At 51.3% G+C, this 68,978-nt stretch overlaps 4 protein-coding genes across 4 annotated transcripts; 2 read left to right on the top strand and 2 right to left on the bottom strand.

Annotated features, from left to right (window-relative positions):
* The first annotated feature begins 3,466 nt into the window (after nt 1–3,466).
* LOC137668222 (cis-aconitate decarboxylase-like) lies at nt 3,467–9,088 on the top strand. Its single transcript, XM_068409596.1, has 6 exons — nt 3,467–3,487; nt 4,080–4,134; nt 6,486–6,673; nt 6,841–6,933; nt 7,212–7,417; nt 8,170–9,088. The coding sequence occupies exons 1-6, from the start codon at nt 3,467–3,469 to the stop codon at nt 9,086–9,088; spliced, it is 1,482 nt and encodes a 493-aa protein (XP_068265697.1).
* Nucleotides 9,089–14,157: 5,069 nt separating this feature from the next.
* On the bottom strand, nt 14,158–15,854 carry GLOD5 (glyoxalase domain containing 5). Its single transcript, XM_068409664.1, has 3 exons — nt 15,693–15,854; nt 14,526–14,681; nt 14,158–14,310 (listed from the first exon to the last, which is right to left on the bottom strand). The coding sequence occupies exons 1-3, from the start codon at nt 15,852–15,854 to the stop codon at nt 14,158–14,160; spliced, it is 471 nt and encodes a 156-aa protein (XP_068265765.1).
* A 3,420-nt stretch (nt 15,855–19,274) lies between these two features.
* Nucleotides 19,275–45,480, bottom strand: LOC137668084 (exocyst complex component 1-like). The gene is made up of 19 exons (XM_068409379.1): nt 45,463–45,480; nt 44,692–44,704; nt 43,121–43,288; nt 42,079–42,206; nt 38,335–38,494; nt 37,355–37,548; nt 34,024–34,251; nt 32,360–32,492; nt 31,491–31,600; nt 30,800–30,949; nt 30,072–30,165; nt 24,375–24,487; nt 24,034–24,144; nt 23,617–23,687; nt 22,788–23,028; nt 22,048–22,231; nt 21,624–21,823; nt 19,633–19,827; nt 19,275–19,430 (listed from the first exon to the last, which is right to left on the bottom strand). Exons 1-19 carry the CDS (start codon nt 45,478–45,480, stop codon nt 19,275–19,277), a joined length of 2,667 nt encoding a protein of 888 aa, XP_068265480.1.
* Nucleotides 45,481–57,481: 12,001 nt separating this feature from the next.
* Nucleotides 57,482–60,851, top strand: LOC137667767 (BTB/POZ domain-containing protein KCTD12-like). Its single transcript, XM_068408841.1, has 2 exons — nt 57,482–57,657; nt 59,231–60,851. The coding sequence occupies exon 2, from the start codon at nt 59,255–59,257 to the stop codon at nt 60,146–60,148; it is 894 nt and encodes a 297-aa protein (XP_068264942.1). The 5' UTR covers nt 57,482–57,657; nt 59,231–59,254; the 3' UTR covers nt 60,149–60,851.
* Nucleotides 60,852–68,978: the final 8,127 nt, after the last annotated feature.

The following is a 68,978-nucleotide window of genomic DNA, read 5'->3' as shown; positions in this document are numbered from 1 at the left end:
TGTTCTCAGCCATTCCAAAAAGCCTTTTGGAAAGAAAGGAAAACATGCGGCACTGCTATTGATATGGGAGGTGAGGAGGAGGGAAGGGGCACCACCCAAAAGAAGAAATAGCTTTGTGAATATTAATGAACCTAAATCCCAGTGTCTACTCTTAAACACACAGTGTTCCTGGGCAGACATACACATTTCGCAACCGTCAGTGGCCTCTGTACTCTTTTGTTGCGTTAAAAAACCCTTTTTCCTTCTCTCCATTTATTCTAAAGGGTGTAATTTTCAGAAGAATGAAGGATAAATTGACTCCTAACAGCTCTGAACTGATTCAGCAGCTTAAACTCTCATGACATGTGGAAAGGGTAAAAACTTTCAAGTGAACCTTTTGCGGGGGCAATTAATTAATTCAATTATTTGGTTGGGCTAAAGGTGGGATTTTTTGGTTCAGAGAGATGCTCTGCAGGAGGAACACTCCTGCATCTGTATAAACCGCTGACTTGAAGGAGCCCCTAAGAAACGATGCACCCTTAGGAAGAGCTGAGCAGCTACCTGTGGAGCCCATGACGTTGTCGTCTTATTTTTTTAATGACATTCAGGTATAAATAAGCGGTTTGGTTTAAATGGTTATACTTGGAGGAGGGCCACAATATTAAGTTCCTCCAGATGTTTCGCTCTGAAATAGCTCAGAGAGTGGCTTTCTAGGCATGCTGCAACAAGCACCTGTTTTGAGTCGGTCTCTGGAGGAGAATGAAACGGGTTTTCTGGAGGAAGACGGGCCGGCCAGGTGACTGCTGGGCTCGCAGAAGTGATTTTGAGTTTGCCAAGGCTCACTTTGTTGGCGATTCCTGCATAACTAACCATGCTAGTGGTTTTAGAGCCTGTGACATAGAGCTGGGTTTTGTGGAGGACGTAGAGACACGACTAATAGGGCTGGTTCCCTCTGCTTGCGGTGCAATCCTTCGTAGGACATCTGAGAAGGGGGGGAAAGAAATACCAGGATATGCCGTATCGGGCTACAGAGGTGTAAAGGGAAAGGATGTGAGAGGAGTTAGACCGAGATATGGAAAAGGAGGAGGATGAAGGAGCTTCCCTTGGGAGGAGAAGGGTCTGGGGTTGCAAATGTCTGCAGACCTGCCCGCTGCTCACACCTACCCACCGCATCCCCCCGGGCACCGCAAGCACGGGCTCGTGGTCCCTGTCCTAAGACCATTTCAGCATTTGTGCATTGCCTCCCCCCTCTATTCCATGCAACATAAGGACATGTCAAATAACGAATCCCCTCCTGTGTCATTGTCTCAGCAGTGGTTACGCTGTGGGCTGCATCAAGACCTGGAGGAGGTCTGTGTGGAAAAGCTCCGAGGTGTTTTCTGTTCAAAGCACGCCCAAGCCTTGTTTGTCCTGGGGATAAAACCACTCATCGCTGCTGTCACCATCCGTTTTGTACAGCTGCTGCCTCTGGCACTGGGTAAGGACCCATTTCTCTGCATGCACAACAAAACCGATAACGTGACACCTCTGTCCCCTGCTCCCTGCAACACAGCAGGGAGGGATCTCCCACCAGGTCTGTCCTTTGCGCTGAAGTCTGCAAGCTGGGCATCCTCAGCTGGGACTGGTGCAGACTAGCTCTTTGGGTGGAGATGATGCAGGGAACGCAGGGCGGTGTGGAGGCAGAGGAGCAAGTGGGAAGTCACTTTCTACCGTGTGGGGCTTAGCAGCTCTCCGTACACGTGGGGTACCAGCCAGCACAGCCACTGTCCAGGAAACCACGAGGATGGAGACCTCCCCGTGGTGAGGAGGCACCCGGAGACTGCCAGGCCATAGAGCTGGCTCTACCGAATGGACGGGGCAGCCTGGGCTGACCCTTCCCTTGCACAAATCCCTCGTGCAGCGAGGGCAAAGGCAAAGCCATCCCCTCACCCACCCAACCTCCACCTCCTCCGTCGTCTTTCCTTTTCCTGCTTGCCCCTGACATTCTCCAGCCTGGGGTTTGCAGAACTGGCTTGTGAGGTCCTCCCTCTGTCCCAGGTCTTGTTTCCTCAGCATGCCCTCTGAGCCATGCCCACGTGGCCAGCGAGCCAGCCGGGCTGCAGCCTCCCAAACACCTTTTCCTTTACCTCCCTCCTTGCCCTCAATAACTCCCTTCACCCCCTGCAGAAAAGGTCATTCCCCTCTGCACCCCCTTTCCATCTTGCTGTCATACCTGGGCTTTGCAGACCTCGCTGTGTGCATCTACTTTGCACGGGCATCTGCTGCTCTACCTTGACTAACATTGATGGGAACATGCTGGTGTATGGACATTGTCTCCGCAGGAGGCTGGATCAAGGCTTATCATGCTGTGGGACACGTATATAAACACCAAACCGTGAAGTTTTCACACACTTATCCCCCAGTGGCATTTTGCAATTAGTTTTCCATCCCGCCTTATTAATGACAACAAATGTTTATGTAGCTCTGAGAAAATACTGCGTCTCTCAAGATAAACATGTTAAGAGAAGGAAATGCAGTTCTTTTGGGATAAGCACACAGCAAGATTAACGAGATTAATGCCACGCAGCTGGAGTAAATATCACAACCCTGACTGGTGAAAAACAGCACGAAGTTGCCTGAGATGCATTGCTACTTCCACAGTGACCAAGGGTCTGCCCCAGAGTTAGTAGAGAATTCAGGCTGGTGTTACATGCAAGGTGTATCACCCCAGGCTGTTATTCTGTACAAAATAATATGCAGCATGTTAAATGTCCCACTCTTGGACAAAGCAAAGAGCTGTGGCATCCCCCCAGAGCCCAAACATTCATTTGGGAACGAAGGGTCCCAACGTCTCCTGGAAGCTGCAGAGTTCCCGTCTGCACTAACGTTTCGATGACCCAGCAGCACATGGCAGGCAGCATCGCAGAGCTGAGGATTTAGGAGAAGGAGAGCTACGAAGAGATTCAGCCAAATGCCAGAACACTGAAGGTATTCAAGAAAAGCATCAAAGAAAACCACCGATGCCACGCTTGTCCCTCTGCAGCTTGGATTACCTGGTTTGGTGACACTTCGGCTCAATGGGAGGATGCTCTTGTCCCTCTCATTTCCTGGTAAGTACCAGTTTTATAGTCCTCCTCTGGAGGAGGAGCCTGGGACCGGTTGCTTCACACATTGGCACCTGTGGCATTTTGGAGACAGGAATTTCCTTGAACTTTGTCAGTTATTGTCTTAAATCTTTTTTTTTTTTTTATTTCCTGAAACCAGAGGGGTTTCCCTTCTGTTCAGCAGAGAAAAGCCACCCCTCCTCATCAGCTCCCCCCACCCTCTCAGTCCCCAGAGACTGATGACATCACACTTGAAATTCAGTTGCAAAAAACCAGAAAGCAAATTGCCTTTCAGAAGCATATATAAGCCCTGACACCAAAGCACCTTTCAGCCAGACACCTCTCCCATCCCTGGAATAGAGCAGTGCAGAGCTGGGGACCGAGCAGTGGTGACAGCCACCAGCATGGTCTACTTAACCTTCCAGGTAACGACTATTTCATGCACAAAACCTCTCCACCTCTCATCTTTCCTTTTTCACTTTAAGGAGCTAATATCGTTTTCCGGGCGGTTCCTCAACTGGTCAAAATTGTCGTGACATTAGATGGGAGCCTGCCCTGACACTAACAAAATCAGATGGTTTTCACAGACACTTTATTCCCAGTTACTAACCTGTTCCTTCCATGCCTGTTCCTTTTACGTGTCCCAGACGTGTTCTGTACGGTGCCGTGGCGGGGGGGTTGTTGTTGTTGGGACGTGCTGAGTGGTTTTTTTCCTCCTCGTGTCCACTCTGAGCTGGTCCTGCTCGCAGCCGTAACAGGATTTCATGGTAGGTCTGTGAAGGCTGTGCTGCCCCTTCCACTGCGCTGCTTTATTTCCCTGCCTGTTCTTGGCACCCCTGCTGGACTGAGCTCTGGAAAATCTTTTTTTTTTTTTTCTCCTTTAAATATGTAGTTAGTTTTATCCGCTCGTTTGATCTGTGAGTGTCTCGCAATGCCATGTTAGAGGCACGACCAGTATAACAGCTCTGAAAAAGTTCAAGCAGCTCGGGTGACAAGAGCTCTTTGTCTTTTCTCTAGAAAACCCAGAAGTTCTTGGCGAGCTCCCGGCAAGTTCACAAAACTGCTGCTCACGGTTTGTATCTCTCTGCAGAACAGCATTCCTTATCCTTTTTTAAAGAGCGTCCCAAAATAATCATGTCATTACTTTTTTATAAAAAAAAAGTGCTGGGCTAAGCGCACTGAGAGAAACCGCTCGAATTTTTGGAGGACAAAGCCTGCTTGGGGGGTCTGATGATGATTATTGCCTGCAGTTGCTAAAGAACAGGGAGAAAAGTAACAAGTGGTAAAAATGCTGATTTCTAGTCCTGTGCTAAACCAGAAACTTTAACTGATTTAGAACCAGACTTTCCAAATTCTTACTCTTTGACCATAGATGCAAGATATTTAAATTGTAGCTGCCGTCGGCTTGCTCAGATCCTCACCTCCTCCGTTTGTCCTTACTTCTTTCTTACACCTGATCTTACTATCAGCATTGCTCGAAGTGATTCACGGATCATTCTCCGTGTCTCACAGCGTCTTCTCCAGCCCTGTACATCTACAGCTTCTCTGCTTCAGGCAAACTGAGCAGAACAGGTTGGACATTAGGAAGCATTTCCTCTCAGAAAGGGTCATTAGATATGGGAAGGGGCTGCCCAGGGAGGTGGTGGAGTCACCATCTCTGGAGGGGTTTAAGAAAAGCCTGGACATGGCACTTAGTGCCATGGTCTAGTTGCCATGGTGGTGTCAGGGCAATGGTTGGACTCGATGATCCCAGAGGGCTCTTTCAACCTCATTGATTCTGTGACTGTGTGATTCTGTGAACTTCGCTGTGTAGCCACTTGGTCTATTATAAGTTTGTCTATTAACTTATTTTAAAATGTGTTATTAATGCAATAAATGCAATGAATGTTACTTAATGAACACTTGAGAACAAGAGAAATAATAATAACCCACGCAGATCTACTTGGTCTTGGACAGAGTATTTTTAAGTTCTGCAGCACAGCTGCCATACCAGGATAAAAACACTGGAGTCGTGAAACGCTTTTAACTGCAGGGTTAAAAAATATCCCTGTCAACCGAAGTGACAAAGAGCGTTTGATGATGGGAAGGAAGCAATCAAATTTTTATGGGCGCACTGTGGTAGGAGCAGATTTTCCTCCAGCCTCTCCAATCTAGTTTGACTTCACCGGTTCCTTCTCCCTGAGAGTATCAGTGCTCTCGGCGGTGGGATCCTGGAGATGCTCTCAGAGACTTTTTTCATCAGCAGAAGGTTTCCAAAGTGCTGAGCGTTACAGATTCCTATAGCGATGTATTTCATAGAGCCGCTGCGAGGGGTGGATTTTCTCTCAGTGACTAACAGCAATGATGACATTCTCAGCTGTGTTTACAAGTGGTTTTCAGACTCCTGGGCTCTAGGTGAGTCCAAATACATTTGCGAGCAAACAGTGAGTCAGTAGGCATGACATTTAAGAATGAATACAAGCTAGTGAAATTAGGGAATGGTCATTTTTTATAATTTGGATATTTTCTGTTTGAAAAATAAAGTGTTGTGTGTACCTGCTGATTTTGATGAGGTTTCCTGTAACATGTTGATACAAAGTATTTTTATTTTCTTGCTTCACTTCATCCTGACCTTTTCATGTGATTAGTTTCATTTGGACATTAGTGCTGTCTTTTATCTGTGTGTGTACCCCCCATATACATACATATATATATATGGATTCACAATCATGCAAATATTATCTATACTGAATTTTATAGCTTTCTTACTCTCACACACACTCTCCAAATTATATTATAAATTATAATGGGTCATAATAATTATAATTCTATGAATTATAAATTCATCAAAATGAAGTAACTTGTCGCTGAAATTAAAAAGTACAATGCTGCCAAATTGGATATTTTCCACAGAATTTTAACACCTCCAAAGATTGGGAGATAGTGACTTCCGAATCCAGAAGTGCCAGTAGTTTGTGCTGTCTGCCCAGCTCTGCATTGCAGGTCAGAAATACTGGCACTGATTTTGCCTTGGGAAGCTCAATGTGTTGTTTCTTGTCTACCAGCAAAGGTGTTTTCAGAGACAGGAAAAACTTTCCTTCAAACACCAAGCTCAGGAGACCTTCTGGTTTAATCCCCTTCTGAAGCACAGGCTGAATCCTCTAATGTGCTGAGCTCAACCATGAAAGATTGAAACCACAAAGGACTTTTTTTTAAGCACTAGCATCCTTTTGAGTGCAGAGGGGTAAAGAGCTTTGCTGGCTGAGTCAAGACACCTCGGTGCCTTGTAGGACCAAACTTCTGGATAAATCCAGGGCAGATCCTGCTCTCTCCAGCTGCCTTTGCCCTGCAGGGAATTCAGTGAGACCAGAGAGTGAAGACACGTGAGCTCTCAGCACATGATCCACGTGTGTCTATCCCCTCCCCTCTCTCTTGGTGCTGCAGTGGTGGCCAGGAGTGCTCCAGAGGAGACTGTGACAAGCAGCTTTGCCTCCTTCATCCATGCAGTTCGACCCGAGCACTTGTCCAAGACGGTCCGTCACAGAAGCAAGAGGATGATCCTCGACAGCATTGGGGTTGGCCTTGTGGGCAGCACGACGCACGTGTTCGACATCGCTCTGCAGTACTGCCGGGTAGGGACAGCCCCATATTACCATGTAGTTACGTGGTCCCCACCCTGCCACCACCACCACGACCAAGGCTGATGTAGGACCTTTGCCTTGCAGTAGAGGGGTGTTCTGGCATCACACAACCACTGCCTCACTCAAGGTCCTCAACTGAATTTCCTTCCCTTTCACAGGAGCTGTTCTCTTCAGTTGCTGTGAGCTCTGTCTATGGCAAACCAGGTGTAAAGCTCTCCCCCACGCTGGCTGCGTTCACCAACGGAGTTGCGGTAAGGCAGGCTCTCCCAGGAGAAGCTCTCCGTTGTGGAGCCTTCAAAGACACTAGTTAGTGTTCCAGGAAACAGACTGGTGACTAGAAGGGGTAGTGGGGGACAAGAAGTCACGGGTTCCTCTGCTTTTAGAGGGACCAAACAGCCACCATGGGGACCACCAGGTGACTTGGTGGATGTTGTTTCAGACTAGCCTCAGCAGTATCAGCAAGGACCCGTAGCTCCCTCAGCTTCCAGCCCCTCACACCAGGATATCCTTATCTCCATTTCTCTGGCAGACTCACTCCATGGACTTTGATGATACCTGGCACCCTGCTACTCACCCGTCAGGGGCTGTTCTGCCAGCTCTTCTGGCAGCTTCCCAGATGCTACCTCCAAGCACCAAACCCAATGGCATGGATTTCCTGCTGGCATTTAACGTGGGCCTGGAAGTGCAAGGAAGGCTCATGCATTTCTCCACTGAGGCTCACGACATTCCAAAAAGGTAAAACTCCTTTTCTTCATCGAGCCAGAAGAGGGTTGGTGAATCTGTTACCAGGCCTACTCAGGGTTTCAAAATGTTAGTTTAAGTCCAGCTGAACTCAGGATCAGGGTAAAGCCCTACTGAGAGCCAAATGCCAGTTCTGCCAGAGCTGATGAGGCACCACATGTTCATTTGGTGACTTCCAGTGATCTTGCCTCAAAAATAACCATCAAGAGGACTACCACTGAGTCTTCAGTGTTGTCATCTAAACTAACCAGGGCAAGAGCATAGGACAGGCGGTGGCCCACAGCCATGCAGACAGCTTAATTGTGGGCACAGTCCCTGGCACAATTTCTGCCTGTGCCAACTGCCACTCACCAGGCATTGTCCTGGTGTGGCCCAAGGGATAGCATCGACCAGGAACTGTTACCCTTGGGCATGGTGGATGAGGCCACCTTATTTGTCGGGGGGGAGGAAGTTTGGCTGTACGAACACAAGCCATGCCACCTACTCTTAGGAAAAATCAAAAATTGCTTTCTGGAGATGCTGGGCTCACTCTGTTGTCCCCAATGAAGTTTCAAGTAGACACTTAGTTTTTAGATGGCTAAATATTGAGTTAGGTGAATCCCTCTTGCACCAGAGCCATGAGGGATTTCCATTGGCTGACTTGGCAGTTCATTTCCAGTCCCATAGGCAGGTCTGGTTGGTGAGGTGCTTGGGTGCTCCCTGTGCCAAGCAGGCAGGGATGCTCATATCTCCAATTTCCCCTTTAGGTTCCACCCTCCCTCGGTGGTTGGTACCATGGGCAGCGCTGCGGCCACTGCAAAACTGCTCGCGCTCAGCTCGGCTCAGTGCGCGCACGCTCTGGGCATCGCTGCGTCGCTTGCGGGGGCACCCATGGCAAACGCTGCCACCCAAGCCAAGCCGTTGCATATTGGAAACGCCACCCGCCTGGGCTTCGAAGCAGCACTGCTGGCCGCCCGAGGGATGGAGGCTAACCCCTTAATCCTGGATGATATCCCTGGTTGCTCTGGATTCAGTGCTTTCTACAGTGTCTATCAACCCAAACCACTGTCCACACCAAGTGACCATCATGAGTTCCTCTTGGAGAAGCAGGATATTGCTTTCAAGCGATTCCCAGCCCACCTGGGGATGCACTGGGTGGTGGATGCTGCCTTGTCTGTCCGGAATCTCTTCATCAACTACGCAGGGTCCTTCTCTCCCTCTTTGATCCGCACCATTGTGCTGAAGATCCCAGTGTCAAAGTACATCAATCGGCCCTTCCCCAGCTCTGAACACCAGGCTAGACACTCCTTCCAGTTCAATGCCTGTACTGCCCTGTTGGATGGTGAAGTGGGCCTCAGCTCCTTCACAGAGAGCAGCATCCACCGGCAGGAGCTGAGGGAGCTGCTGGACAAAGTGGTGGTGGAGCACCCTGAAGATAATGTGGCCAACTTTGACAAGATGTACGGAGAGGTGGCACTGCTCCTGCACAGCGGGGATGTCCTGACGGGCAAATGTGACACTTTCTATGGGCACTGGAGGAAGCCTCTGAGCAAAGAATCGCTCCTGAAGAAGTTTCACTCCAACGCCTCTCATGTGCTTCCAGAAGAAAAAATAGAAACCATCATCACTATGGTGGACAACCTGGAGAATCTGTCAGATAGTTCCCAGCTGGCCTGCAACCTGTGAGGGAACAGCAAGTGGGTTCTTGATAAGGGACTTATCCCAGTGAAACTCTGATTCCTTTCTTCATTGGTGCTTTACTATTGATTTCCAATGACAGGAAAGTTCCCACCCCTTGAAATCAAAGTAGATGCTTTAACACCAAAGGAGCCCACGAGGCAGGAGGTGTGTCTGTGTAAGTAATTAGTACGCAGATTAAATTTCAACTCATGGCTGATGCTGTCTGAGTAGCCGAAAGGCCACCACGAATACAAAAAAAAACCCCACGTAAATCTGTGGGGATCCTGGGGTATCATCTGGAAGCTGGTTCCCCAGAAGGAACCGTGTCGAGATACTTTTTAAAGCTGCATTCAGAGTTTTTTCTGTGCAGAATGCCTAACTGCTGAGTCTGGGAAGAAGAGGAAATTCAGCTGCAAACTGTGTGCTTTTCTTAGTGCTCTTCTGGGCACTTTTCGGATCATGGTTAGTTAGTCATGCTGGCCAGATGAAAAATCTATCAGTTACTGTAAACAGCCCTGCCTGCAGAACTCTCAGGCAGAGAGGGATGTTTTTTTTCTCTTTTCCAGTAAAAGCCTCCCATTTCTCCAGCACTTGGGAAGTGTTTGTCCCTTCTCTGTGTATAAGGGATGGTTCAAGGACCCTTAAAACCTGGATGTCTTTTCGGAATGAAAGGCAATGGGTAGGTGAGGAACCCTACATCAGCCCTAAACCTACATCCTACACCTTCTCTGAGGTAATCCCTGCCGACCCTAGGGCTGTGCCACATCATCCCTCCTGGCTTTGCGCAGGTCGCCCAGGCACCTATTCAGAGCTGGCTCACCAGAGGTGGTCACTATAGTCCGTGCAGAGATGGGCACCTCTGGGTGGTGACTTGGGCACGTACACGCTGTGACTCACATTGGGAAATTCCCGTTTCTCTCCCCTGAGAGGAAGCAAAGCTTACTGAGACTCAGCTCTTAACTCATCTTGCGAGCTGGGATGAAATCAGTACTTGTACTCCTGAGTAGCCATTCACTGAGAGGCTTTCTTACCCCTTATCCTTTCTGAACAGTGAGATGGAGAACTACACAATATCACTCTGTACATTAAACAAATACTGTGATGGCTGATCCAAAGGACTTGTTTCCAATATGATCATGATGTAGGTCCAGAATCATTGCAGAAGTGAGGGTTGTCTTCTGCAAGGGGGGACCGAGATGAGACTAGACAGGCAAGACAGAATGTGGGCTGGTTCCTTTCTAGCTTGCTGGTAGTGGTCTATGCAGAGAACTTCCCAGCCACAGCAAAACTGCCCACCTGCTAATCCACTCTCTCATACTGTCCAGCATATTCACACTGAATCTTTCTGAATAAAGAACTGAAGTCAATTAGTTTTCTGCATAAAGATTTAATGCTATATTATGTAGGCCATCAGGTTTTCAGTTTTAATCTGAATATATGCAATACAGAGGCTTTTCCAATAGACGGGGAACCCAGCAGAGGCTAGGACAGGGCCACCTAGAAGGCTGGCCTGTGGCCAGTGATTTCTCCAGAGTCATGTATTTACATTGAGCCCCACAAGCTGTTTTTGCTGGTGAGAACAATAGCTGTTAGCCAGCAAAGCCTGGCTATGGTTAAATATGATATCTCAACAGTTACCCAGTGTTTCTCCATTAAGCAACAGATTTCAAATACTTGCTAAGTTTCCACGACAAGCTTCTAGTTTCCTTTGGTTCGAGTCAGGTGTGAGATCACCAAAACCATCATTCCATGTTTCACAGCCCAATGAACTGGAAACCCACAGCGCCAGTGCCTTCCAAGTCAGCCATTAGCTCAACATTTGTCAAGGGAATCAATACGTGTGACAGTAGCAAGATGGGCTTCAGTGGAGGGAACAATGTGTCTCAGTGGATTATCTCATTTCCATGCCTCTGCACCATGCTGCAGTGGTGCCATGTAGCAGTGAAGCTGAGCAGGAGAGGAGGGAACTAGCACCTTTTACCAGTTGGTGCTGGAGCAGAAAAAAAGAGCTTTTTTGGTTGGGTTTCAGGCTACATTTTGTCCCTGAGATCCAGAAACCCTTCTGAACCTCATTCATGTCTTGGCTGTCCCAAGAGATGCAATCCTGACACTTTTCAGCAGATGATGTGTAAAATTAGGAAGGGAAGGCACAGGAAAGCTGGACCCTACCAGCTTTCCTTTTACTGGGCCCCTTATCAGTTGAAGCAGTAAGTGGCTTTTCCAGAGCATCTAGAAGCCAAAGACATACCTGAGATTTTTTTTTGTTCATGGTATTTCCTCTAAAAGCCTAGGACCCTGAAAACACCTCCAGTATCCCAGGCCAGGAAAGTGTCTTACTAGTTATTTCCAGTTTCAAAGAGCAAATGTTTCATATCCTTAACTAATTAAGATGTCCAAACCCCTGCCAAGGGTAGCAAGGCCTTAAAAGAGCCAAGGAAAAAAATGACCTGTGAAAATTATAGACCAGCTTGTGTGACACTGAGGGTATTCAGCGATTAGTATGATGCCACCAAGGTCCCTAACTTCTCCTCTCAGGATGGATAAGAAAAGAGCCATTGTCCTTCTTTCTACTGCTGTTCCAAGATAAATCACACTTAACATTAAAAGGAAACATTTCTCTACAAACATATTTATGGTGGCAAGCTCAGTGAATGAAAGAACACTTGCAGTGCAAGCCAGGCAGGATCCGTGTTAGTAATCAATCAATAACTACAATCCCACACTAGAAATTAATAGGGCTTCACTGGCACAAGCACTTGGCCAGGAAGAAGCCCTGACCAGTAGAGAGCAGGGTCCTATGAAGACAGGTTGAGAGATTGAGGTTGTTCAGCCTGGAGGAGAGAAGGCTCTGGGGAGACCTTCTAGCAGTCTTCCAGTATCTGAAGGGGCTACAGGAAAGCTGGAGAGGGGCTTTTTACAAGGGCATGGAGTGACAGGATGAGGGGGGACGGTTTTAAACTGAAAGAGGGGAGATTGAGATGAGATATTAGGAAGAAATTCTTTGCTGTGAGGGTGGTGAGACCCTGGCCCAGGTTTCCCAGAGAAGCTGTGGCTGTCCCCTCCCTGGCAGTGTTCAAGGCCAGGCTGACTGGGGCTTGGAGCAACCTGGTCTGGTGGAAGGTGTCCCCGCCTGTGGCAGGGGGGTGGAACTAGATGATCTTTAAGGTCCCTCCAACCCAAACCACCCTGTGATTCTATGAAAGCTGAGGCAGGGCTGGTGGGAGTAGGATGCTGCCGTCAGCCTCTCCCGTGGGCAGGACCCTCCCCGTGGACCCCGCGGCAGGGCCGCACACGCCGCGGGGCCTCAGCACCCTGGACAGCAGCCGCCGGCCGGGCCCGCGGGCTACGGGACCGGGGGGCTCCGGGACCGGGGGTCCCTCCTGGGGGTCCCCTCCCGGGCCTCCGCTCCTAAGGCGGAGGGTCTGAGGCGCCTGTGGCTTTCTGCCATGGCAGCTCGTGTCTTTAAGTCCCACAAATGGTTCAACTGGAGCTGGAAGCAGCTTCCATCCCTATAGCCTCCACCGGCATGAGCTTTTGATAATCTGAAGCACTGAATTTGTTAGGGCTTTGCATTTTTCCCACCGTGGAGAATTTTGGATTTCCCACGAAATGCCAGCAGGAAAAAATCAGTACAATTCACAGATTATTTCAATTTTAGAGAGGATTTTGACTGTAGAGGTCAGAAGAGTCCTCTCTGCCTTCCAGCACTGTCCCCATGATGATAACATTGCTACCGCAGTGTGGCCAGCTGGGGAACTGCTCTCCCTGAAAAAAACCCAGGTCCTTCCTTACCGTTTTATGCTTTTTAACTAATTGAAGAAAGAAGAAAACTTAGGACAGTCAGGGTCAGAGTGGACTCTGCTGCGGTAGACCCCGGCCCCAGCTCTGCTGACACACCTTCCTCCTGCCTCCCTCCATGTCATGCAGGCAGCCCCATGCCAGAGCTCCTGGAGTGATTCTGGATGCCTCATCTGGACAGAGGAAGGCAAGAGTGTTGGCCTTCCTCTCCCTGGTCCAGAGGTTCTCCCAAGCTCTGGATATGTTGCCATGGCAGGGAGCAAGTTTTGCAAGGAGGCTGCTGTTCCAAAAATGAATGCCTGAGACAAACAGTGCACAGGAATGTGCCATGGAGATGGGAAGGAGGAGCAAATCCCTCCCAGCTGCAGTACAAGGTTGCATCCTTCCCTTGGCAGCTGGGATGTGCAGGTCAGACACATGCAGCTGGTGCAGGGGCCAGAGCAAAGCCCTGTTGCTGCCTTACTGGGAAAACAGGGCAACCATCCTGGGCTGGAGGGGAAGCCAATGTTTTCTGTCTGGTGCCAGCGTCTTCTTAGCACCTTATTTCCCCCTCATCGCTGCATAAATCTGGGTGAATCACTGACTTTAGACACTCTCCCCTCCATGCAGTCATCTCATCTCTGCTTTTTCCCACCCCAGGTGACAGGAACTCTAATACTGTTTATGCAGGGCTGAGTATGAGGCACAGAGCTTCAGCCTCAGGAGCGCTTTGTGTGTCAGACACAGGCCAAGTGCCCAGTTCCCTGGCAGGAAGCAGGTTTCAACAGTCACAGCTGGATTTAAACCACTGGCTTGGTGTGAGAGCCACCAGTGCCAGCCAGCCTCAGTCAAGCCAAGCAGGCAGACAGAGTGGGAGGGAGACAGAAATCTTCAGCTGTGTAAAAGTGGCTATGAAGAGGAGAGGAATGACAGGTTCTTTTGTGTTTGTGGTGGACAGTGTAGAAATGAGGGGCTTCAACTGCAGCAAAAGGGGTGTCAGACATTAGGAAAAATGTCCCAACAAGAGTAATGCAGCAGCAGGAGGACAGATCTTCCAAGAAGGTCATGAAGTCTCCATTGATGGTGATTTATAAAAGCAGGATTCACATCCAGGGGTGAGAGCTGAGCAGGCTGCCTTGGGAAAGCTCTCAAGGTTCATGCAGCCCAATTTTTATGTCTGGGATTTGAGACTTGTCCTAGGTTTGCAAAATAAAAGCTTGAACCCGTAAACTGGCCATCAAAAGCCTGGCCTCTGCATCCTATCTCCTGCTGGGACACAGACTGGTTATGGGTTGTGGTTAGGGTTCCCCTCTGCTGACTGCAGTCACATCTGTGCTGTACCTGGAAACCTCGATCAGGTTCTCATCAGGGTCTCGGAAGTAGATGGATGTTATTGGACCCACGGCACCAGTTCTGGCCATGGGACCTTCTTCAACGGTCACCCCACAGGCCTGGGAAGACACATAAGGGCAGGGTTTTAATGCTTCAGGCAGTCTTAGCAGGGAGTTAGGCACTCTTCCCCCTCCCCGCCTTGAAAACATGAGCTGTTGGATAAGACAATTCTGACATTCCCCAAGACACAGACCCTGAAAGTGTCACTTAGGAGGCTCTGGTGTCATGCCTCCCGGGGTCACACTGCCCTGTGCACACTCTACACCCTCCTCACCTTCAGATGATCCAGCAGCTGGTCCAGGGGCACCTGTGTGATAAGGCAGATATCTGCAGAGCCAGGGACCAGGCACCGAGCCTTGGGTTCAAACTCCTTCCCAGCCTCATGCAGGTTAAACTTCTGGTTGCCAAAACGTAAAGCTTTGCGATTTCCCTGTCCCCAAAGAAAAGAATCAAAGTGGAATGAGTCTTACTGGGCTGGAAGCCTGCAGCATCCACTCACCTGCATAGCCCTAAAAGTCCTGGGGACCTGGCTGTGGTCCTGCTAACTCTGGGCTCTTGCTGTGGCAACCCAAGACAAGAACTGACTGCTGTAAGGCTCCCATGACATCCCTGGAGATGTGGAGTGACCCACGGAAGTCCTACAGCCACATGCAACTACTTCCAAACCACAATGATGCAAGTTTTCAGTTTTGGGTCGTCTCCACCCTGCCTCTGGGGCAGCCACACAAGTAATGCAGAGGCTCACACTGCGGTGGGAACAAAGATGAGGGAGAGGGAAGAGGGTGAGGAAGGAGGGTTTGGCATCTCTTTTCTTTGCAGACTGTCAAGGCAATTTCTCAGGCTGATATGACAGCTGAGTCCTGAGACCCCGTGCAGATGCAGGACACATCTGTGCCTGCCTGCAAAACAAACTGAGGCTCACCATAGCCTTGGGATGTGAGTGCAGCTGCTTTTAAGAGAGCTGGTGGGGCAGGAGAGAAGGATATAAGCTTGGAAGTTTAAAAGGTGCAGTGTGTACATCCAAAACAGACCAAGTGGCATGAAGCTTGGGCAGGAGGTGAGTTGGGGCTGTTTTGAAAATGTTAACCATCTTTTCCTCTCTTTGCCAATGGAAATATCAAACCAAGAGCCTGTCAGACGTCTTTAGAGAATGTGTGAGTTTGAGGGTTCTCCTGCTTCAGTCCTAGAAATTGTTTTTCAAAGAACTTTTTTTTTTTTGTCACTTTGACTCCTTCTGCAGCATGGTTTGGACTTCCCTCTGACTTAGCTTGACTCTGTTGCAACTCAGAGCTTGATGGCCTGCAGCTTGTGCTGGTCCTGCCATCCCCACTCCAAGGAGATGCCTCAGAGACCATATCAGAGATTCACAAGGACCAGTCACTGTCCCAGAACTGCAGTACCAGCTTTCCTAGACCCAAGATGAGCCTGTCCCCCATGTTACCTTGAAGGTCACCACCTCCATGCCCAGGACTTTGGAATAAAAGGCCACAGTGTCCTCAATGCTCTTCACAGTCAACACAAGGTGGTCCAGGCGCTGGATGAAACATGGGGGTGGATTCATACACTCCTCCTTCCAGGACATCTCAGGGCTGGGAACTAGCATGCAAAACCACAGAAGATGAAGGTTAGGAGCATCCAGCTGCTCAGGGAAATGGTCCAGGCAGCTGTGGACTGAACTGTGAATGGAGATCGGACAGATTTTCTTTTGCCCTGCAGGTGGCACAAGTACAGAAGCAATAGATTCTCCTCCCTGGAAGGGCCTCAGACCCCGCTTTGCTCTGGTGGGACCTGAGCATGTCAGAGCCCCTGTCTGGGGCCAGATCTGGAGGACCAGCTGGGTGACCTCGCTGAGGGCTGATGTCACCAAGATGCTGAGCTCCCAATGCACAAAATCCTGTGTGCACCAAGGATGGACCATGTGTGTGACCCTTCCCTCCAACTCCCTCTGGTGTCCTCCCAACCTTCTTCATGTCCAGGTGGGGACACTCATCCAGATGGAGAAAAGACAGGGAGGGAAGACAAGCTGGGCCCTGGCAGTGCAGCAGGAAATGTCTCTGGGGGAAGAATATTCCTGGGAGAAGAGGGCACTGGGGCTGAAGCAGCTGCTTGCTGTCCCCATGGAAAGGCGCTGTGCCATTATCTTGCAGGAGATCCCTTCTGGTGCCTATATAATGTAGCCATAAAATATGGACCATGAGAAAGGGACTGTGGCCCTGACCAGCACCAAGAGGCTGGGAACTTGCCGCCACTGTGACTGCACTGTGGGACTGAGCCCAGGGACAAATGGCCAAGGGCTCTGGGGCTGTGACATGGTGACTTGGCAGGGGAAAATCAGTTTTAGGCAAGTTGAGAGTGCTGTAAATATTTCAGTGACCTACTTGTCACATCTCTGCTTCACTTCAGCCCCATCTGCCCCAGAGCAGGATCCCTGATGCTCCTGCTCTGATGACTCCGATGACCCTCTGGTGATCACTGAACCCCTGATCATCAGCACACGTTTAAAGCAGGCTCTGGCTGCTCAACTCCATGGCAGCAGATCCTCCTGCTGTGCCCCAGAACCTGGGAGCACCTTTGCACCAAGCTGTGAGAAGCAAATGGCTTTGGCTGTGGTGGCCTGAATGATGTTTTGGGGAGGCTGTGAAGTTTTCATTTCATCTTGGGAAAAATAAACACCCTCAACAATAACGCGGCACAAAACGGCACAAATCAGGAGAACAGCCCACACCACCAGCCCCTTTGTGCCTTGTCATTTGCCTTCAGACTGCTGGGCGTCATCAGCAGGCAGAGGGTGAGGCTGGTGCCAGAGGCTCAAGGAGATGCAGCACAAGGATTTGTGGGACTCAGTAGCCTGGGTTCACAGTGATTCTTGGTGTTTTATGTTGGGTTCGTGTCCTCTGGCATTGCCCTTCTGCAGTGGAGTGCGTGGGAAATGGCTGTCAAGGAGAGATCTCAAAGCCCCTCTGACACAGGAGCAAGGTCAGCATGAAACCAGGCACCGTTTCACCGGGACATCTGCTCACTGCAGGCAGAGGAGCTGGTCCCTGCTTGGAGCAGGGCCCCGTTGTCCCCAAGCCCAGGCTGGGACTGCAGCACGGCCTGGACTGCGCCCAGTGATTGCCCCAGTTTCGGGGGAAGCTGTGACAGAGGCAAAGTCACTGCTCCTCCTTCGCTCTGCAAAGTCCCTTCCACCCAGGAAGTCTTCCTGGGTGCCTCCAGGTTGTAGGGTGCTGGTGTCACCGCCTGCAGCTCCCACCTCCTGCCTGGCCAGCCTTGTCAGTGCAGCCCTCCCCTCCCACCCGAGCCCCTCGGCAGACAGCCGCGAGGAAATCGGGCTGCAGAAGTAGGCTGAGTACCTGCGAGAGCGGACGGAGAGCTGGACGGTTCCCTTGTGCCCGTCCTCTTCCTGCTGCCCGGAGCTGAGCTGTGCGAGCAGCAACGTCACAGGAGAACGGGGTGGGAAAGCAACGAGGTTGGAAACAGGAGCTCTGGGCACTGCTCCCGCAGAGGTGTACCTTGGCCTGAAGGACCTGGAAGTCCAACTGCAGAGTTGCTTGAAAAATCCCAGAAAAAGAGTTTGGATATTTTATTGCCCTGCGAGGCACTTGCTGTCCCTGGGAGCTCTGCAAGCTCCCAGTAGTAAAAGATGGGTGAGGTGTAGGTGCCGTGCTAACAGCCAATGTGTAGTAAGGAGCAATAGCAAAGGGGGATCAGGGTGATGTGCACAGCTTTGGGCGCCTTTTTGGACACCCCTTCCTGCAAACAGACATGTCCAAAAAGGTGCCCAGAGCTGTGCACGTCACCCTGAGGCTACACAGTGGGGCTGGTAGACAGAGGGACAAGGGATAGGTGGACCTCCCAAACCTCATTTTCTTGGGAAAAAAATCCTGGTATCTTTTCTTTACTAAAGCTCCCAAAGCTGTTCTCACAGGTGCTAGTCACAGGACCATTGACACTGGTGCCTGACAGGGCTTTGAGGGCACTAATTGCCCTTAATAGCCTTGACCAGCCTCAGCTGGGAGCTTCCACCCACACCCATGGACCACGGAGGCTATTTAAGGTCTTCTCAGGGTCTTTTCTCTATGCATGAGTATTGGTGTAGGGGTGTTGGTCTCCAGCCTAGCCCAAGATGTGTCCAATGACCCTGCTGGTCTGGACTTCAGCTTATAGACCTTGACCCCATGTCATCACTATGGACCTGATGGTTATTTTTTACTGAACCAAAGAGCTTGGGATCTTTGTTTTTTTAGAGAGGAGGTTGTAATGGACAGCACGTTAGCCCTGTAATTATCATCACAAGATACAGAGGCCACATTTTCAACAACAAAAATATATTAGTGAGTTGTGACATTGCTATAGGACGCTTCATAAGAAAATGGAGTAAGGAAAGAAAACCCCCTGAGAGACCAGTTTGGACCGGCAGAACTGTAGCATTTGCTCCACTCCAGCTTACAGGTAAGTAAATTCTTCCTTACCTAAAAGTAATAAAACTTTTTATATTAATAACTCTGAACTTTCATCTCTCTCTGCTGAAGAGCTGGTAGAGCAATGGTGCATGTTCTGATACCTGGATATAGTAACACTACATGCATCTGGGTGTCTCAGTGCATTGTAACTCCTGTTTTGGCACAGGTTCACCATGAAATCTGAGAGTAGGTAAAAAGGAGAGAATTCCTGGAGAAAAGATGGCTTTTGCTGTTCAGTTGCACTGGGAAGTGGCCTGCTGAAGAGGTAGAGCACCGGCACTCGCTTTGGCAGAAATTTAATGTTTGGGAGGGCTTTTTTACTGGCTGTGTAATGGTTTCTTGGAGCGGGGTAGCTGTGGTTTGGGTCTGAGAACTTCACTTCCCCAAGGGAGATGTAGCCTAAGACCAACAAGTCAGTGGCACTTTGGTACTAAGTTCAGGATGGGACCCCCACAGATCAGACTTCAGCTGGGAAGGGGTTTGGGTTTAGCTCCTTAAAGGTGTAGCTGCAGACAAGGGTTCCTGAGCTGCTCCCAGTAAACATCCAGAGAGTATTGCTGCTACATGTGGGACAGAGTGATGGAGTTGAAGTAGCTCAGCAAGTCCTCCATGGTGAAGTCCATGGCAATCCCTGACCCTGCATAACAGCGTTGGATCAGATCCTCAAACTCTTGGTACTGACATATGAACTCCTGCTCCATAGCATGCCAAACCACCTGGGGAGAAACACAGACCATCAGCTCCCTTCATCAGCCCATGACAGTTATACGTGGGGGTGAACTGGGCAGAAAGGCAAGGTGCACTAAAGTAGGACAAGCCAGAAGAAAGGCACTTGGCCATCAGCAGAAGCTGCACTGCTTTGCAGCCCTGAACCCCACAAAATATCACAGCTTTACACCCAGATCACACTCCAATTACCGGCAAAAGATTTTCCTCCGGGGAGAGATACTTGTGGATTTTCTTGTAGAGGGTCTCAAGGGCTCTTTTTACTTCCTTGCCAGGGTATTTTTCAATGACCTTCCTCAGCTCTTGCTTGCTGTAGGCCAGCTGAAAGCTGACCTCTTCTTCTTTCACCCCTTGAGCCACACGAGCTTTCACCCCTTCAAAGAAGTGCTGGAAAGGCAAGGAGACATTCACTGATGAGCTGCCCTAAGGCAGAAACCTCACCACTTCCCTCTGTTCCCTTCCCATGTCTAACTAAGTGGAAGTACTGGAGATTGTTTATCCTCCAGGAAAGCAGGGCATAGGGAATTTCATCAGTTCTCTTCACTCCCTTCTTGGCAAGCAGGATCTCTAAGGGTTGCAGTGCCATGGAGCAATGGGACTGCTGGAAAAATCACTTGTGTTTCTTGGTGCCTCATACAGCTCTGCTCGCTACAGAGGGTTTGGAGCCAGAGGTGGTAGGTCTTGAAGGCACCTACCATTTCTCAGGGTAGGTCTTGAGAAGCTTAGAGGATAGAGACTGTGCAGCCTCTCTGGAGAGACTGTTCCAATGCTTTATTATTCTTATAGTCATTTTTCCTTCTATCCAGCTCAAACCTTCCTTTTTACATTTTCTGGCTGTTGTCTCTCATCCTGCTGTACACCTCAGTAATCTTCTAGGGAACATGGCTGATAGGTACCCCTGAAATTGTTTCTTCTCCAGGCTGACCAAGTCCAGCTCCTTCAGCCTCTCTGCGCCATGTTGGTGGTCCTCCACTGGCCTTGTTCCAGTTTAGCAACACCCCTTGTCACAGGTGGATGTGACATACATGTCTATCTCTTCCACAGCTGGACATAGTTTTCCACATCTGGTCTAATGAAGGCTGAAAAAGGGAATAATCACTTCCTTCAACCTACTGTCTACCCTCCTGTTCATACAGCCCAATAATCTGTTTGCTGTCTGAGGTGTTTCCACTGCAGTTTTGCTGTGGAGAAGTACCCTAAATCCTGAGGATTTTCAGAGGGAGAGAGGTTCCCAAATGGATCAGCCGTTTCCAAAAACAGAAACGGGCTCCTACATTATTTAGGCCTCTTTGCAACTTCTCTTGGTGTTAGTGAATTGTGCTGAAACCTGAAGAGCTACGTGGTCTGCTAGAGAAGGCCACGTCAGGGCTCAGGAAATCCCTGAGCAGAATGCAATCCAAGTACCTTCATACACTACTCGCTTTGCTTTGTCGTGAGCAATGAAATTATCCTTTCCCTCACAGAGGAAGGATTTGAAGCCATTAACACAGCAGGTAGCGTGAGACACTGAGCTGATCTGCCAGTCAAACCTACAAGATGTTTGACAGCAAAGACCAGAAACAAATGGGAAGTAACAGGCCCTATAAATAATTCAAGCTGATCTCAGCCTGTGAGACATTTAGGCCAGTGAGAAGAGAGAAGGAGCAGAGCGAGGAGGGGTCCTGGGGGCAGCCATCATCTCTGGAAGGAAGGGGGACGTCTGTTTGAGTTAGTGAAGCAAGATGCTCTTAGCTCAGTTAGCAAAGCAGCTGCTCGGGAAGCATGAAGCTGTGTTAGACTTATTAGTCCAGGCAGCCATGTAAAAAGAAACGAGCATCTGCGGGACGCAGGCACGCGACCCGGAGCGGGGGTCTGACCAGTCACAGAATCACAGAATCAACCAGGTTGGAAGAGACCTCATGGATCATCGAGTCCAACCGTTGCCCCTACACCCTCACGCCACTGCATGGAGGCTGAGCCACGGAGCTGGTGCCAGCATCTGATGCTACTGGGGCTGTGCTGCATGGTGAAACCCAGCAGTAAGTGGTCAGAGAAGGTGGGAGAACATTGGGGATGTGCCAACACACTAATATAATCCCAGACTGGATTTGAGAGGAGTGATTTGAACACCAGTGAATTCATAATTTTGGGAAGGGCAGTTGCCCTTTGAGACCCAGGCAAGGGTCAGTTCATCCTGTACTCACATTGAGCTTCTCCAGTGGCTGGCCCAGGTACTCGATGACATATTTCTCCATGTGCTCACTATACCTTTCCTTGGCTTCTCTCTTCTTGCCCTTCAGGCAGTGGATCTTCTTTTGGCACAGGAAGCAGTGAATGTGGTGGAAATTTTCCATCATGACCATATCTGTGTTCACCTTCAGGTTTGCCGAGGACAGACTGTTGACTTAAAAGAAAGGAACAAATCAGGTATGGAGAGAAGACCCTGCAGGCTGGGTCAGGAGGGACATGAGCTGAAGACCCATAGGTTTGGTCACCAGTGGGGCACTTAACCAAGAGCTCAGGTGAGCACACCCTGCTCTGGTGGCTCAGCTGGTTGCTAGTAACTCCTGAAGCTGCAGCTTTACATTTGCCTGACTGATGCACCCAACCTCCAGCCTTTGTACTCACTGCTGCTGAAGACGCTGCCAGCCAGCCTGAGCAGTGCTTTGTCCAGCTCCCCTCTCCGCCGAGCTGTCCTGAACGCCTCCTCTGAGAAGTTCACAAACTCCTCAAAGCGGCTCACGGAGGGCAGGATCCTACCTTTCATCTTGCTGGGCATCTTTGCCTCCTCAATCTCTTTGCACAAGGTCCCCTGGCAACAACACACAGCACGCTCAGATCTGATGCCGCCCCAGCCTCATTTTACAGTCTTGCTTCTCCACATCTTGGCACAAACACCGTTGATGTCAACACGTGGCTTCCCTTAACCTCAATGGTCTCAGAGCCAGATTTCTTGGCCAATTCTGATGAGCTCTCGACCCACCCCCCACACTCCCTCTCCCTGCTGCTTGGTCCTGGAGTATGTCCTGCTGTGCCAGCAGGAGAACAGGAGGGCTTGGCTTCAGCCATCTGACTTGCTGCTGTCATTCCCACAGCCTCCCAGTACTCTATATGAGGGAAACCCCTTTAGTCTGACCATCCTGGTAAGAGGAGGCACAGGTGGCACGTAGGTTTGTGTCCCACCTCCCTCACACAGACACAATCGTTGATGCAGTGAGAGTCTAGTCCTTCCAAAACCAAAGAGCCAGATCCCTGCCTGATATAAACCAGTACTGCCTTCAATGAAGATCATGTTAGTAGCTTAGAAGATTCTGGAGGAGCTCAAACATCACTCAGGTCTACTTGGGCTTACTCGTACTGACACTCACGATGCATTTGTTGAAGTTGCTCTTGGCCAGGAGCAGCATGTTGCCCAGGACAGTGTTGAGGAAGGATGAGGGGAGAGCTGAGGAAGAGTCCCACATCTCAAAGATGGAGTCATTCAAGGTAACCAGGACGTGCAAGCAGCCGAATGAGTGGACCTTGTTGGAGACATCTAGAAATCCTCTCAGCTCTGGTTCCAGGCAACTGAAGATCTCGCTCAGCAGCCGGGTTGTAGGTTCTTCTAGTCTTTAAAAAAAAAAAAAAAGGTAAGCAATTCAGTGAGGAGGGCACTGGCCCTGTGGCCAGCTGCAGAGGCAAGGGCACAGCTAAAGAAAGACTCAAAGCCTTCCATATTGCAGTGGAGCGTGTTTATGCTTGGGTCATCCTTCAACTCTTCACCAGCTCTGCTTGTGGGAGGATGTTGAAATGTCCTGGTTTTCCAGCCAAATGAAAAATTTCGGGGTTTTTATGCTGACATATTTTGTAAGATTTCTGTTCCATAGTATATTTTCACTTTATGACACTGCTAATAAGGAAACTGATCAAAACCTAGGGTTTTCTGTGACACACAAACCTCTCTTTCTGATCCACCCTGAAGCAGAACCACCGTGCTGAGGAGAGGCAGAACCAGGAGGCTCTGCTCAGCCTCCCTGCATGCCCACCTATGATGCCTCCTGGGTTTTTTGCTATCCAGGGTCCAAACATGAGACCACTTAGTTGGCACCAGGATGATCAAGAGTGAAAAAGAATCCCTCAGTTCCTCAGGCTGTTCCCGTGGGACACTCCAGACCATGCCCTGTCAGACCAGCCAGCTGTATCCCATCACCCACGTACTGGCTCCGAGGCTTGGTGCAAGGAGGGTCCTCTGGAGATGCCATGCCCTCTCCTCCCTTAGTGTCAGATGCCTGAAAGAAAGAATGGGATGGAAATTATGATTTGTCTGCCCTCCCTCAGAGAGGAAAACTTGAGATCTGGGTTTCATTTCTGCTGCCTCATATTGGAGTCCTGTGTTTAATGCTTAGAGATTCTGTGATTTTGCTGGAGCTACAATTAAGTTCAATTCAATTCTCCTCTTCCATCAGGTCTTGAGCTTCCCCACTACTGACACCACTGGCAGTTGCTAGAGGACAAGAGCCCAGGAGAGCTCAGGTATCTGATGGAGTTAAGCAGCCACCCCACTGTGTCTGCTGAGGCTTGTATAAAGCTGGAGGGAGGAGATGCGACTGGAGAGGACATAGTCCTCACACTTACCTCCAGCACCTGCAGATCTGCAGTGTCCTGGCTTAGCTGGAAGAATTTCTCAATGAACTGCTGCTCTGCAGTGCAAAGGGGTTGCAGCTCTCTCAACACCTGCTCCAGTATCTGCTTAGAAACCATCAACCATGTTAGAAAACCCTACTAGCACTCACTGAGGACACCAGAGTAGATGTCCATGTCCACCTGAAGTGATGTCTACACCAGGTCAGCAGTACAGAACTTCTCTGCTTCTGCTCCAAGTACACAGCACCAGAGAAAGGACCATGGGATGGGTTGCAGCACTGGCACAGCCCCTGTGGGACACATGAGCCCTTTAGAAAACCTCAGCTCCTTACCTTGATGATGTTGCCTTTGTTCAGTGTGTCCTCCTGGCCTTCTCTGCTCCCAGGGAGACTCCATCGAGACTGCTGCCTGCTCCCCATCGGCTTCTCTAAGCTCTCCTGAAGACCTGCACGGTATGTTGGTATGTGGTCAAACATCTCCATCCCTACTGGCCTCTCCAGCTCTTTGACATTAGGAAGAATTTCTTCTCAGCAAGGGTCATTAGCCCTTGGAAGGGGCTGCCCAGGGAGGTGGTGGAGTCCCCATCTCTGGAGGGGTTTAAGAAAAGCCTGGACATGGCACTTAGTGCCATGGTCTAGTTGCCATGGTGGTGTCAGGGCAATGGTTGGACTCGATGATCCCAGAGGGCTCTTCCAACCTGATTGATTCTGTGATTCTGTGACTGTGTGATCATTTTAACAGATTTAAACGTCTCTTTTTATGTCTGATGTTATGCGTGAATTGGCCTTTTCCTGTTGGATTCAGATATATGGGGGATGAAGGGTTTGCTCTCATTTTTTTTATCTGCCTTCTCATCTGTTTCTCTCTTTCATTACTCTTAATTTCACTGTCTGTGATGCTTACCCCTTTGCTATGTAGTGCTTAGTAGTAACTCTTAAGGACTGGGGAATGAAAAATCCTAGGTGGTAAGAGCGTAAATTGGCAGAAATGCCTGCAAGGGTTTCAGGAAAAATGTTCATTGCTTAGTTTTGATGGAAAATTGCCATAAAACAATATCCAGGCAGGGAGGAGGGTTGGCTTTTTTCAAAAACTAGCCTCTAAAAATTATAAGCATTCACCTGGAAATTAATATACTTTTCAAACATTACCAGTTTTTACCACGCTGTTTTCACTGGGTGCCTGGCTTAAGTGGAAAAGTTGAAAAATCTCTTTGAAACATGCCTTAAAAAAATATTATACTCGCTGAAAGAGATCAGTGGGGAAACATCTCTATTATTTTCTAATTAATTCTAAAAATTCGTATCATTCCACTAACCCCAGAGGTCCCAGGTGAGTCAGGCCAGCTCTCCATTTCTCATATCATCTGAAATATCCTTATTCAAGCCACTAGCTGCAGGGCTTCTACCTTTGGAAAGGATTTGTCAGACACCCTCCACGCTGAGCAGGGATGAGATATGACGGACGGCCCTGCTCGCGACCTCAGCCTTGCTAAAACCTTGGAGAAAATTAATGAGCTGCTTCATAATCCTTTTTCCCACCCTTACGCAATGGGTGATGATAATTTCACTTGCTGGGAAGTGGCAAAACCAGGGGAAAAAAAGATCTTCCCACAGCAAACGGGAAAGAATTTTATGAGCCTGTAAATTTTGGTGTGGAAAAGGGAATGGGAAAATGAGGAGAAAAGACTTAATTATTGGCTCACAATTGATTACAAACAGCGTGGGCTTTGCCTTCTAAACTCTCCCAAAGTCCTGAAACAAGGCAATAAATCATCAGGTGGTATGTTTAGAAGCGACTGACATAAATAATCCTTTATGAGGGCAGGGAATCAACCCTAAAAATTCACAGCCACGATAATCAGTAGAAAGAACAAGGCACGGAGAGCTAGAGCGGGCCTGGAATGTTTTAAAGCAGGGATGAGGGATGTTATCGGGCAAATGTCCTTGCAGCCTGGGCTTTCATCCATGCAGTGGCTCACCCCAAGGAGCAGCTGAAACGTCAGGAAAGACCTTGGATGAGGTTCCCGCAGAACTTCATCAAAGCCAAACCTGCCCTGCAAAACAGCCTGAGACCAACTAGTTTTGCAGGAAATATTTCATTGGGAGTCTCTGAAGGTTCCCAGGAGCTGGGAGAGCCCATGCTCTCCTTCGGTGCCCATCACTGCCGAGTTCCTTCAGCAGAAGGACGCGTGCGTGCATTGCCAGGGTGACCCTGCTGTGTGTCCTTGAGCCAAGGAGAGGTCAACGTCACCTCTGGAGGGAGGTGACACCAGAGGAGATGTGATGCTCTCCCTCCTACTTTGTCCCCAGGGTCTCCAGAGGTGGGCAGGGGTTGGTAGCACCACAAGCCCCAGGGAAGGTGCCTTTCTGCAGCGTGGCTGGCAGAACCTCTGTGGGTACAGCTTTCTAAAAATCCCCTTGTCGCTAATTGCACCCTGCAGTGATGTGGTGGCTGTAGCTTTGATGTGCTGCTCACATTAATGGTGGGCTGAGCATCCCCAACAAAGCTGGGGGCTTTCTACCTGTCCCAGACCTCTTCTCACCCCAGGGAGCAAAGCACAGTGCCAGCACACCCCAAAGCTCATCTCATCCTGGCCAAGGGAGCAACATCAGCAACAGGCAGACACTTTTGGGTGATTTACAATGGTGCAGTAACAGGCTTGTAGCCATCAAGGTGTCCTTCTACTGCTGCTACGGGTTTCACAGACACTGTGTTTTCTCCTGGGATTTTAATTACTCCTGTTTTATGGGACTCACACAGACATTAAAGACAGAAAAAAGCACTGAAGGGAAATCACTGGTTTAACATTTACCAAAAGGAGATCAGGCAGACAAGCTGCAGCACATGCCCTACACTACCTTGTTTTTTATTTAACATGTCCCTTTTCATAAAGGGCCTCTCTAACAGCCCTCTCTGCCCCTGCAATATCCCCCATTGTAATGGTTTTCTGAGCAGACTCAGCTGTGCTCTGGGAGGAGACAAACTTGGGTGGTTTTATTCTCTATCACCCAGCAGAATTAAAGTCCCGTGCTCAGAGCCCATCAATCACTGTGGAAAGAGGAACCAGGGCCTCTTTAACTTCTACACAGTCTTTGTTATTGCCTTCTGCTTAAATGAAAGCAATCACCCTTCTTCAGGAAATGGGGCTTGATCACATTATCTTATAGACCACAGATCAGAGTTTGCTTCCCCACTGCTAATTCCCCAGGCTTGCTTGCTGCCCGTGTGCTCATTACCTCTTATCGGGAATTCCTATTTTTAAGTGAAAAAGAGCACGTTTCCCCAGGAAACGCTGTGTTCAGGCATGGAGGAGAGGGGGATATGAGAGGGATGTTATCTTTTTTTTTTTTCAGCTGTTTAGTCGATGGGGCAGACAAGGCAAACCCCAAGCCCCTCTCTGCGGGCTGAGCACAGGAATGTCTTCCTTTACAGTTCTTATGAAATGCTGTCCTTCTTCAGAAAGCTCGTGTGTCAGCGTTATCGTGGGATTATTATTACCACCTCATTTTATTTTCCTGTTATCTGTTTGCTATAGGCTTTTGTGAGTCCTCCAGCACCAATGAGAGCTTGTAGCAACAAGTACAGCAGGTTAACGGCATTATGAATCACACAGAATCAGTCAGGTTGGAAGAGCCCTCTGGGATCATCGAGTCCAACCATTGCCCTGACACCACCATGGCAACTAGACCAGGGCACTAAGTGCCATGTCCAGTCTTTTCTTAAACCCCTCCAGAGATGGTGACTCCACCACCTCTCAAAAGTAATTTCCTATCACCGCTTTCTCAGCATGTCCCTCTGATTTAATTGCCTGTTACTTTGTTTTAAAATTACAAGGAGAGTAATAATGTCCTGTTGACTTTCCCTACACAACTTATTTTTGGACCCTTTTTATCATGTCACTACTTTTCTGCTGGAACTAGCAGAGAGATTTTGATCCTCGTTTTCCTTTTCCCCTCTCTTGGCTCCGTAGTTTGGCAGATCATTCTGGTATAGAAAAACAGGTTTCTGGTGGCTATAAAAATGTTGCCTGGAGGTGTTCGCTTTCTCCATTTCTAACAAAATTTCAAAAAGGAACATTTTAATTAAGAATTAGTATCTGAGCATCTACTGTCTCTTCCTTCAAAGGGGATAAATTTTTGAAAATTATGAGTAGTGGGGAGAAAAAGCCCAAATGTGTTTCATTTTCCTTCTTTCTTTTCAGGACTTGTGTGCTCCGCTGTGGGTACAAGTACGCTGCCAGCACTTCCCATCCTGGTTTGGTCCCGTGGTGCTGAGGTCCTCTGTTTTCCTGGTACGTGTGGCTGAGTGTCTGTCCCAGGGGAACTGGGGCTGGGCAGGGAGGAGCTGGGAGGGGTGGTGGGTGTGTTGGGGTACGGCTGTGATGTACACCCAAACACGGGCGCTGAGGAGTGCTCCGATGTCCCTCCCTTCAGACACAGCTGCCAGCAGCTGGGTGTTGCAGTCTGCTGCTGTTGGCCCACCCTGGACTGGGACTGACTGGGGCCGTACTGGGAGTGCAGCAAGGGGGTGAGCAGACCCAGCACTCAGGTCTACTCGTGCTTCTTGGTGCCGTGCCCTTCGCCTCTGCAACTGCCATGATGCAGAGCAAAGCGATGCTGAGTGCTCCCACCCGGAGGGGTGCAGGGTCTGTTGACAGCCACAAAACTTGGGGTGCGGAGGAAGCTGCTTCTGTCACCCCAGCATGGGAAAAGCTGCCAGCAGAAGCACTGTCCTGTTCCCACTCTTGTGCAAGTTGCTGCTAGCACAGGCTCTCTCTGTCCCTGCTTGAGACTCACCAGGTTCTTCACAGATCCACAGAGCAGGGAGGAGATTACAGCAAAACACCTGGATATTTGCTCCTTCCCTTTATGGCCAGTTCTGAAACTGATAAAAAGGGCCCTGGAGGGCTACAGAGGGGAAATCATGTGCAACGGTCTGATCTGCAACTGGTGATCTTCAGGGTGGCTGCCTGTGGCCCAGGCTCCCTAACCATCCCTTCTGCCCCAGAAGAATGGCATGGACTTCACCCCAGAAGACAAAGGATGGGCAAATATCAGGGCAGGTGGGTCAGCTGGGCAGGGGCTATTGGTGTGATCACTGCTGTGGGGCCAGCACAGCAAGCACAGGGATGCGGAGCCCTTCGCCAGGATCCTTCAGCCACCCGCCCTCTTTCCTTCCCCAGGCTCTGTCCTCTGGCTCCGGGATCTGGACACGAGTGATGAAGTAGGTGCAGAGCTGGAAGAAGCCGAGCTAGCACTCTGATAGACTAAACACACCACGCGAAGTGGGTTTTGACATTCAAGCAGGGCCAAGCTGGCATGGAACTTTCCATTACAGAGCTTTGTTTTGCTGAAGGAAAATGTGACTTCTGTGCAATCAAAAACTTCCAGAGGAGACAGATCAGTTTCTCTTTTTATCTTCAGAAACACCTGACTGGAATATTTTGAGTCAGATGCAGAGATTTCTGTTGAAATGATCACCTTGGGACAACACAGCCCCACAGTCAGCTCGCTATGAAATCATCCTCCTCTCACAAATATTGCTGTGAATATGCTCGTGTCCTCGGGGACAGGCTTGGTGCCATATCTACAGGGAAAAGAGTGTCTGAGGCATCTGTCACCAGCTCTGCTTGCATGAAATATGGACCCGGCATTAGCCAGGCAGTCCCATGTCCCCCTCTCTTTGTCTCTCCTGAGGATCATCTCGGCTTCTCAGGAGACAATCTCAGCCACCCATGCATCATTTCTGACTCCTGCAAAGGGAAGGTGCACAAAAGCTACAGCTCTGAGAAGCAGATAAACAAAACTGGGCAATACAGGGAGCCAAGGCTCACACAAACACTGCCTGGTGTCAAGCGGAGTTGGCTTTGTCACGTGCTGCCAGCTGCAGACCCAGTCCATGGAGGAGAAAGTAAATTCACGGCACAAAATCTGGGGAAGACACTTGTGAAACAGGATAATAACCATGTTCCCTACTTGCAAGTAAATCGCTGCTCAGCAGCACAAAAGTCATATTTGCAAATCACTCACTTGCTTTTCTTCTTCCTAACAAGAAGGTTTTGGCTTGTTCAAAAAAGGCTTTGATTTCCCGGTCATAGAGTCTGCTGAGGTTCTGGGCATAGACCTGGAAAGACAAGGCAAACACAGAAATCCCTGGTGTATCTCATCTCTCTACAAACTGTGCCCATTTCATGGCTTTATCTTCAGCTGCCCACTTAAAACAGAAGTCAGCAACTGGCACAGACCTATTGGTTTTGGGGTGTAGGACCTTCAGAAAGGCAAAACATGCATGAAAAAAAAAGAAAACAAGCCTCAGTGATACAAAAAGAACCATCTCAGTTACTTAACAACATCCCTGTTAACAGAAGAGGTCAAGGACTTTAAGAAGCCCCTTCCCTAGAACCCTTTAAATAAATCAATGTTAAATAACGTACAAGATCAGCCCCATTCATCTAATGCTTATCACTCTCATTCAGCAGAGAAAGGGCCAGATGAAAGCAAAAAGACCAGACTTCAGCATTTCAGACCTTTTCCTTCAACACAATGTCTGCCACCCAGTCCCAGACTGCTTTCCGTCAAGCACAGAGGTCCAACATCATGTGGCCAAGTTGGCCAGACACTCTCCTAGGAGGCCAAATGCTGGAAGCCTGTGGGTGGTATGGGTTTGGTGAAACCAAGCTCTCATCACGAATTAACCAGTTTGACTAATCTGTTCCTGGTGGATGGTTTGCAATATTTGTTCAGGATTTCAGCCATACCTTGGGGAGATCACAGAACAGAACTGGGTTGGCGTTCCTCAGCCAGGCCATGAGCGGGGCGTAGGGCACAAGTTCCTCATGGTGGAGGCCATGGCTTGGTGCAGATAGCTTGTCACTGGGCTGACCAAGAGCAGGGACCTGAGCATTACCCTAAAGCAACAGAAATGGCAGAAAGAGTAAAACAAAACATAGCCTTGAAATCTCTGGAAAACAATTGCTTCATAATTTGAATTTCCAGTTCTGTTTAAGAAGCAAATTTAAAGGGTGAAGCAGAGCATGCATGATCACGTTGAACTCTACTTTTAATGCCATGTCATGGGAACAATTGAGCCCAGAGGAATGAGCTGGCCCATCAGTAATATGTGATACTCCAGCTAAGCACAGTGGTCAGGAGAAGACACAGGAGAAAAGCTCATTGTTCAGGAGCATGCTGGAAACTGTCCCTCCACGCACTGGGAGGCAGGTATGCTTCTGGCAGGGGATGCAATGGAGAGGAAGTCATATAGGTGGGATGGGAGCTCAGCAGGTTCAGAGCAGGTCAACGGCAGGGTGAAGGCATGTGAGAAGACCTCTGAGGAGACACTTTTGGACAATCCTCTTACGGTGGCATCCCCTGTACCGCTGGTGCTATTTTAGCCCAGTATTCAGATCTCCCAGGATTTTGAGCTGCCATGTGAAGAGAGAAGCCCACCTGCAGCTCGAAGATGCTCGTAATGTGACTGATGAAAGAGTTTTCAAAGTTCTGCTTGAGTGTTTCAAACATGATCAGCTGCTCAGCCACTGACTGCAGTTTCCGGTAACCTTGAGGAAAAAAAGAGAGGGTATCGTGGTATGGAGTGGCATGAGCCATCATGCCTGCCTTCTCTTGGGCCCTACACTTCAAGAAAGATGTTGAGGTGTTGGAGCGAGTCCAGAGGAGGGCAACCAAGCTGGTGAAGGGTCTAGAGGGTCTGACCTACGAGGAATGGCTGAGGGAGCTGGGGGTGTTTAGCCTGGAGAAGAGGAGGCTCAGAGGTGACCTTAGTGCAGTCTACAACTACCTGAAGGGAGGTTGTAGTGAAGTGGGAGTCGGCCTCTTCTCGCAGGCAACTAGCGATAGGACAAGAGGACACAGCCTCAAGCTTCGCCAGGGGAGGGTCAGGTTGGACATTAGGAAGCATTTCTTCTCAGCAAGGGTCATTAGCCACTGGAAGGGGCTGCCCAGGGAGGTGGTGGAGTCACCATCTCTGGAGGGGTTTAAGAAAAGCCTGGCCATGGCACTTAGTGCCATGGTCTAGTTGCCATGGTGGTGTCAGGGCAATGGTTGGACTCGATGATCCCAGAGGGCTCTTCCAACCTGATTGATTCTGTGATTCTTTCTTTTCTGCTTTGCCCTGTCAGCCTGCAGGGCTGCCCAGCAAGCGCGTGAGCTAATTCCTGGGAACAACCCCTCCAGTTTCAGCGGGTCAGGGGCACCCACAGAGGCTGGACAGCACGGAATGGTGCTGGGTGTGCAGCAGGGGTTGTGGAGGAGCCGGTGGGTCTGCTGTCTGCAGACATAAATCTCTGCTCTCTACTCACCGGGCTGTATCTGGACGTTCATGCAGCCAGACAAAGCCTCTGCTGCAGCAATGCAGGTTTTCACTCTGCCAGGGCTGGAAAGATCTGCCCGGCTCAGGGCATTGCAGTGTTCCCTGCTGAGGTTGAGGTGGGTCTGAAACCAAAGCCAGAAGAGAACAGGTACAAGCACAGCCGGCTTCTCCTCCCTTCCCATCCCACCCAGAAGGCTGCTGGCTTGAAATAGCCAAGCGCAGCCTTCAGCTGCCAGGCTGCATGTGTCCGTCAAGAAGACCACGCTGCTCTGTCCCCACCAAAAACGAAGGTCTGCATAGGAACAACGTCAGTGGTTGCCAAGGAAGCCCTGGCAAACCTCAGCAGAAGTTTCCAAAGGGCTGGCACCTCTGGAATTTCTACTGGCAGCAAAGTGGTGGGGAGGAGAAAGAAAAAGCTAAGGAAACTGCAGCTTGAGTTGCGGAGAAATGAAAAGGTCAGTGGCACAGAGGCCACTGTAAGCAGTGGAAGTGGGGATTAGCTGGGCTACTGCAGCCCAGTTCTTGCATTGATGGAATGTTATGTTTGTAAATAATTTGCTTTCCCATATTCCCAGAGCTCATCAAGAGTCTTTCCACGGGCTGTGCTGTCCCCTGCGCCGGTGTCTCTGTGGCTATGGGGTACTGCAGAGAAAAGCTCCTTGCTCCTGTCTCCTGCTGAGACAGGCTGATGTGCACAAAGTCCACAGCTGATGGCAGACGTTGACTTAACAGTTACCTTCAAGGGTGGGGAAAAAAAAAAAGAAAAAAAGACATCAAAGGAGAGAAAAGGAATGGGGAACTCCCACCAGTGGGAAGAGAAGTAACAGGGTCCCTGGACAAACAGCCTCTCCAGGGCAACGGGGAGTCCCCAGCATGCTTCTTCCATGGTAGATGTATAGTTTGCCTCAGGACCCACTCAAAGTCCCCCAGCATGTGAGGTTATCAGTGCTGCTGGGAGCATGCTTTGACCAGGGGTGGGTGTTGTGTGCTCTGGCTCTAATTGCTCATTAAATATTGTGCATTCCTGGGTAATGATTATTGGCTGTTGAAATGACTATTATCTACTAACGAGAGCTGTTTCTCCCTAGTACAAAGATATAAACTGAAAGCTACCACGTGAAGGGAGGAAGAAAGCAGCTACCCTCAGTGACAATTGCTTCCCACAAGAAACCCCACACACCAGACGTAGGTGTGCCTGGAATTTGAAGGCACAAAGGATCTCAGGGCTTTGGGTGCAAGGGTAGAAGCGCTGCCCCAGCAGCCTCTGAGCGTGTAAGAAGAAGGTCCCAAAGCTGCTCATGAACAGCAGACCACAGCATCCCAAGTGAAAGGTGGCAGAGCTACGTTTGGAAGGTCCTTGGCATTACATCGTTCGAGGCTCATCTTGCCCATGAAAAGGACTTTCAGGGACCCCTCTTACAGCCCTGGACCACAGTGAGGGTACTGCACATCATGTCTGCTGCTGGTCTACCTGTAGTCCACCCCAGCTGTGTGGCCATATTATCCAGACAACAAAGTCCCTCATTTCTAGGCCAGAGAAGCTCTGTAGCCTTTGCAGACAGATAATAGTTTTCACAGTGTTTGAGGCTCACTGAAAGTTTTTTCTAATAGATCCAACAGGCTGAAGATTTATGTCTTTGCAAATCCACGTACCGTGAGGAAGAGGATTTCATCCATCAGCCTTGTCTTGTTGGAAACGATGCAATGTAGCAAGGAGTTTTCCCGGTGGATGTGGTCCATCTGCTGCTTCACGCTTCCCAGTAACTCGTCATAGATCTGCAAGGTCTCCTCCACTCTGGCCACCTCTGCCAGGGCCTCGTCGATGGAGCTCATCAGCTGTGTCACCTGCTTCTCAGAAGAGATAATGGCTCTAAGGTTGGCCTGTGGAATGGAGAAACAGAGGGCTTCAGCACTGTAGCAGGGACTGATCACCACCATCTCAGAGTCAAATATCTTGACCTTCACCCTCCAAGTCAAAGCAGAGACCCTATCATATTGCTATAACTGCAGCTGTCCTGCATCGCTACCTTCACAAGGTCAACGTCTTATCTTTGCACTTGGCTAAACTCTACATCAGCAACCATCTGCAAGTCCCGAGTGCCAGGGAAGAACAAAACCCTTCCCTGAGCAAGGTGTATGCTCAGAAGGCTTTCATCTGCCACAGCAAAGAGGTTACTGTGGAGTCCCTGGGCAAATCCGACCACGAGCAGAATACAGTCTTTGTAGGTTTGGAGAGGGTACCAAGCCCTGCTGGCTTCTGCACCCCACTCTTCCTTCTGTGGCTAGAGAAGTCCCAAGTGGACGCTGCATGGAGTCTCCAACCCTCAGTCCCCACAACTGGTGAAGTCCCCTGAGGACCTGGGAGTCCATCCCATGATATTTGTAAGGAAACATGCCAGCTTTGAGGCACTGGCCACCTCTGTCTCTAACTCATTTATGCAGAGCACGGTCATGCCAAGTGCCTGTCACAGCACACATAGCACAGCTCCGGGCATCTCTGCTGCTGCCAGGGTGTTACCAGCTGAGCTGCTCTGGCAGTGGAATTAATAAACTGTTAAATCGTGCATGAGACATGCACATATATATGTCTCTAATACGGAAATTGAAGGCACAATTTGCCTAGGGAGGTCTTGGGCATTTGTTTTGATGGGTGGTAGAGCTGTAACAGTGTGTTAATCGCTGCTGACAAGCTCTGCTAGAGATTAACTTCTTCCAAATGTTAATTGTATCGTTTTCAGGGCTTATGTACCATGCGGGATATCAAAGAAAACAATCAATAGACATGGGCCTGAGAGGCGTGACGCTTCCAGACTGCTATTTTAAAGCTTATAAACATCAATAAGGCGTTTAAAGAAGTTTGCCTTTTCTGATATTTCAGTTATCTGATGTCTTTTTCATTAAATGAAGAACAACAGAAGCATCTGCACCCCACTGTGAGCCGTCAGGCTCGGCTCGCCGGTGGGAAATGATAAGGACAAGCAAAGACTTGTCAACCCAAGACAGGTTACTGTGGCTTGGACCTACCCTGTGCTCCGAATTAGGCATGTGTCTGAAGCACAGCAGATGCTGGGCATCTACAATCCCTACGTTAAGGACTTTCTCTTCTCCAAGCTCCACCTGCATTGCTGTGGGGATAAAGATGAGCCGGCACCTCCCAGACTGCTGCTTTTGATAGGACAAGAGGACACAGCCTCAAGCTTCACCAGGGGAGGTTCAGGTTGGACATTAGGAAGCATTTCTTCTCAGAAAGGGTCTTTAGCCATTGGAAGGGGCTGCCCAGGGAGGTGGTGGAGTCACCATCTCTGGAGGTGTTTAAGACAAGACTGGACATGGCACCTAGTGCCATGGTCTAGTTGCCATGGTGGTGTCAGGGCAATGGTTGGACTCGATGATCCCGGAGGGCTCTTCCAACCTGATTGATTCTGTGATTCTGTGACCCCGACCCATGGCCACAGGCTCTGCCCGGAGCTTCACATTTTATTAAATGTTCCTAAATTACAGCCATAAACCTCCCACAAGCCAGTCACCACCGCGCCTTCAGATTGTCTTATTAGGGCTTAACGGAGCTGTGGGGGTTTGCTTGGAGCAAAGCATCACTGGTGGCATCAGCAGGGCCCCGCTGGCACCGCCGCTCGGGGCAGGGGACAACCCTCTTGCTGGAGGGGGCACAAAGCTGCCGGGAGCTGCCTGCCTTTCAGCAGGTGCCGGGATCCTGCAAGGATGGAGGAATACCAATGTGAAAATCAGCGCTGGCGGCCCCCTGCGTCCTTCCCTCCGAAGCAGGTAAGCGCTTTCTTGCTGTTGGTCCCCAGAAGAGGTGGGTTAGCAGAGGGTCATTAGTGTTGTAAGAGGAGGACAAGGTGTTATCACTGGGGTGTGGGGGAAAAACATTTAAATATATGCATGTGCTAGTCCAACTTGCTGGTATTAATAACACTTAATATCATAGATTAAACTTTAGAAATAGAAACATCTCATTAATTAATTTGTATTAGCAATAAGTGACATTTATTCATTAGAGGGCATTAAAGTAATGTATTCAACAGCGCCTTTCATCTCAAAGAACTTAATAGAGATTTATTAGTTACTCTCATAGGGTGGGAAACAGTCACAAAGTGCCCGTACCACTTGCCAAGAGCAAGCAGGAGCAGACCTCAGGAGTTTGGTTTTCCAGATTAACAGCTAAGTTTCCAAGCGTACTAAGTCATGTATAAACACAAATTGGGAATACAGCAAATACTGGAGCTAAAGGAGGTTGGATTTAGGGTTTGTGGCTTCTCGTATGTTTTAGGATATTTCCTTTGGCTTATTTTTTCCCCTTTGTTCTTCCCTTACCTACCCATAAAATCCTAGCGCCAGATATATTAGCATAAGACAAATGCTCGAAGCAGCTATCTCATTATTTGGCTCCAGCACTCAAAGAACCAAGTTATCCTCTGCAGAAAAGCAATAAACCACAGCAACTCTAATGAAGTAAATAAAGCTCACTAGTCTGAAAATAATGTATGCCTTCTCCACTGGCCCTTTCTACTACAGTTTATCTTTTACTTTTTATCTCCTTCCAGCTCTGTTTCATTTTTTTCCTCTTTTCTTTCTCCCTAGCTGCTGATTTTCCTTCTGTAGGGACCATTCTTGGCCCTTTCCTTTTCTCCCAGGCATCCCTGTCTGTCAGACCACCCCTTCTGCTCTTCATCACCCCCCACTCTTTACATGCACATTCATCCCCTCCCTCCCTACGCAGGTGTAGCCCCAGTACGGTGCACAGTGGGACAAAGAGGGACCCTCGAGAGGGGAGCAGCAGCATCCTCCTGACTTGCACGTGAGATGCCTTTTGAGCTGAAGTAGCACAACACTGAGATGACTTTCTCTCAGGTCAAGTTGCTCACAGCAAACGAAAGAGCTGCCAATACCCAAAGACTCAGCCCAGTGCGCCCCCATGCCAGGCACCTTCTTTTCGGTTGGGTCACAGCCCTTGGCCCCTTACCTCATCCAGCACATGGAGATCGTTGCTCAGCTGCTCTGCAAAGGCCACGGAGTTGTTCACAAGGGGCTCGTACTCCTCCATCAGCTTCAACACATCGGCAGCTTCCTTTGGTGTCATCTCCTGGTACGAACTGAGCTCCTCCTGGCTCTCCATCTCCACAGGGTCCTTCCTGACTTCTTGGGGCCTTTGTCTCCCTGCATGGACAGGAGGAGATGTGGAGATGGCCAAAGCCTTCTAGTTATGTCATGTTATTAGCCCTGCTAATATTAGCCCCAGGGGTCCCATTGAGTCCAAGAGATGTGAGTCCAGTGGTCTCAGTCTGCTGGTCAGTTAGAACAAGATCGCAGCATGGAGCAAAGAAAGATGTGGATGGGATGAAGGGTCAGCTTTGTAAAAGGGACAAAAACGGACCTTTGAAATTTAATTTGAGCTCTGGTTGTGTTTTTACTGGCTCACCTCTCTAGGATAGTGTGTTGGGGCATGTTGATACGTTTGTTATACAAAGCCGAGACAGATTTCAGAGATGAACAGGCTGCTTCTGATCAAATATACTGATAGTCATGTTGTAGAGTAAAATACATTTTTTATATCCATGTATATCTGTATTTCTTGACATACTGCTGGGGAATGTTACCAGGCAGGCAGCCAGGCTCCCTCTGGCCTGACATTACCAACACTGCTCACCTTCCCCAACCCAGAGTGCAGGTAGCATCTCTGGAGACCAGATAAACTGTCCTTCTGTTCTCTTCCCAGCCTGGCACTGTGTGTCCATGGTGAGGGTCAGTGGACAAACCCAATGGTTGTGCCTCCAGGTACACAAAACACGGACCCTCCTGCTTCCCTCTCGCTGGTACCCGCCTCAGCCTCTCCCAGCATCTGCAGTCACTGTTTGAAATTTATTCACCTCCCGTTCCTAAAGCAATGATAGTGATGATGCAAAACATGCAAACCACTCTGAGTGTGACAAGGAAACTAATTACCTTCCACTGCACAGGAGGGGACATTCACGAACGTGATGGATCTGGCGAGGAATCGGTGGTTCAGCTTCCACAAGCATCTGATAAAGGTTTTCTTCTCGTCAAAGCTGCTAGCGGTCCACTTGTAAACCTTATCGAACTGCAGATCAAAATCCAAGCTTGCCTAGATGGCAACAATTAATTACCACATCAGTTAGATGCCCCACCACACACACTCAGCATAGGTTTGCAGCACATTTTAATGTGCAAATCCTTCTTTGTGTTTCTTCCCTGCAGATGTAGACATCTCTCCCTGGGCTTCTGCTGCTATCCCAGAGCAACTGGGTAGGATTTGAGAGGGTATGTTCATGGCACTTGGCAAATCATCATCGACACGATAAAAGCACTGAAAGTGAGAGGATGCACAGCAATTCTGACCCTAGAAGTGGATGCCAGGACACTCACAGTGGGTCAGACCAAGCAATCAACCAGTCCCAGTGTCCTGGTCCAGCACGCTGATTTCTTTTCAGATTGCACAAACCCCTCACCTTTCACTGCAGGTTTTGGGGGATGAACGCTGATGAATCTTGACAGTGGCCAGTGGCAGATGCTTGTGAGAAGCAGCATTCAAAGGGCAAGCCCAGAGTTATATTGCCTTCAGGATTTCCTGCCAGCCTCCAACAGCCCGTGATCTAGCAGCTCGCTGAGCCGGAGGTTGTGTCCACAGCACCGTGCTTAACAGCCCTTGAAGGACCTGCTGTCCCTGATTTCCTCTAATGGTTTTTTTACCTTATTCATAACGTTGGCATCTACAGCGTCCTGTGGCAATAAGCTCTGCAGTGTAATAATGTGCTGAATAAGAAAGCTTGAGTACTGTGTCCAGTTCTGGGCCCCGCACTTCAAGAAAGACGTTGAGGTGTTGGAGTGAGTCCGGAGGAGGGCGACCAAGCTGGTGAAGGGTCTGGAGGGTCTGACCTATGAGGAACGGCTGAGGGAGCTGGGGGTGTTTAGCCTGGAGAACAGGAGGCTCAGAGGTGACCTTAGTGCAGTCTACAACTACCTAAAGGGAGGTTGTAGCAGAGTGGGAGCCGGCCTCTTCTCCCAGGCAACTAGCGATAGGACAAGAGGACACAGCCTCAAGCTTTGCCAGGGGAGGTTCAGGTTGGACATTAGGAAGCATTTCTTCTCAGCAAGGGTCATTAGCCATTGGAAGGGGCTGCCCAGGGAGGTGGTGGAGTCACCATCTCTGGAGGTGTTTAAGAAAACCCTGGCCATGGCACTTAGTGCCCTGGTCTAGTTGCCATGGTGGTGTCAGGGCAATGGTTGGACTCGATGATCCCAGAGGTCTCTTCCAACCTGATTGATTCCGTGATTCTGTGAATCAGCTGGAGTTAAGGATTCGGGGTAAGTCCAGCACCCACCCTGCCTCCCACTGCAGATATTCCCCTCTGCACTCCTCATCTGACCTGAAATCTCAAACCTCTCTTCACTCAAGAACTGCGAACACCCGGAGAAAAAACAGAAACAGGCTTCCACAAGCTCAGTCCTGAAATCCCCCCAGCAGCACTATCACACACACTTCACCTGGTATGTCCCAGTGGCCCCGTTTCCTGGCAGGGGAAGGTTGCCTGAGATAACAGGAGCATTGACTGGGAAAAAAGCACCCTTGGCATCTCCCCAGGTTGTTTTCATCCATATAAGTGTCAATATCTCTACGTCTCTCTATGCCCAAAGGATGTGGTCTCATGGAGGGGGAATTCCAGCCACAGGAGACTTAGTTTTCGCCACTAAGTGGTGTATAGGTGGAGAGAAGAAGGGAGGTTGCTGAACTCGGAACACCCCACAGAAAGAAACTCCTTCCCGAACCATCTCATTAGCTCTGTGGCACAGCGTGATCTCATCTTCCGGAGAACTTAGAAGCCACATTTATTATTATTTATACTAATCATCGTAACAGACATAGAGTTTATGTCTCAAGGCACACTTGCCTTGTGATGGGACTTCCATGGTGGGACCCTGAGAGATGTCAACATGTCCTGGCTGCAGCCTACTGCTTCAGCCTCTCCTCTGCCTGGGGACCTTGTGCAGCAGCTTCAGCTGGTGAGTATATCCCATTTTAGGAATGATATGGACAATCCTGGCTGCCCGCATTCAAGAAAGGTGAATTCAGCCTGGAAGAGGCAAGGAAGAGGGCTCCAGGCCTGGTGATGGGAAGAGAGAAGTCAATACAGAAGAACAGACTGAGAGGTCAGTCTGCTTGACCTGCCAGAAGGAAGGTTAATAGGGGAGGTGACTGCAATCTAAAAATATATCTGCAAAGAAGAGCTGTCTAACCTAAAGGACAGTCACGGCACAAGCACAAACGGGGGTGATGTGGGCAGGAATACAGGCTGGGAGTCATCAGAAGCCATCGGGACAAACAAGTTCTCTATTTGCCCCCCAGTATGAGGAGGTTCAAAAATACACCAATACTTTAAGACAGAGCACGATCAGTTTATCTCATTGGGATGGCAAATGAGGGAGAAAGGACTGAAAATCCTGGAGGTATCTTCTAATCCTACCTCCTCAGGAGCCAAAGCAATTTAGAAGACTTGGTGGAGCCAGGCTCATCTGCTAGAAGCAAGCTCAGGCAGGATGAAAGCATGTACTTCCTTGTGTACAGGAAAACGTAAGGCAGTGAGATACCAGTTCAGTCCTACCCATCGGATGAAGATGCCCTGCAAACCCGAAATTGTGATTTTCCTGTCAGACATGCTGTGCAGATGTACTTTATTTGCCCTGGATGTAGAACTGGAAAGCTGTTCTTTTTCTCATTTATTTCTATGCTTCTGAAAAACCCGGGCACCTTGCCAAAGCCCCTGGAACATTCACATTAATAAAAAAACTCATTACAACAACTTTAACGACACTCTGCCAGCCCCAGCAGCAGAAAGGGAATATCTTGTCCGTGCTTTCTTCCCCAAAAACCTTAATGTCACCCTAAAAGCGCAGACTCACACTGAATCCAGCTCTCTGTAATCCTTCTGTCAGTAAATGCCTCCCTTTAATCTTTAAATACCCTATGCAAATGTCTGTCGAGAAGCTTTGTCAACATGGATCGACAGATGGGGCTGACAATGTGTTCTGCAAATGCTGGAGACCTGACAAGAGCGGTGCTTTGCATCTCCAGCCTCCGAGGGTTACTGCAAAGAGCTTCAGGGGCTCCTCTGCCTGAGGAACAGGGAGGGTTTGCCCACTGATTGGGATGGAAGCTGTGTCCATGCAGCAGTCACCCCCTCCCTGCTCACCCTGCTCAGGTGTTTGGCCAGCCTGATGTTTCCTAACTTAGAGAGGGATGGCTCAGGAGGGAGGGAATCACTCCAGCCTCAGCATCCTGGGCACAGGCATCTCCCCAGAAGAGATGAGGGAAACGAGAGGTCCAAAAGCACTGATGTAGGATGGGGGAACCATTCAGGGAGGGACCTCCGTTCACCATACTCTAGGAAACAGCTCTGAGGGAAGGCAGAGGACTTTTAAATTTCTTTAATGGTGGTTGTTTCCTCAAAATTAGCGTCATTCAGGCTGGTTCAGTCCTGTATTAGAAATCACACACAGAGACACACACACCCCCTCAGCTGCTCTTCCCACCATGTAAATTTATGGGCTGAGCTCCAGAGGACCCGAATTGCCCTACGGATCCTGGCCCATGTCTCTCCAGTTTCGTATTCATCTCTCCCCCCCACCCATGATCAGTTCTGCCCTTTGCCACAGAAGGAAAGTTGATCCTACCTGATCGAGAGTCTTGCCATCTACCAGCTTCAGCTCTGCTAGAGGCCACCTGCAGGCTATCTTGTACTGCTCTCCTCGGTCTACCTTGACCTTCACCAGAAACGGCTGCATTGGCCTGAAGGTGTCCACTGAGAATGAAAGACAGAGGGAGGAAAAAAAAAACAACCCATAATATTATTGTTAGTCCAGTACACAACAGTTCCATGTGAGTGGACAGGTACAGATGGACACACAGACACTGATTTTCCATTGTGGCTGTACGGGTAACTGATGTATTTGAGATGCTACTTATAGGGTGGCTACATCATCCCTTGGCGATATTCCTCCTGCCCTCCATTGACTACAGAGGGAGCTGAAGCACATCATTTAGGTCAAACACTATGGCTAAGGCTGTCAGAAATTAATCCTGTAGTAGGTGACGGTGCTGTCTAGGAGCTCATTGGCAGAAGAGTCTCTCCCCTGTAAGTTTGTCAAAAAAAACTATGCTAACAACTTCTCAGGAGTGATGGAGCAACTAGAAAAGCACAGACCAAAGGAGATGGAAAACTGAAAAACTTCCCAAAGCAGTTGCACCTTTGGATCCTGATTAAATAGCTACACACTCCTGAAATGGCTGGGCACTGTGAAAACTTCCACCAAAACTGAGGAGAGACAGAATGAGGCTGTAACGCTGTGTTAGAATGGTTTGTTGCTGACCTCTAATGACAGATTTGATGCAAATGGTAAAAAAATAATCTTACATTAGTGGCAGGAGCAATCCTGCAGACCCCAGCTCTCCCTGGCCAGCTAAAGACCATCCGACGTTCAAGTGGGAACTTATGCATTTGTTGTCAGTTCTTGACGTACTACACTGACACCCCACAGCTCCTGTCCTTGGCTTAAGGTTGCCTTCATTTCATCTTAAACTACAGCATTCCAGTGATCCTATCTCTTCTCCCAGATTAGGAAAAGAGCCACCAGAGACCAAACTCTCTGCCTAGAGCTGCAAGAAACCTCCCTGGCTTTGCAGCTCAGCCTGTGTCCCAGCCCCCTGGGTTCTCACCCACAACACAGAGGACGGACATCTTCTTCTTCTTCCCCGTCTTCCAGACACGAACGGTTTCCAGCAGCCTCTTCTTCTGCGGGTTGAACACATCTTTTTCCAGTGAGCTCCAAAGAGAAGCCATGGTGATACCCAAACACGACAGCAAGAGGCAGCTGTGTGTGCCTCCTGCTGACGCTCGATGTCACCGCAGGCTGCGCAGCCTCTCCTGTGAAACACAAACAGGCTGGAGAGGTGACCTGCACCGAGGCCCTGGGCACACCAGTGACATACGTTACCACCACAGTGATTTTGTCTGGCAGACAGCATGAATGTGAAGTAATTCACAGAATCACACAGAATCCCAGAATCAATGAGGTTGGAAGAGCCCTCTGGGATCATCGAGTCCAACCATTGCCCTGACACCACCATGGCAACTAGACCATGGCACTAAGTGCCATGTCCAGGCTTTTCTTAAACCCCTCCAGAGATGGTGACTCCACCACCTCCCTGGGCAGCCCCTTCCAATGGCTAATGACCCTTGCTGAGAAGAAATGCTTCCTAATGTCCAACCTGAACCTCCCCTGGCAAAGCAAGGTGTTTTCAGCAAGAACGCTTTGTGCTTTTTTTTTTAATCCGCGAGATTCTTAATGGAAAGTTCTCACACAACTTCCTAGTCAGACCTAAGACCCATGGACATGTATTTCCACTGTGAGTCAAACCCAGCACTACCAGGGAGGAGAGGGCAGCTCATGTCCTGCATGTCACACACAGACACGCCGAAACAACCAGCAGTCGCGTTACAGCCTTTGACCTAGGGAAGAAGCAAAGTGGCTACGACTAAAAGGTTACATTGAACGCAAATATTTTGGTAAGACTTAGGGATAAATAAAAATACAGACTGAAGGAAAATAATAATATTTAGGACACGCACTTCCAATGTTTTCTAAGAGAAAGTTAATTGCTGCTGAAATTTACTGGTCGCTCTGCAATGAACTGAAACAAACGAAACCTTCAAGAGGTCCCTCCCCATAGCGATGGGGCGCTCAGCCCAGCCACATAGTTAATGAGCTGGAAACCACCGCTGCAATGTTTTTAATCTTTTTCTACCATGGCTGTAACTAGAAAAAAAAAGAACTTCACTGCTAAAATGATTCTGTCACCATGGCATCTCTCTGAGTGCAGTCCCTCCCCGGGTTATCGTGGTTTCTCCATCCCTGGCAGCTTCTCAGCCTCTCTGATGGCGTTCACCTCCAGAGGCAGGATGGCAGCCCGGGGACCCGGCCCTCTGCACCGCTCCTGCTGTCAAACTCCCTAATTCATTTGTAATAGCACTTGAGCAACAGCTACGGGGAAATGATTGAAAGCCAAAGTAATAGAGGGCTCGCTGATAAGTTAATGCAGGAAGCACAGTACTTTCCGTGAGTGTAATTGAAAAGCTGTCTGTAGCGGAGCCAGTTAACCCCCAATTTTCTAGAGACAACCTGTAAGACTTAAAGATCTCAGCGAAACCTCCCTGAAATTTTCGCAGAGGTGCACACGGCAGCGAGGAAGCGAGCGTTAGCGAAAGGAAGAGCGTTCGGAGACTTTACCAGCCACGTCTTGCTGCGGATAAATTGCGGGTCTTCAGTCGCAAGAAGCCTTAGAACAGGAAACAGTTTGCTGGTGAAATGAAAGCTTTAAGAGAAAAACAGGAAGAACCTGAGCGAAGCGCGTGAGCTGCCGGCTTGAGGCCGGGGCAGGAAACCCCTCGTGCGAACGCTGCAGGGACCAGGTGCCGGGGCAGCTGGAGGTGAAGTGGGGCTGGACTGAAAGCCAGGCAAGGTGAAATTGCCCTCCATCTCCTCTTTGTTTCGTTAAAGAGAGTCGAAGTGCTGAATGAGAACAACTGTGGTTCAGCCTCCAGCCAGATGCTGCCTCCCTGGTCCTCCTCCTCTAACAAAGGGGCTCAGAAACCTACAAGAAATTCAGGAGTCGGACAGGATGCTAACGGCACTGTACGTGCCCTCGTTAAGCAAGATGCATAATTTAGCTTTAAGCATAAAGGAAGCCTCGTCATTTTCCTTGTAACACCTTGGGACACACTTTAATACTAAGCTGGGTCCTGTTGAGGTCAAAGGACCAGAGGCATTTGAAGACAGGCACTGGTGCGAGTGCTGTCCTGCAAATAACTGAGGTCCACGCTGGAGCCAAAAGCAATAATCCAGAGAGGAGCCAGGAGCTCGGAATGGGGACTTGGAGAGTGGCATGGAGAAGCAGTCTCGAGGTCTAGCTGTGGGGCAGCAGGGCAGTAGCTGTGAATGATGCCTCAAGGCTCGCTCTCATGGCCCAGGGGGAAGGGCTGGTTCACACCACAGACCCACCTCTGGTGCAGCCTGCATGTTGCCTTCATGTTTAGCTTCAGAATTGGGTTTTGCAGCCCTGGCAGCGCAAGGGGAAACACTTCCCTCGCACGAACAGGGTTGAGGAGAGTAATCATCTTCTGCTTCAGTTTTCCTAAGTCCTTCAGCAACAGGACTTCTCTCTCTCTCTCTCATGCACTTTGCCCTCACTCTTGCACCAGTGTTGCTCAGCAGTTTGGGAACCCAGTAGGAATATCAAGAATTTCACCCGCCCCAGGGCCAAATCCCAGCTGGTTTGGCCCATCCTTTTCCTTCCCAAGGAATAGCAGTTGGAAGCACAGTGTGTGTCCTGGTTTTGTGGGGATAAAATTTATAGGGTCACTTTTCTGTTCCATTTTGTTTCAGCGTGTGGCCAGCTGTGGGCTGGTGATTGAGGCCATCAGCAGTTAAACCCAGGGCAGCTGCCCCAGGCTGGCCCACAGGTGTGTGCTGGGACATTAACCTCAGGGGCACTATAAATGGGAAAGCTTGTGGAGATGGGGGGCTCTGTGCTCTGCTATCTTCTTGCCTTTGTCTTTCTTCTTATCAGTGGTTGTGACTGATGGAGGAACTTGCCACCATTATCTGAGCTAAGTATAACTTTGTGTCTTTTGTGTTAGCGTTGATATTGGTTTTCGTATTTTTTTAAATCTGTTTAAATTTCAACTCATGAGTCTCCCTTCTCTTCCCAGTTGGGGAGGGGAGACTGTGTGATGGAACAACTGGTTATTGTTTAGCCCTGGGTGTGGGCTGAATGGAGACATCTCCCCAGGACCAAACCATAAGCATTTCAAGAGATTCACATCCTTAGTTTCTTCACTAAGCCTTTTGCAGCTGCAGATGATGAGCAGTGTGATGCTGCTCCTGCCCCCTATCAGTGCTCAGAGCGTTGTGAATGTGCCTCAGGCTGTGTCTGGCTGAGGCTCTGCCAGGTACCAGATGTCAATGGTAAAGCACCGAACAAAGATATTCTCAAAGCCTGGGTCAAAACACAGACGTGGGGTAGGGGGAATTAAAATTGCAGAGGCAGCTGCAGAGCTGGACTCTTTTAGCGTTGCAGTGCTGTGCTTTGTCAGAGGTGGTGGAGTCACCATCTCTGGAAGTGTTTAAGAACAGACTGGACATGGCACTTAGTGCCCTGGTCTAGTTGACATGGTGGTGTCAGGGCAATGGTTGCACTCGATGATCCCAGAGGGCTCTTCCAACCTGATTGATTCTGTGATTGTGTAACTCAGTGGCTGCCTTGCTTCTCTATAGGTTTGGAAGTGAGAGGGAGGACATGGGAGGAACAACTGAGCCAAAGGGTCCCCTGCAAGAGTAGGATGCTTCAGCATCCCTGGCTCCCATCACTTAGTAGGAGGGACCTGCCCCGCTACACACGAGGGTGAACTTTGGATGTTAACGTGTCCTGGACCTCCCCAGTGAATTTGGACAAGATTTTTCCTTGCTTCCTTGTGCCACGAAGATGCAAAGTGCTGGGGATGGTGTGTGTGGGCGTGCAGTTTTTTAGGTGTATGGACAAGACCTAGCGCATGGTGATCTCCATGGGCGGAGATGAGCTGTTTGTCACCCGCCTGCTGGCCTTCACCGCTGCCCTGCCCGACTGCGGCGACGTCGGTGACTACATCGTAGAGACAGGCGTGCGTGTGTCTATCCATCTTCTTAGTGAGACGATGCTATTTAAATGTAAAATAGTATGATTAATAAAACATAACGCCTCGTTTTCCCCCACCGCTTTCACCTCCTGTGCTCTCTTCTCACATTTTTGCTGGGCTGATGGTTTTCTTGCATGCCCCAGATAACTCATGGAGCTTCATCTTCGCTGCTCTTTCCACCCGCCTGCTCTTCTTTCATTTTTTATGAAGACTCTTTCTTGCTCTGCTAACATGCTTTTAATCACACTGGTAAATCAAGGCGGCTGTTTGTCTTTAGCTCTCTATTTGCTTTCCTGAACACAAAGATAAATCGAGGCACTGTGTTGGAGTTTGAGCAACAAGAAAGCTGATTTCTTCCCTCTCCTCTCCCCATTCACAGTGGTGCACGGCCGGGGATAAGCTGTGTTTGCAATCTAAGAATGCTCCCTCTCCATTTTCTGGGCTGAAACTGGTCAAACAAATAGAAAGACTGAGAAATGACCTCTCCCAGGCTCTTCTGGGTGAGACCCCGCAGCCGAAAGTTCTGAGATAGAACGTTACTCCAAGAACCCAAACTGGGGTCAGTGCAAAGGTGCCCATGAACTTCCTCTGATGTCCTCAGATTTATGAACTCTGTAACTTTTCCACGTCTTTCTGCTGATCTCTCCAGCCACTGGATAAGGACCAGGGCTGTAAAGAGGCCCACACACGTGGTGGCTTCCTTGCAGACCTCAACACGCTGTGGAGTCATAGCCTGCAGCCTGCCAGCGGTGGGAAACAAGGTCGGGAGCTGGTTTTGCTCTCTGTCCAGCATCGGAAGAAATGAGGAAGGAGTCATGGCCATCAGGTCTGCTCCCTGAGATGGTGGAGTTGGCTGCAGGGAGCTGTGTCCGAGTGGGATGTGGGTGTCCAGACCCAGGTCTGTGCGCAGCCAGCCGCCCTGCACCTGTGCCATGTGCCTGGTGCAGCTCTGCCCTGTCATCCTTCCCATGGAGGAATTACATGTGGTGTTAAAGAAAAAAAAAAAAAAAAAACAAAAAAAAAACAGCAAACCATCATTTTTAGCTGGGTTCAGAGCAGTTTCATCTGTCTGGAAAGGATATAGCAGCATAATCAAGATTTATGAAAGAAAATATTTTAGGAGAGGCTATTTGTTCTGTTCTATATCCCGTAAAATCCCTCGAAGTCATCTGTGGGTCGATGTGACAGCGACGCTCAGCCATGCCGCTTGGGAACAAACGGATAAACTTAATGCAACCAAGAGGCAAAGCATTAGAAGACACAAAGCAACATCTTTTTGGGCCATGTATAATTGCCCCAGGGAACTCGCTGCCTCAGGATCTGAGTCAGACAAACAGCCCCACAGTTTACAAACACCGATCTGAGGGTATCTAAAGGTAACCCAGGAGGGCTGGAATTGGTGGCTGGGGTCCAGGTGTGGGCAGCCCCTTGTCTGGAAGATCACACCAATGTACACACCAGTCTAGTGCAGGAAAATAAGAGCACCACAGCGGGTACAGCACGCAGCATCTGCTGCTGATGGGGACAATAGATCAGGCCAAGTGCAGCACTGGTTTTCTATGGGGAGGAGTGGGGAGGTATTTTGCCCTATGTCACAGAATCACAGAATCAATCAGGTTGGAAGAGCCCTCTGGGATCATCAAGTCCAACTGTTGCCCTGACACCACCATGGCAACTAGACCATGGCACTAAGTGCCATGTCCAGGCTTTTCTTAAACCCCTCCAGAGATGGGGACTCCACCACCTCCCTGGGCAGCCCCTTCCAATGGCTAATGACCCTTTCTGAGAAGAAATGCTTCCTAATGTCCAACCTGAACCTCCCCTGGTGAAGCTTGTCCTTTAATGACAAATTCCTATAGGATGATTTTCATTTCCTCCACATTTCTTGCTTTGCAGACGGAAAGGAAACACGCAGCGGGATGGGGGGAAGCTGCAGGATTTGGGACCTTCCATCCTGGAGGCAATGTGGCTAATCCCCCGCTTTGCCCAGAGCATTAGCCCTGGCCCCATCTCTGAGGCCTGGGGGCCCTTCCACCCCCAGAGCAGTCCGGGAGGGGCTCTGACCTGGTCTCTGGCTCCATTTACCATCTCAGGGAGAGCGGAGGCAGAGGAGGGCTGAGGGGCTCGGCTGGGGCAGTGTGAGGTACTTATTATTTGTGTGATTCACAGCCCAGCCCGTTTGGCATCTCCACCACTACCCCGTACCTCTCTGGATGAGCTCCTGGTGCTGAAGGGACCTTCGCCTTCCCGTGTGAGCAGACTTTGGTGAGTTCTCAAGTGGACCCTCAGGTCACTGGTGGGTGAAAGGGCTGCACATCCTCACCCTCCCTGGGCTCGTGTGTTTTAGGGGATGCTCGTGTGTTTTAGGGGATCCCACTAGGGGGTGGTGCCCAGCTCTGCTGGGAACACCAAGGGCTCTGCCTGCTCCTGGCCCCCAGTCACCCCTGTTAACTCCTCGTGCCCTATTTCCCTTGCAAGCCCTCGCCGTCTTCCCTTTCCTTCTGATTTATCTCCAGCACGGTGAGCGCTGGATCGCTGCTGTAGACTGTCACTGGCAGCAGGACAAATAATCCCATCTTTAGTTTATGGACCCACTTTTTCTTTCCCCCCTTGGGTAAACACAAATGATAAACAATAAGACGTTTCCTTCCCCGTCATCGCCCCTCCTTGTGTGACCGTGGGGAAATCCCTCACCTCTCTGTGACCTGGGTCCCCATTTGCAGGGAGAGGACAGTGATCCCGAGTGTCCACTTAGGTTGTAGTAGAGATTAACGATCGTGAGGGCGGTGAGCACCCCTTTGAGATGGGGAGAGGAGACAAGAGGTCCCAGGATGGGCACAGAGCAAGGGTATGGCAGGGGTTAGACCACCAGCAAAACGAGGATGGAGGGTAAAGCTGTATGTTACAGCCAGATGTGTTGCAGGGTAATTACAGTGAGCTGCTTTAAATTCCTGCCTCCGGTTTTATGTCCATTCAGCATCTTTTCATGCTTCCTTCGCCACAGTTTCGTGGCCTGAACAGCTGCTGTGCTTTTGGCCCAGTGCCTGACGCATTCCTCTGGAAGGGGTGCGATCAAGCATGTTTCACCTCCAACTCCCTTCAATATTGAGCGTCTCAACTTCCTTCTGCCTGAATGACACTTTTGATGCTCAGAAGGAGGGAAATAATAAGAAAAAGACAAAAATATTCTTTCCAGCTAGAGCTGTGGAGTGGGCACGTTGCAGATGCAGGAGAGATGCTGGTAGCTTTGGTGTCCATCTCCTGAGTCCTCTCTGCTGTCCTGCAGACTGCCCGTGGGATCTTCCAGTCTACAACTCCCTAAAGGGAGGTTGTAGCGGAGTGGGAGTCGGCCTTTTCTCCCAGGCAACTAGCAATAGGACAAGAGGACACAGCCTCAAGCTTCGCCAGGGGAGGTTCAGGTTGGACATTAGGAAGCATTTCTTCTCAGCAAGGGTCATTAGCCATTGGAAGGGGCTGCCCAGGGAGGTGGTGGAGTCACCATCTCTGGGGGTGTTTAAGAAAAGCCTGGCCATGGCACTTAGTGCCATGGTCTAGTTGCCATGGTGGTGTCAGGGCAATGGTTGGACTCGATGATCCCAGAGGGCTCTTCCAACCTGATTGATTCTGTGATTCTGTGAGAAGCTGCTTGGTCTGTAAATGGTGACCCCCACTTTCTCATTTGCAAGGGCAAAAGAGGTCACCGACCTGTGTTTCGAAAACATTTTGGCAATTTTTTGATGGAAAATGTTAATCATCATCATTATCTGTAGAGGATTTTTCCAGCACCGCTAGCGTGCGGGTTGCCTAGCGCTGCCATGGCATCATTTCTGGCGATAATTTAAGCTAAACACACGGCAGGGCTGACAGCGGAGCATTTAGAACAGGTAACGCGAGGGCAAAGGCTGAGTCACCTACTCTAGTGGTGGCATGACTGTTGCTGTCACCGTGCTCTCCATGGGAACACAATGGCCCGTGGTCAGGAGATGCCAGGGAACAAAAGCTTTCCTCTTGCTTTGGATTTTTTTTCAGTTCTAGTTAAATCCACTTGTAAAACAGCTCTTAAGTGGCATTTGCTAAGGGGGGTAAGCTAACGTGTGGATGGGAAAAAGTGAATTAAAACAGAGATTGGGCTTGGGTGAGGTGAGGCTCGATGTTCTTCACCTCCTGCACCCAGGCTTGCAGAGAGGGTCTGTGCTGCGGAAACCAAGGCGCCTAGATTCATCCACTGAAGCATGCTATGAGGTGTCAAGGTGGAAACCACCTTTGGAGCAGAGCTGTGACCCTCATATCCCCCTTTGCTCTCTGCCTGTGCTCAGGGTGGGAGGGCAGGAGAGCAACCAGAGCTCCTCCATGGTTCAGCTCCACAGGGGAGGGAAGCTGATGTTGTGGCCCCATCCTGGTTCCCTTCAGAGCTTTGGTGGTAAACTGCACATCTGGAGGATTCAAGGGTACAGCGTGTCTCGTTCTGATGACAGAGCCTGTATGCATGGGCTGGTGGATGAAACATCTGCCATTGGGGGACACAGGAGCGTCCTGTGGGTGAGTCCTGCTGTCTTGGACACCCATCCCAGTTAGAAAGAGCTGCCACTATATAACAAAAGGCAATAAACCCCATCTCACTCCTTAGGATGGTCCAGTAGATAGTCACTCCAGAGATGATGAGCACTCCCAAAGAGGATGGCGAATGAACTGTCCCCATGGTGTCCAGAGCCCGTCCCCTGCCCACCCCCAGCTCCCAAAACCACAAGCTGCCTAAAGGCAAAACGCTACAAAACATGAAGCTGCTTCCAGGCCATAGTTACCCTCTGGCCTGGCTCCAAAGCCTGGAGAGCACAGAGCAGGGCTCAGCCCCTTCGCAGGCCACCTCAGGGAGTATTTAGCCAAGCTCTGCCCAGCAGTATTTATTCCCTCATAACCACACCACCAGTGTAACTGTGCCGTGATGGACTGTGTTGTCAAAGTTGCATTAAGTTTATCCTTTTCCTTGACCATCAGGACATTATATAGATGGGCTGGGACTGGGGCAGCCCGTGCTCCTCTGTGCTGCTTATCTTTAACGCTGAAAATTAACACAACAGCCTATAGGAGGAAGCATTGCCCAGGGGCTGAAGCACGGGAGGGGAGGGCTGGGAGATCTGGGGTTTTCTTCTCTCTGTGGCTGTATGGTACTGGGAGAATAATTTAAAAGGAGGGATCTGTTGGCATGTGAGAGACAACGTGTCTAGCAGCGACAGACCAAGGCTGTGGAGTCTGATGCTGCAGCCCGGTTTCCAAGGGGCTGTAGCACGCAGACAGAGTTTTTCAGGCACTCCCATGTGTATCTCAGACACAGCTCGGTTCTCCCTTCTCCCGAGTCAGGAGTGTTTGAGCCATTTCTACATTGAAAGCAAGCTTTCTGCTTTGCTGAAAAGGCTCCTCATGTCCTTTCCTGATTTGTGGGGTGTCCTCATACCACGTCGAGCATACAGAATTTTTTTCTCCTCTTTAGCATTAATACAGTACTAGAAACTTTTCTAAGCTGGGAGACGTGGCAATCTCTGAGGTGAAAAGCCCTCCCATTTGCAGGAGAGTATGGGGAGGGCAGAGACAAGAGCTTGCTTCAGGGTACCCTGGATTTATTGCCTACAACTACCTGAAGGGAGGTTGAGCAGGGTGGGAGTTGGCCTCTTCTTCCGGGCAACTAGCGATAGGACAAGAGGACACAGCATCAAGCTTCGCCAGGGGAGGTTCAGGTTGGACATTAGGAAGCATTTCTTCTCAGCAAGGGTCATTAGCCATTGGAAGGGGCTGCCCAGGGAGGTGGTGGAGTCACCATCTCTGGGGGTGTTTAAGAAAAGCCTGGCCATGGCACTTAGTGCCATGGTCTAGTTGCCATGGTGGTGTCAGGGCAATGGCTGGACTCGATGATCCCAGAGGGCTCTTCCAACCTGATTGATTGATTCATTGCTGTGGCTTGCTTGGTGCACAGGGCCAGCAAGCTTCTCCCATGGTCCAGAGAGATTCACAACAGCTCACTCCCTTCACGGGCAACACTGGAGTTTCCAGACCCAAGGTTTCAGAGGGCAGATGGGCTGCGTGTCGTGTTTTACCCCACGTTTCCCCACCCTGATGCACTCCCAACCCCAAGCTGGGACACAGTGAGCAGTCTGCCAGTCAGCTTGGCAGAAATGCTGGCTCTGACACAGGCGTGTGCTGAGGCAGATCCTCCGATCCCCCTCCGCTTGCACCAGCACCGTCCTCGGGCTGGCTGCTCTGCCAAGCCAGATGGCATCTTCACCCCGGGGCACCACGTTGGCAGAGCCCACAGAACAGGCTGACTGCAACGAGGCTGACACAGGTTCCTCCTGCATCTACCTTGCTTTAGGCTTGAGGTCCTCTTCTTCTCATCACGTCTCTCTGTTGTATGATGCAAGCTTGGGTCTTACTCGATAGCTCCTAAATATACCCTCTGTGTATGAAAAACTAAGTGTACATGGGAAGTTTTACAGCCCAGGTTGTTTCCAGCTCCCAGTCTCAATGATGCGCATCCTAGTAACTCAGCGGGCAGGACGTTTGCTTTGCAGAGAGAACCCAAGTACCTCCAGGAGAGTGACATTGTGACAAGGCAAAGGCCATGGTGGCTGCCTCAGTGAAAGGTCGGACCGGCTGGGTTACAGGCTTGTACTGAGGGCAGAATTTGGTCTGGAGAATTAAAGTGACCACAGTGAGAGCAAGGCAGAGTGTGTAGGGTACCGATGTCCCACTCGCTCAGAGATGCTCTCCTGCTTTTCAGAAGATCCTCCTGCCATCCCTCACCCCCCTTCCCTCTGAGTACTAAAGACATGGTGAAATATTTCCAAACCCGCTCCAGCACCCTTCCCTGCTGGGCTTTGCTCTGACAGTGCTTGCCTCACATGCAGCGGCGTTTGCGCTCCTACGTCATGATTTTAATTTACCAGCTTGAGAGAGGTCATGAAAGAGGCTGCGTGAGACATCTCTGCTTTGGGGATGAGTAGCTTCAAAGTGGCCATCCCCTTCCTGACTGCAGATGGTGAAATGAGATCAGTGGATACGCGTGTCCTTGTTACCGGTAGCAAATACTGCACAGGATGGAAACGGATCTCTGACATTTCCATCATCCCTGAAGTCAGTGGTGATGATGAGGCTGGTTTCATCACTGCCCAAGAGGATCCTAGAAAATCCTCCTGTAGTGATGACACCAAACCAAAACCTCGATCCTCAGCAGCTCCCACGTTTTGGGAGGAGTTTGCAGCCTAGTCCTCATCCTGCTCCCGATCCCTACCTGTGCTTTGCTGCAGAGACTTCTGAGCTTTCGTAATGAAAAGCCAATTAAAGCACACCATTAAGCAGAGCCTTCTTCCTTCCTTGTCCAAACCTATCTGCCGCAGAACGGACACAACAACTGTAGTGCAAGCTGGCAGGTGCTGCTAAAAATGGGCAAGGTAAGACGTGTAAGTAAATTATTGAAATGCCAGCCTGAAGCCTCAAACGGGACCGCGACAGCCACGGTCAGGTGTACGTGGCCACTCGCACCCTCCGTTCCCAGAGCTGCAAAGCCTCCTGAGCTCCTCGCCGAGCAGATTAACCGCTTTTTATAGAAGCTGGCGATGGCTGAAGTTCCCAGGCTGCTCCTTCAGCAGGGAGAGCAGAGGGGTGTCACAGGCAGAGCCATGAAAGGAGCGTCACTCCTATTTAACTTCACGTGCACATGGGGTCTGTGCCTCCCAGCAGACCCCTACGGCTCCCGGAGAAGGGCAGCGGAGGAAGAGAGCCAAAGATACATCTCAGCGATGCCAGTGGGGGTTTGCTGATGATTTATGGGCATCCAGGAGCCTGCGTGGGATCAGTGACTCAGGGGTGAGAGCCCCTTTGACCCTCCACTATTCTCCCTGACACTCGAAAATCCCAGGGTGGGATTTTAATTAGCACATAGAGAGGGAACGGCGAGAGGAACACTGAAAGGACACCGCGCGGGGGAAGGAGAGGGGAGAAACGCAGATGGGGAAGAGGAGGACAGAGCTGGAAGTACAGGGGAGGAACAGAGAGGCTGTAAAGGGTGATTTTTCCACTGACTGATGGAGATACAGCCAGGAGACCCTGAACGTATCAAAAATAATGCGGAGCCCCGTAAGGGTCCTGTACGCAGGGCTTGGGCTGGCTCTGCTTTGTTTAAGGATGAAGGTTCCTGCATTCATGAATCGTAACAGTGGCACAGTGGAATTTGAACCTCTGCGTGCTGGACCCTTCTGACGTACACGAAATACAGGATTTTTTCCTCTGATAAATATTCCTCCCTCAACACACATTTCTCCTTGCTATCTCTAGATAAGAAGCTGATCAAGCAGCTGTAGCAGCATCAGTTCTCTAACAACGTCCTTGCAATGTGATGTATCACAAGATCATCATCAGAGCAGGGCACATAACTGATTTATTATTATTTTTATTTTTTAGCTGAGAAAAATATCAGGCAATGGAAAAAAATTGTGTCTTATTTTCAGTTTCTAGTCCTTTCAGCCTTTAAAAATACATATTTAAAGAGCTTTTGAGGAGTTTTGGAACAGCACAATGGGGCTTTTAGCAATGGTGATTGGAGAGAGGGCAGGACCCCCCCGTCTGTGGGTGAGGAGGTTGAGGTGAAGTGAATTGTGTCCCAGCTCAGAACACACGAAGAGCTGGGAACAGCAGCCAGGAAGCTATGCCAGCACCTGCCTTGCCATCACCAGACCCCATTCTGTGTAATAACAGAGTGGCCACAAACACACACACATTAAGCCCGTTCCTTCCTTCTCTGGGGAAGGGGATGAATCACGTTCCACTGTTGTGGTTGATAAAAGTCCCCAGAAGTCAGAGAAGGACCCAAATTCTTGTTTCGTTCCTTTTTGGAAGAACTTGTAAAGGCTAGTTTAAAAAACCCTCTTGGTAACTTCTCCTGAGTTTCCAGACCCCCTCATCGCTGCTATGGTGCCAAACATCTTCCCCTTATCTGGAGATCACATTTCAGGTTGCCTCAGGACATAGCGGTGGCCTGAACGCTTTCCATTTCAGCTCATGAAAGTATTTGCACCCATGTGAGTCTCGGTAACGTGGAGGACAAAGCACTGAAGCAGCACAGCGTGTTTTCACTCAGACGGGAAGGTCTGTTGAAGGCAGAACTGTTGCTCAGACGATGGTGGACAGGAATTTGCAGGCAGAATGAGTCTGATCCACCTGAACACCGACAGGAAAGTGCCATCTAACATTCATCGCTCCATCCCAAAGGGAGGCCGGAGGAGAGCGACTGAACTTGCTCTGCCAGGACATAGTAGCACAGACACGGTGTAAATACACACCTTGACGTATTTGCCACGTGCCTGGAGCCCTGCGTGGAGCAGCTGGGGCAAACGACGTTTTCTCCACAGCTTCCCAAGCCCTCAGCACCAGCATCCTCCCTGCTGCCCTCCTCTCACCATGCCTGTCCTGAGCTCCCACCCCGACTCCATCAGCACAGCCTCCAGGATTACTCCGTTGACCCCAAAATAAGGTCCCCATCCCTCCAGCCCCGCAGCTCCCGCTCCGGGCAGGGATGCCACCTTGCCAAGGGTGCTGGGCAGAGCACTGTTGGGAGCCTTCAACTAATTGCCCCGGGGCAGCCTCGCTGTTGTAGCCTTCCAAACGCATTATCAACTTCAGGTTATTTTTAGGCTCGTTTCCTAAGGAAACGAGATTAATACGATCGCGGGGCAGGCACGCATGCGTGTGTGAGGCAGCGTGCCTCTGCATTTGCCCTCCCCCATATATTTTGAATTCTTTGGGCAATTTCAATGAAGTTTGCTGGAGAGTTGGGGAAAATAGTGGATTGGACAGAGAGAAAACTTCATGTAAGTACTTCCAGCAAATACAGGCTGATGTGCTCCCCAGACCGACCCCCTCCAGCTTGCCCTTTCCCGCACGTTCGGAGCCTTTGCCCTTGTTGCAACCGGTGCTGGGAGGGAAACACAAGCCACGGGGGCTCCTTCGGACGCAACCCAGAGCCCCCCAGACCCGGGGTGTGGGGGGTGGTGGTGGGCACCCCTCCCACGGGCTGTTCGCTGGAGGTTTGGGTGCGCGGTCCGACAGCCCGTGGATCTGCTGGATGGGGGCTGCTCGTGTCCGCATCCCCCGCGGTGCCGGGGGTGGACGGGCCCCCCGGCCCCGCCTGGCCCCGCCGTGGAGCTTCCCCGGGGCGAGGAGGGGGGGGGGGGGACCGGGCCGGTGCGGGGGAGGCGGGGAGGGAGGTGGGGGCGAGGCGGGCCCGGGGCCCGGCGCTCACCGCCCGCCCGGCCTTAAAACACGCGGGGCCGGGCCTGGCGGGGGAGAGCGGGGCACGGCTCGGCTCGGCTCGGCTCGGCTCGGCTCGGCTCGGCTCGGCACCGCACCGCACCGCATCGGACCGGACTGGCACGGCACCGCACCTCACCGGCACGGCTCGGCACCGTACTGGTTCGGACGGGCACGGCTCGGCTCGTCTCGGCTCGGTTCGGGCGGGCTGCCCTGCCCTGCGGAGGTGAGGGGGGCGGTGGGGGAGGAGGGTCCCCGGACCGGTGCGGGTCCCGCCGAGCCGGTGCCCCCGCTGCCGGGAGGGGCTGGGGGCTGCAGCCCGGCAGCCAGCGCGCCCGGTGCCCGAGGCAGGCGGGGGGGTTCGGCTGTCCTTGCCCCCCCCCGGCCCTGCAAACCCCCGGCCCGGCCGTGGCAGCCCGGCTGCAGCCTCTGCTCCCACCCCCGCGGCACAGGGACGCGGCTCCGGGCTCGGGCAGCTCCTGCCCGGAGCAGGGGGGAGCAGCGGCGCGGGCACCTCCCCGGAGCCGGGGGGCGAAAGCCGCTGCGGGGGGGATTTGGGAGGCTGGAAGCCAGGCGGGCCGCGCTCATCCTCCTCCCCAGCTTGCCCAGAGGCTCAGCCCGAGTCGCTCCTTGTCCAAACCCGGTTCTCCCTGCGCATCCCTGCGAGCTGGGGCCGTGGCACGCCGGCTCAGCTCTCCCCACCACGCAGAAGTGCCCACGGAGTTTTATCTTTGCCCTTCGGTTTCTCCGAGGTTTGTGTTAAGGATCCTTTTGTGCTGCTGCTCCTTTAGTGCCGTTTCTCGGCTGAGGGGCCGGTCCCCAGGGGGTGCAGGCAGCCGCTGCCAAGTTCAGAGCAGTCCCAGGGCTGCACAGAGCTCCGGGCCAGCCCTGCCAGGCACCCGGGCACGGCACAGGGCAACCCCCTTGTTCCCTGGGCTCCCAAATCCCTGCACGAAGCGTGGTTTGGCCAGGCTGGATCAGGAGCCCGTCTGCTGAGCCAGGTTTACGTAAGCGCTGATTTGCGGTGTCGAGAGATGCCGAAGAATCCGCCCGCCTTTGGAAAATGTATAAATACACGGCGTCTGGCCCAAGGCTGTGCCAGCAGCCCCGTGTTTGTCTTGGTCCCAAACCCTTGGATAGATTCTGCCATCTCTCACCTGCTCTCGGCTTGGCCTCGAGTCTCTATCGAGCACTTTCCAGGAGCGAGGATGGAGCAGGAGTGCCAAAAGGCACTGTCACACTGTCCTTTAGCGCGGTATCAAGCGCTGCTTTTCTGGCAGACCTGCGGGTGCTCCTTGTGTGGGCCCACAAACCCCCCTCCAGCTCACCGGCTCGGCAGGAGACCCCATGCCGTGATGCCTTGGCACGCTCGGCTCCTCCTGACTGGCAGGATGCGGGCCCAGGCGGGTCGCCGGTCAGACCCGGGCTGTGACGGTCCTGCCTTTCCTGTTGTTCACATCAGGACAGCGTCACTGCGCCTTCCCCAGCAAAGGTGCTGAGCCCCAGCCCCGGGAGCTGATTGTCGGGAGGGCTGCGGGTGGAGACGGCGCGTTCAGGCCATGGGTAATGCCCTTCCCTTCTGGTGGCGTGGAAGGGAAGGCGGCATTGGCTAATGCTGCTTATTCCAAGAGCCAGGGATTAAGGAGGAGAGCTGACTTCTAGACTCCTGGAGAGCCAGGGGCCTGATCCTGCGCTGCTGGCTGATCCAAAGCAAGAGCAATCAGGCTTGGGATGGGTGGGATGATGAGCGGCGTTTGCGGGCAGGCTCAACACTGGCACGTCGCTGCTTTCTGTTGCAGGTGGGAAGGCAGCGGTAGCTCACTATGGCCCTGGCAGACAACACGGGCTCTGCCAAACCCGGCGAGGACTTCCCCTTCCCTGAGATCATTGAGCTCAATGTGGGTGGACAAGTCTACATCACCCGCCACCCCACCCTGGTCAGCGTGCCTGGCTCGCTCCTCTGGGAGATGTTCACCCAGAAGAACGTCCGCTCCCTGGCCCGCGACAGCAAGGGACGCTTCTTCGTGGATCGGGACGGCTTCCTCTTCCGCTACATCCTGGATTACATGAGGGACCAGCAGCTCGTGCTGCCCGACCACTTCCCGGAGCGGAGTCGCCTGCAGCGAGAGGCCGAGTACTTCATGCTGCCGGAGCTTGTGAAGATGCTGGCCCCCAAGCTCAGCAAGCAGAACTCGCTGGGAGACGATCCGTGCCAAAGCGACCCCGAGGAGCTCTCCCCCAACGCGGACGCCGCCCGCAACCTGACCTCTGCCAGTGCCACGCTCCCCAGCGCCGTGGCGGGTGGCCCCCGGGGGGTGCCGTCACCGCTGGCGTGGGTTGCTGCCGGCACCGACGTCCGCAGGGCAGGTTTCATCACCATCGGCTACCGGGGCTCCTACACGCTGGGCAGGGACAGCCAGACGGACGCCAAGTTCCGCAGGGTGGCACGGATCATGGTCTGCGGCAAGACGTCGCTGGCCAAGGAGGTCTTTGGTGATACCTTGAATGAGAGCAGGGACCCGGACAGGCCCCCGGAGAGGTACACCTCCAGGTACTACCTCAAATTCACCTTCCTGGAGCAAGCCTTTGATAAACTGGCTGATGCTGGCTTCCACATGGTGGCTTGCAACTCCACAGGCACCTGTGCCTTCGCCCATGACCAGACAGATGACAGGATCTGGACCTCTTACACCGAATATGTTTTCTATCGTGAGTGACACTAAAAAAACCCCCCCCACAAACCAAACACCAACTCTCCCTTCCCTCTCCTGTGCTGGCTGTTGCCTAGAAGGTAGACATCCAACCCCCGGATCCCAGCGTCCTCCCTTTGCCTCCTTTTGAGTTTGTTCTTCGTTTTTTTTCCCCCCCATCCTTCCTCCACGTTGAACCTGTTCAGCTCTTCCTTGTAGCAAGCTGCTGACCACCAACCTTCTCCCCCTCCTCTCTGACTTCTGCGGTTGTCGCCTGTAGCTCCCAACCCTCCCTGGATGGGGTGGACTTGGACACTGTCGTGTGCGTGGTTTGGGTGGGAGGGAGGGAAGGACACAGCGGACTGTGCTCTGGGCTGGGATTCCTGCAGCTGGAGGAGCTTGTCCGTGTCGGACCCTGAACTGGGCTCTCGCGCCCTGTACACCGTGCAGTGCCTCGGGAACGTGCTGCACCCGCTGCGGCTGATCTGCCAAGGGGCTCGAGCGAGAAAGCATTGGTTTAAGGACATGGAGAAGGGTGGGGGGGTGGATAGATGAAGCCTGGCAGCACGGATATATCGCTCGTTAGCCCGTGTAAGCAGCTTAGCGTTTGGGCTGTCAGTGCTGGGGAAGGTAGATAGAGACGCGCCCGTGTTTGCAGTTCTGATTCAAAGCATCGCTGCTGCCCCGGGGTGCCTTGGGGTTATTTTTGGGGGGTGGGATAGACTGATGCTCTGTTTCATGCATACATGGAGGGAGGTGGGGGCGGGGGGGGGAGCAGGGAAGGCTTTACACGCCGTAGGGTGTAAAATGCTTATACATCTCTCAAGCTAGTTGGAGGTCTGTCAGAAAAAAGCACCTTCATCTTTCCTTTGGAGTATGATAGCGACGTGGGCTGCAGAGGGATGGGGCTGGGTGAGCGGCAGCTGGGCTCAGCCGCAGCCACGACTTCACAGATTAAAGGGAATCTTTGCCCAACGCGAAAATCTTTACCATTTTGGCAGTCTCTTGCAAAGGTCTCTCCAATCCCAGCCCTCCACGGCCTGCTGTGGGCGCTGGGGCTGGCTGCTGCTGCTTTACCGCGCCTGGGCAACGTGTAATAAAGGAACAAAAATGATTTGCCTCCGTCTTCGTGTGCTGAGGGGCGAAGGAGGAACTTCTGTGGGCACCCAGGGGTGTTGCTCGAGTGGGACAACGGCGCTGGCACATGGGCAGGGAGCAATGTGCTTTAGTACATAATTCAAATAAAGAGGAGAGGAAACAGAGACAAACTGACCGGAGCCCTCTTGCCCTCTTCTGACCCCCCCTCCTCCCCTTTGAACCCTCGCTCCCATCCCAGCTGGGCTGAATTGCAATGCAGGACATCCCTGCGGGGATGCTGGTGCAGGGAGTCGGGTCCAGACTGACCCACCTGCCTGCAGACCAGCCCTGGGTGGTGCCTTCATCCCCATCACTCAAGCAGGGCCTTGCAAGCTCTGGCACGAGGGGTGAGCCTGCAGATCTCGGTGCCAGCGCACTGCAGGAGCAGTCGCAGGTGGCCCCACTACCCCGACATCCCCATCACCGCTCCCTCTCTGTTGCTCTGCCAGCTCTCGGCTCCCATACAACCCCCCTCCATCCCTGGAGGGATGCACTCAAGGCATCTCTGTTTGGGGTTCATTCGGGAGGCAGGTTTGCAGCTGGTTGGCGAAGAGGCAGGAGGGCCACAGTCTTCTGTCACACAGGGCAAGCAAAACCTTCCCAGCGAGGCAGTCCCTCTCTCCTGAAGAAGGGGAAGGCGAAAATGGTATTTTTATAAGGGCCCGTTCCTCATTGCAACAGCATTTTGAAGAGGAAATGACAACCAGCTTTGAAAAAAGAAAAGAAAAAGGAACTTGAGCTCTGTGTGGAGAGAGAGAGAGGCCGGAGGACAGAATTTAAACCTTTTAAATAAAGGGGGAAGGGACACGTGCTCCATGTTGCTTGTATTTTTGTTTAACTAAAGATTTTTCTGATCATTATTGATTGGGACTGATCGGAAAAAAGAAATTGCTGCCTTGTGAGAAATGCTGGTGTTTTGAAGTTCATTTTTCCCCTCTGGAACTGGACTGAAAAATTGATCTCGCAGGAGGAAGCATTTTCCTGAGGGAGAGACCACACTGGCAAAGTCACCATGTAGGTGGCTTTGATCTGCCAGGTTACGTGATGGGCTGTTAAATCCAGAAGGGTTTGGATCATGTGAGAGTCTGATGGTTTTCATGAAAACTGATGCTTTGTGAGAAAATACTGCTGTTGAGATCTATCATCTCACAAAAATACAACAGCTTTGGGATTGTTTCCTTTTCTTTGCGTGTATCCAGTAACAGGAGTGTCCTCTTGCTGCTGCCCGTGGCTGGGAGGAGAGCCTCGTTAATTTGATCCTTAGGAGAGACCATTTGATGGAAAAACATTAAATTGAGGTTCTCATCCTCTGAGCAATTGTGGCAAGTCACTCGAGCTGGGCAAAAGAAAAGCAGGGGGTGGGCTGAAGTGAGTTGGGGAGGCTCTCGCAGTGTCCAGGGCTTCAAGGAGACAGTGCAGAAGGAGACAATGCAGTGCATTTTCCTCATGTCCTCTGTTCTGCTGGCTTTTCCTGGGAACGTGCCTGCATTTCTGTGTGTTTCCAGATCTCAAGCTGCCCGTCGGACCACGGCAGTCTGCCTCTGGGTTGGGCTTGTTCAAAGCACCTAGACTTGGCTGTCCTCGAGCTTGTGATCTCCCCTCAGTATCTCCCACCATCCAGGATGTCCACAGGGACTCAAGGGAAATATCAAGGCTGGTTCAGTGTCCTTCGCTCCAGCTAGCACTGGCTGCTGGACCTGGGGGTGATCTTCTCTTCCCAAGAAAGCAGCACAACCCCACTCTTTGGGCACTGAGTTCTGGATTAAGGCAGTGACCCCCCCAGCCAGCACTGAAGCAGCACCAGATCCTGGTAGAGCCGCTGGCAGCAGCCTGCTCCTCTCTCAGAGCTGTAGGTGAAGACCCTCCATGTGCACAGCAGGTCCAGGGCTTTGGAGAGGAGCCAGCTGCCCCCAGCTCGGCCGTGCATGGCTTTGCTCCGGGGTAGGAGGGCTGGCAGCTCCAAGGAAGGGCACGTGGGCTGCGCGTGGGCAGGCTGCAGCACACGCCCGCGGCTTGTGCGTGGGGGGATTAGTCACGTTGCCTGCAAGAGCCCAGGGCCAGGAGGGATCCCTGGGGTTATTTTAACCTGACCTGCACTGAGCAGCCATCAGCTTTTCTGGGCACTGTGTCTAAGCTGGAGCTGGCCCACACCCAGATGCTGAACCACGTAGCACCTTGGCCTTGAGGATGGCTTTTAGAGTAGCATAAGCAGCCCACAACCTCCCAGGGGGGTCTCCGTGCAGCAGCAGGTCCCTGTGGAAGAGCGTGGACCGTGGTGGGGGACAGTGTCCTTTGGGGAGGTGTCTGGTCTCACTGCCAAAGCTCAGCAGCTGCTGGGCTCTCCAGAAAACCGAGGAATGTTTTCATAAAGGGCTTCAAGCTTTCAAAGCTTGTTTTCCCTCTGAGGGTAAAATAACTCACCCTCTCATTTAGAGATCCCCAGAAAACCATCCATCCCAAAATAGTATCCCTCGTTCAAGCGAGGCAGGACGTGACCTCGGGCTGGGGCTGCGTTCCCAAGCGAGCACCCTGCCCGCAAAGTGCTGGTTACTCATTCGGCACGAAAGCTGCAGGAGCTGAGCTCTCCCCGTAAGGAAAAGCCAAATCCCATCTGTCTCCGTCAGACACTTCTGCCACCCCGAGAGAACATCTGAAAAGGTTTTATCTCCTAGGGCTGTCTTCAGCCCCTCTCTAAGGGCACCCTGGGAGCAGCCCAGGCTGCTCAGCACACCACAAAGATGAGACTGACTAGATTGCGGTGTTGAAATAGCCAAGGACTTATCCAAGGAGCACAGGGAGGGTAGAAGCAGCAGTAGCTGGAAGCTGTAACCAACCTCCTCTAATTTGAAAAATAAACCCCAAAAAACTACCTGTAGCAGCGTGGGGATTCACCACTGAGGAAAACTGCTGGAGAAATGGGGTTTCTCCAGTTCCTGGGGCAGAAGCTGCAGCCTGGATGCTTTCTGTAGGAAGGGGTTTAGCAAAGCAAAGCTTTTAGGCTCAGCTTAGCAGCTGACAGCGGTTGGCTGCAACGTGCAGGAGGTGAGACAAAGTGCAGAGCCTTGCTCTGCTCCAGCCAGCCATGGAGAGACCTCGGGGCCTCTTCCTGGGGCCACGGGAGGAGCGGGAGAGGAGAAGCAGCTGAGCCGTCCGTGTTTGCGTTCGCTGGACGTCGTGAGAGCCAGCAGATGCTTTGGGTGGGGTGAGCTGTTCCGGAGAGCTGCAGGATGTGCCAAATGGAGCTGTTCAACCCGTGCTGACAGCTTGTTCTGAGCTGAAGCAGGTTAGAACTGGCGACTTCGTGACGTGCAGATGGTTTTTCTTTAAAGGCTTTTGCAGTTTAAAAGTTTTTGCGTAGTTCTAGGTGGATGGCTGGGAATTATCACACCCCCCCGCTCCCCGGGAGAGCTGGACAGTGTCTGACTGAAATATGTTCTTGCAAATAGGCTAAACCAGATTTCATCTAAATCATATTTGAGCCCTCAGTACAGCCCCTGCGTCCCAGATGTCTGTTCCCTCTCCCTCCTTGCCCTTCTCCAGGCTGGATACAGGGCGATGCAGAGGCCACTTTGCCAACATCATCCTTAAAGTGACCCTAAAGGGCACGTTATCCCCAACACCCCAGGGCAGTAGGACAAATCTGCCACCAGAAATACATTTTCCTCCTGCTCACAGACTCCTCTAGAGCACAGAAAACTTAACTCAGCCTGAAGTGGGACGATGTGGTTCAGCAGGAGGCAGAGGAACACGCAGCAATTAGGGGATAAACACAGCTCTGCGCTGCGTACCGTGAAGTGCCACCCTCTCGTGCAAGTCTAATCAGGGACACACAAAGCCTCTCCTGGCAGCAGTGTGGAGAAGAGCGTTTGTATGGAAAGCACAAATCACCTGGCTGGGGTTACCGGAGGAGCTGTACAAGCCCAGCCTCGCTGGATTGACCTAGGAGCTCTGGCAAAGGCTGGTGGGGACTAGCAGGCAGGGGTGGTCTGATGGTCCTGATCATCACTGGGGCAAGTGAGACAGAGCCTGGCCTTGTCGTGGTCCTCTCCCGTCACCGTTTAGAGGACCTCTGTGGGAAGGCAGGGAAGAGGAGCACGTTGCATCCTCTTTCTCTAGACCTGAGGTCCTTGGTGTGTTCCCCCAGCTGATGCCACAGCTGAGTCCAGGCCACCCCATGCCTGATGGAGGAACCATATCAAACCACCATGGGCAGAGGAGGGAGATGGGTACAGCCTGCCCAGGCCAAGCAGCTCAGCTCAATCCCCTGCCCAGGGCCTTTTGGAGAGCTTGATGGTGGACACGTCGGTGCCCACCCCAGGGACCGTGGCTGGGAGGAGCAGCCCCCTCCCACCACGAGCACACAGAAGGGTGCTGTAGCTCTTGGGGCCATTTCACAAGCAGAAGCCAAGTTTCAGGTGCAGCTCGCCATGCACGTCCTCCGTTTCCCAGCCTCCAGCGAGCCCAGTTTGCAGGGCGCTCAGCCCTTTCTAAAAGTGCAGGTCCCTTCAACGCTGAGGAAGCTGCCCCCAATGCCTAGATGGTTTTAGCTCCATTTCTTAAGGAGAAAGGCTTGTGTAACCTCACACAGCGTGTTCCTTCCCTTTTTCTTAAAGGCCCCGAACGTGTGGGCTAGTTTCACTCCAACCTGGCAGTGTTTCAATGGTTAGGAGACTGCCAGTCTTGTGAAGAGATGTTTTGGGGTATAGCAGAACTCATGCCCAGAGCATGAGCTCAGCCTTTAAGAAGTAAAACCACAGAAGAAAACAGACTTTGTGGGCTCCCTGCCCTTCGCAAGCTCCATAGACAAGCAGCCTGCTGAGCCCGTGCAGGAGCTGGCGAGCAGCAGTGAGGTTCATGTTTAATTTTCAGGTCCCCTGTGGAGGCAGATGGAGGTGCTGAGCAGAGATGGAAGATCAAGGGTGCTCAGATGCTTAAGGCTGATGCTTTGAGCTGATAGAGCATTCACTGCACCTCTGCCCTGGGTGGCAGCTTGCCTGTACCAGCTCTTCCTTCATCCCAGCATGATTTGACCAAGACGTGTGGTCAAATAGCCCCTGAGATCAGAGAGGTTAAGGGCAATCCCTAGAGCTTGGCAAGGCATCTGAGCCAGAGATGGACCTGGAGAAGGCAGCAGCCTGGCAGACAGGAGGGCACGGTGTTGTTAATGGAGGATAACGAGCCAGAGACCTGCAAAAGAGCTGCAGGTCCAAGAACCCTGCAGCAAGTCTCTGCCTTTCCATTGGATCTTTCCCTTGGTGACTTTATTGCAGTCTACAACTACCTAAAGGGAGGTTGTAGCAGAGTGGGAGTCGGCCTCTTCTCCCAGGCAACTAGCGATAGGACAAGAGGATACAGCCTCAAGCTTCACCAGGGAGGTTCAGGTTGGACATTAGGAAGCATTTCTTCTCAGCAAGGGTCATTAGCCATTGGAAGGGGCTGCCCAGGGAGGTGGTGGAGTCACCATCTCTGGAGGGGTTTAAGAAAAGCCTGGACATGGCACTTAGTGCCCTGGTCTAGTTGCCATGGTGGTGTCAGGGCAATGGTTGGACTCGATGATCCCAGAGGGCTCTTCCAACCTCATTGATTCTGTGATCTGGAGGGAGGCAGCGGAACATTTGACAGAAGGGAAAGTCCCCAACGAAGAATTACTGGGACAAATGAGTGGGTTTCTGAAAACAAAAACTTTTTCTTTATTTAAGGAAAGGGAACAAGAAATCCAGAGTAAAGCTCAACGGGAGGGCATGGGAGCCTTGCGAGCAACCTTGGGGATTGAGCCATCCCAAGAGCTGTCTCCGGGGCGTGCAGAGGGCCCACGAGGCCACTGGAGCCTGGGAGCGGGGGGGTCCCCTCGGGAAGGGGCTGTAAAACCTCAGTGCTCCTGGCAGAGCGGGATTTGAAGGAAGGGACGGGCAGGAGCAGCCCCGGGAGGTCCCGGCGGAGGACGAGGGAACATTGCCATATAAAGAAGCAATAAAAACAGCTGGCTGGAGGCTTCGCTCTCCCCACTCCGCGCTCCCCAGCATCAGCTCCTGGCCACAGCCCGTGACCCAGCGCAGGAGCGCGGGGGGCTCAGCGTGGCTGGGGTACGGCTGGTGTCCTTCCTCCGGAGGGGCCGCTGGACACCTCTGCCACGCCGCTCTTTCATCCCCAGCATTTTAAAAACTCTCCATCCCTGCTCAAACCCAGGGCTGGGCACGTGAGGAGGAGCAGTTTGGGTGCTGTGGGGCTGGTTATACCTTTTAGGGACAGAAGGAACGTCCCTGTCCCCAGGGACAGCTGCCAGCCAGCACTACCAGGGGCCACCACCATCCTCCCTGACTGCATCCCATGAAGGGATCTGAGGGCAGGGGAACCACCACCTCGCCAGAAGCCCCCCCGCACCCAGCTTTCTCCGACCCACGTTTCTCCTGCTCCCTGGGGCAGGGGTGGCTGCCCCCCAGGGACAGGGACGAGGCAGAGGTGGCACTGCCAGGATTCTCGTTCCCTGCAAGTGCCCCAAAAGACAGAGACTCCCTAAATGGGGGGCAGCCCCATCTCGGGACTGCTCTGTGCAGGTAACCCCGTCCCACCAACCCCAAAACACACGTACTTGCTGGTGTGCTGGAGCTGGCGCGCTGGCCACCCCTGAGGCCAGGCTTGTGGGCCACCACTAGCCGCTGCGTGGCCACCTCAGCCCTCCCGGCTCTGCTGCAAGCTGCCATTTCACAAGACATTCAGCTTTCGAGTTTGTTTGGTTTTTAGTTCGGGGCCCTTTTCTATGACGAGGGAGGGCTCAGGACCGAAAACCAAACACAGGCATGAATGTTTAAGGCTCAAAGACAAAAAAAAGTAAATAAAGGAAACTGTAAAAAAAATAATCTCAATTTTTCCTTAACGGGGTCTTGTGCTTCGGGGCTGGCCGGACAGACGGTGTTTATCAGGACCAGATGAGCAGACACTCGTAGCCAGAGAAGTTGACGGCTTTCATGGCCCCAAGAGACAAGGTCTAGCAAGCCCAAAGCCGGGTTCCTGCTGGGGTCTCATCCTGACGTGGACGGGGGATGGGCACGGGCTCTGTGTTCAGCTCAGCCCTGCCCTGCCGCAGCCTCACCCAGCTCACCCTGCCTCAGTTTCCCCAACCTCCAGCATAAGGCAGACCAGTCCTTTTTGGTCCTTACAAGGATGCTCTGCAGAGCCAAGTGCTCCTGGGGGGCGATGAAACGGGTACCCCAGCACTTCCCTCCCCTCTGAGCCATCACGAAACGCCCGGTCCAGCGCAACGCAGGGAGAGGGCACTTCACCCTTGTCAGCCAACCTGTTTGAAAATAGCCTCCAGTCCCCGCAGGGTAAATAAGGAACCCACTGGGTTACACTGGTTTGCCCCAGCTGGGGATCACTTCCTCAGAGCTGAGGCTTTCAACCGAAAAGAGAGTAATGCTCTAATCCTTCCCTCTACAGCAGAGCGCCGGATTGCAGCTCGTTTAGTGAAGGCCCACTCGCCGTGCAGTGACGCCCTGCGTGTAGCTGTTATTCCCATTACTCCCGAGTCTTCTGGGTAATGCACTATTGTCATCAACTCAGAGGATTAAATGCCATTAAGGACCCAGGAGGATGGTCTTTTCCAGCTGCGAGCAGACGGCGCGGGGATGCTGAGGGACCATGCAGGGATGCTGAGGGACGTTGCAGGGATGCTGAGGGACGGCACAGGGATGCTGAGGGACAGCACGGGGATGCTGAGGGA

This window comes from Nyctibius grandis, chromosome 10 (assembly GCF_013368605.1).
Source record: "Nyctibius grandis isolate bNycGra1 chromosome 10, bNycGra1.pri, whole genome shotgun sequence".
NCBI classification, from domain to species: Eukaryota; Metazoa; Chordata; class Aves; order Nyctibiiformes; family Nyctibiidae; genus Nyctibius; species Nyctibius grandis.
Note: the sequence above shows the minus strand (reverse complement) of the source record. Positions and strands in the feature narration are given on the sequence as shown.

What these genes read in the sequence shown, in the direction of transcription:
- LOC137668084 (XM_068409379.1), bottom strand. An exon ending in GTTAGGAAGAAGAAAAGCAA is followed by an intron (nt 24,488 to 30,071) that starts GTGAGTGATTTG and finishes CATACCGTGCAG; the next exon opens with GTCTTCAGGAGAGCTTAGAG. An exon ending in AGCCACTGGAGAAGCTCAAT is followed by an intron (nt 19,828 to 21,623) that starts GTGAGTACAGGA and finishes TTGCCTTTCCAG; the next exon opens with CACTTCTTTGAAGGGGTGAA.
- LOC137668222 (XM_068409596.1), top strand. Translation starts at nt 3,467, where the DNA reads ATGGTCTACTTAACCTTCCAG. An exon ending in CGTTCACCAACGGAGTTGCG is followed by an intron (nt 6,934 to 7,211) that starts GTAAGGCAGGCT and finishes TTTCTCTGGCAG; the next exon opens with ACTCACTCCATGGACTTTGA. An exon ending in GCTCACGACATTCCAAAAAG is followed by an intron (nt 7,418 to 8,169) that starts GTAAAACTCCTT and finishes TTTCCCCTTTAG; the next exon opens with GTTCCACCCTCCCTCGGTGG.
- GLOD5 (XM_068409664.1), bottom strand. Translation starts at nt 15,854, where the DNA reads ATGCTAGTTCCCAGCCCTGAGATGTCCTGGAAGGAGGAGTGTATGAAT. An exon ending in TGGAGGTGGTGACCTTCAAG is followed by an intron (nt 14,682 to 15,692) that starts GTAACATGGGGG and finishes CTTTGGGGACAG; the next exon opens with GGAAATCGCAAAGCTTTACG. An exon ending in AGCTGCTGGATCATCTGAAG is followed by an intron (nt 14,311 to 14,525) that starts GTGAGGAGGGTG and finishes GTGTCTTCCCAG; the next exon opens with GCCTGTGGGGTGACCGTTGA.
- LOC137667767 (XM_068408841.1), top strand. Translation starts at nt 59,255, where the DNA reads ATGGCCCTGGCAGACAACACGGGCTCTGCCAAACCCGGCGAGGACTTC.